The sequence below is a fragment of the Hemitrygon akajei genome, chromosome 25 (genome assembly GCF_048418815.1).
Source record: "Hemitrygon akajei chromosome 25, sHemAka1.3, whole genome shotgun sequence".
Lineage (NCBI taxonomy): Eukaryota > Metazoa > Chordata > Chondrichthyes > Myliobatiformes > Dasyatidae > Hemitrygon > Hemitrygon akajei.
In genome coordinates, this window is record NC_133148.1 from 26,276,085 (window position 1) to 26,347,670 (window position 71,586).

The 71,586-nt window shown below is 50.1% G+C and overlaps 2 protein-coding genes across 2 annotated transcripts; both read right to left on the reverse strand.

Moving 5' to 3' along the window:
- Positions 1 to 28,011: 28,011 nt before the first annotated feature.
- On the reverse strand, positions 28,012 to 33,960 carry LOC140716462 (uncharacterized). The gene is made up of 2 exons (XM_073029209.1): positions 33,741 to 33,960; positions 28,012 to 33,188 (listed from the first exon to the last, which is right to left on the reverse strand). The coding sequence occupies exon 2, from the start codon at positions 33,028 to 33,030 to the stop codon at positions 31,516 to 31,518; it is 1,515 nt and encodes a 504-aa protein (XP_072885310.1). The 5' UTR covers positions 33,031 to 33,188; positions 33,741 to 33,960; the 3' UTR covers positions 28,012 to 31,515.
- Positions 33,961 to 47,014: 13,054 nt separating this feature from the next.
- Positions 47,015 to 57,688, reverse strand: LOC140716466 (uncharacterized). Its single transcript, XM_073029220.1, has 3 exons — positions 57,512 to 57,688; positions 55,976 to 57,000; positions 47,015 to 49,291 (listed from the first exon to the last, which is right to left on the reverse strand). Exons 2-3 carry the CDS (start codon positions 56,855 to 56,857, stop codon positions 48,497 to 48,499), a joined length of 1,677 nt encoding a protein of 558 aa, XP_072885321.1. The 5' UTR covers positions 56,858 to 57,000; positions 57,512 to 57,688; the 3' UTR covers positions 47,015 to 48,496.
- Positions 57,689 to 71,586: the final 13,898 nt, after the last annotated feature.

Genomic DNA, 71,586 nt, shown 5'->3' on the forward strand with positions numbered 1-71,586 from the left:
TGCACCGGCGCACCCACACCGGCGAGCGGCCCTTCTCCTGCCTCGAGTGCGGCAAGGCCTTCACCCACTCCTCCCACCTGCTGGCCCACCGGCGGATCCACACTGGGGAGAGGCCCTTCGCCTGCCCCGTCTGCGGGAAGAGCTTCACCCAGTCCTCGCACCTCCAGGCCCACCGGCGCTCCCACACGGGGGAGAGGCGTTACGTTTGCTCCGACTGCGGCAAGGCCTTCGCCCGCTCCTACAACCTGCGGACGCACCGGCGTGTCCACGCCGAGGAGACCAGCTTTGCTTGAGGGTGGCGCGGCAAAGCCTTTGCCCGCTCCTCGTGCCCGGAGGCGTGGCGGAGCGCCCAGACGGGTGAGCAGCCTTTCCGCTGCCTCGACGCGGCACGACCCTCGTCAGCTCCTGGGCTACAAGGGAGGAGCCCTTTTCCTTCTGTGACTGCAGTAAGGGCTTTGTCACGGCTTCAGAATCGCGCAGGACGGAACTGCTCCACCTGTCCCGACTGGAGGAGGGTCTTCATCTCGGGGCACTCCCGGCTGTGTAGGGCGGACCTAGTCATCAGTGAGGGAGGGGGCCACATGTCGTTCCATCCCCCCCTCGGGCGCTGTGTGTGTGTAGAACTCCCGTGCTCTGCCCCGTGACTCCGCGGACTTCCCCCTCGGCTGCTCCGCTCTCCTCCCGAGTCGCCCCCGAACACCTTGGCCGGTGATGGGACCCGGTGGTGCTCGAGGGCAGGGGTGGAGTCGAAGAGGGGCCTGACGCATCTGCAAGTTGCTCGTGCCAGTCGCCCACACGGGACCCGGAGGAGCTTTGACACTTTCACGTCCAAACCCTTCTGTACTGTGTGTCTTGGAAAAGTATTCATCCCCCCCACAGCTATTGTCACATTTTATTGATTCATTTTCTAAATTTAAAATGTATCGAGCTGATCTACATAACATTGTTCATCATGTCAAATCAAAAGAGAAATTCCAAAACCTGCCGATTTAAAAACCGGAATTCTGAGCCGGAGGAAGTGTTTGTGGCATTGGTGCTTGATTTCACAAGCTTTCTCAGGTACAATACCGTGTATCACCCTACCCGCTCACCCAGTTGGTTGATGTGGAAAATTGGAGGATCAGCTCTTTCCAATGAATTCACGGGAATAAGTACCCCCTTTCTCTTAAAGGCGCAACAGCATGGTAGTTTTTCAACAGACCAAACCAAAATGAAGACAAAAGAGCATTCAAGGCAGGTCAGGGAAACGATGACAGGGAAGCACAGATCCGGGGAAGGGTACAGGACCGTCTCGCAGGCACCGAACAAACCTCGCAGCTCAGTGTGGTGCATCGTGAAAATGTCGACAGAAAGATGTGCCAAGCTCTCAACTGAGTGGCCCCAGATGCAGCAGTCACGCAGAAGCCCGTGGCTGCAACTGGAGATGAATTCTGCGCCCCAGCGCCGCTCCACAAATAACCCTGGAAGAGCTTGAGCAGTTCTGCAGGGAGGGATGGGTGAGTCTCACTGTGTGCAGAACTGACAGAGATTTGTCCAAAAGGACTGCTGGCTCTAACAGCCGTGAGAGGCGGCTCGACCAAATTCTGAGCAAAGGGGGATGAATACTTTTGAACTGCTGACCTTTCAGCTTTTGAATTTTAGTTTTTCATGCTTTACAATTTTCCTCATTTTTTGGGGGCTTCTCTGTGGGGGAGGGGGAAGAAAGAAGCAGGTGATTCACAAATAAAAATTATCAGTTAAACTGATCAAAGTCCCTGGTTGTAATACACATTTCTGTGAATAAAGGGTCGGGGGCAGAATACCTTTCAAAGCACTGTACATCCAAATGTCCGTTTAAGGACCTCTTCAACTCCTCTGTCATATCTGAATCCACCACATCACATTCCAGGTGCCCGCCGCTCTGTGCATAACGTATAATACCCCACACACCTCCTCTGAGCTTGCTCCCTCTCACCTTAACTCCAGACATTTCACCCTGAGCCATCAAAGCCTGTCATAAAACTTTTATCAGTTCTCCCCCTGGCGCTGGCCAACCCGCCCTTATTCCGCATGGCCTCAGCATCACAGTGAACCTCTTCTGCACCCTCTCCAAAGCTTCCGCTCCCCCCCAACTCACCATGCGGGGAGGACTGCAGACAGACCTTTGGGACGCTGGCAATCCTACTTGGCTGAGGTGTTCCGGGTTGGGATACTCGGACGGGGAGGCTGGGAGAGGAGTTGTGGTTGTGGAGGTTACCGTTGGATTAGACCAGGGCTCCAGCTGCTCTGTCCGTTCGTTATTGTAGATCTGGGAAGTGGTGAAGTTTTGAGCTGTATTTGAATGCCATTGTAAAGATTAAAATTGGTGTTCTTTCAAATATGCAGTCTGTTTATTCAAAACATCAGTGCGTAGAACAGTACAGGCCTTCAGCCCACTCCTAAGATCAAACTAACCCTTCCCTCCCACGTAGCCCTCCATTTTTCTATCATCCACGTGCCCTTCAATCTCCCCAATGTACCTACAATCCACATGCCCACCGCCTCTGATATTCCCCCGAACTCCAGCCACCTCGAATGACGCCCTTTCCTGTTGGCCAGTTCCAGCCCAGGGCAGGTGTGCCGGCAGCCCATATGGGTCTGGCCATTTCAAGCGCGTCTGTCAACGTGTGTAAGATGGTAAGAGGCACAGATAGAGGGGACAGCCAGCACCGTTTTCCTCTCTTAAGAGAAAAGCCCTGGCTCTCTCAGCCCAAGCTCATAGGACGTGCTCTCGAATCCGAGTAAATCTCCTCAGCACCCTCGACTGCCTCCGCAGCCACAGACGATACATGTTTAAAAAGTATGCAGTATAACACTCCTGGATGTGGCCTGGGAGAAGCAGCGGTTTCCCATCCTAACAGTCCCTGTACTAATTCTTTGGTACCTCCTGCCTGATGGCAGGGAGTCGAAGAGGTTGTTGGATGGATGGGACAATGTTAAAGTCCCTGCATACGCAGCACTCTCGATCGATGTCTCTAATGGGTGGAAGAGATCCCGATACCCTCACAGTCCTTTGCAGGGACTTGGGGCCACGCCGGGGAATTGCGATGTCACGGGGCTGGGCAGGCACCGTGATTGCGGGGGCTCACTTCGGCCAACGGGTAACGGCGGCGCCCGCTTCCCATTTGGGTTGGAGGTGAGTGGGACGGAGCTGGTTCCAAAGCTACATACACGGCCGAGATCCGGCGGAGTTTGTTGGAGAATTGGGGTTGGAAGAAAGGCCTGAGGCTGCTGTTGGAGTTACTCTAAATGGAATGGTGGAGGTGGTGAACAGGGAGTAGTAAGGGGTGGTAGAAGTTGTATGGAGGAAGGTGACTGGCGGGTTTCTGGGAAACGGAAATAGAAGCAGTAAATCGAGGGTTGTAGCGGCTTATCATCCAGTGATGAAAGTGGTAAACGGCCAAAATGAAAGGAGGAAGGAAGAGTTTAAGATGCTGCAGAGTTTTGAATGAGGACCTGTTTATGATATCAATCCAATTAGACAAAGGGTTTGAGAAAAAGAATTGGGAAATATTGAGAGTGCAAAAACTTTGAAGAGATACCATACTCTGAGCTCAGCATTTAATACCATTATTCCCACAATCCTGATTAAGAAGTTGCAGAACCTGGGCCTCTGTACCTCCCTCTGCTATTGGATCCTCGACTTCCCATGTGGAAGATCAGAGTCTGTTTGGATTGATGATAATATCTCCTTGCTGACGATCAACACTGGTGCACGTCAGGGGTGTGTGTTTAGCCCACTGCTCCACTCTCCCTACACACATGACTGTGGGTAGACATTGTTCAAATATCATCTACAAATTTGCTGATGATACAACCATTGTTGGTAGAATCTCAGATGGAAACGAGAGGGCGTACAGGAGCGAGATGTACCAGCTAGTGGAATGGTGTCGCAGCAAGAACCTGGCACTCAATGTCAGTAAGACGAAAGAGCTGATTGTGGACTTCAGGAAGGGTAAGATGAAGGAACACATACCGATCCTCACAGAGGGATCAGAAGTGGAGAGAGTGAGCAGTTTCAAGTTCCTGGCTGTTCAGATCTCTGAGGATCTAACCTGGTCCCAACATATCGATGCAAGATTATAGAAGGCAAGACAGCAACAACATTAGGAGTTTGAAGAGATTTGGTATGTCAACAAACACACACAAAAACTTCTATAGATGTACCATGGAGAGCATTCTGACAGGCTGCATCACTGTCTGATATGGGGGGAGGGGCTACTGCACAGGACCGAAAGAAGCTGCAGAGGGTTGTAAGTCAGCTCCATCTTGGGTACTAGCCTACAAAGTACCCAGGACATCTTCAAGGAGCGGTGTCTCAGAAAGACAGCGTCCATTATTAAGGACCTCCAGCACCCAGGGCATGCCCTTTTCTCACTGTTACCATCAGGTAGGAGATATAGAAGCCAGAAGAGACACACTCAGCGATTCCCCTCTGCCATCTGATTCCTAAATGGACATTGAACTCGTGAACACTACCTCACTTTTTCAGTATCTATTATTTCTGTTTTGTGCACGATTTTTAATCTATTCAATGTACATATACTGTAATTGACTTGCTTATTATTGGTATTATTTTATTTTGGTTTTTTCTTCTGTGTTATGTACTGCATTGAACTGCTGCTGCTAAGTTAACAAATTTCATGTCACATGCCAGTGATAATGAACCTGATTTTGAGTATTTTGCAAAGATAGTCAACAAAGTTAGAAACGTTTGGAGTTAGAACCCTTGGGAGGAAGGAAACTAACACTAAGAAATTATATTGAACAATAGTGGCTTTGGGGAGTATTCTCTGGAGGGCCTTTAGATCAGTGGTCCCCAACCACCATGTGCTAACCACCACGCAAAGCATGTGCTACTGGGCTGTGAGGAAACAATATGATTTGGTGATATGAAACGATATGAGTCAGCTGCACCTTTCCTCATTTCCTGTCATGCCCACTGTTGAACTTGAATGCACGCGAGGTCATTACCCTCATGCCGGGGATCACTGGTTGGTCTCAGGAAACCGGCCGCTGAGAAGAGCCGTTGCTACTGGCCTGGAGCACAGACAGATGGGCGCCGCCTCTAAACCTGTTTAGCACACCGAATGTTCGTGGGGAACCCAGTGCTAAAGTATTCACAGGCGACCTAATTTGGGCTCGGATTCGTAAGTAGCAGAGCAGCTAACTCACTGCGATCTACTGAAAGTCATCCCTCGAGCCAAACCTTTGTCAGCCGATAGATCCTACCTACCTACGGGGGGGGGGGGGGGGGGCGGGTGCACGTCCTGTCGCACCCCTCGCTCGGTCAGTCACTCTCTCCAGACTGCGGCCCTGGCACAGGGGCCTCTGGCCCCTACCTTGTCCTCTCACTGGTGTGTTGTAATGATTTTATATGTTCATATGAGGAAAATACACGCTGTATGTTTAATATCTAAATATTACTTAAAATGTTATGATGCTAGTGACTTATAAGTGAGTTATAATTGGCTTATCACTATATTCATACAAGGAAGATATGTGCTATGTATTTAATATTAAATTCATTAGATAAACCCTTTTAGAAACGAAATTGAGTGTATTAGCCACTTATAAATGCCTTATAGTTGACTTATCACCTATGTTCCGGTCGTGATTACCCCTGTCAGGCGGTCAACAAGAATATTGTCAATATTAAACCGGCCCAAAAGGAATAATAATAAGTAAAAAATAAGCAATACATATAGAGATCATGAGATGAAGAGTCCTTGAAAGTGAGTCCATAGGTTGTGGGAACATTGCGATGATGGGGTGAGTGAAATTGAGGGAAGTTATCCCCTTTGGTTCAAGATAACTGTTCCTGAACCTGCTGGTGTGGGACTTGAGGCTCCTGTACCTTCTTCCTGATGGCAGCAGTGAGAAGAGAGCATGTCCTGGGTGGTGGGGTCCCTGATGATGGATGCAGCTTTCTTGCAACAACACTCTGTGTAGATACTGCAGAAGGCTTCACCCGAGACAGACTGGGCTATACCTTTTGCATGATTTTCTGGTCAAGGGCATCGGTGTTTCCACACCAGGCTGTGATGCAGCCGGTCAATATTCTCTCCACTGCACATCTATAGAGGTTTGTCGAACCTCTGCAAACTCCTAAGAAAGGAGAGGCACTGCAGCGCTTTCTTCATAATTGCACTTGCGTGCTCAGACCGGGACAGGTCCTCTGAAATAATAACACCGGAGAATGATTGAAGAGGTTGTGGACCTTCTCCACCTCTGACCCTCTGACGAGGAGTGGCTCCTGAACTCCGGTTTCCTTCTCCCGAAGTCAATAATCAGCTCCTTGGTGTTGCTGACATCGAGTGGGAGATTGTCGTTATGGCACCACTCAGCCAGATTTCCGATCTCCCTCCGATCGCCACCTTTGACCCGGCCTAGCAGCAGTGGCATCAGAAAACCTGGATACGGCCTTGGAGCTGTGCTTGGCCTCACAGTCCTCAGTGTAAAACCAGTAGAGCAGGGAGCTGAGCACATGGCCCTGCGGGGCTCCTGAGCTGATGGAGATCGTGGAGATGTCCTATCTGACTGGGGTCTGCAATCGAGGGTCCAATTGCGCGAGGAGGTACTGAGGCCAAGGTTTTGAAGCTTATCAATTAGTTTTGAGGGGGATGATGGTATTGAATACCGAGCTGTAGTTGATAAAGAGCCTCCTGATATGTGCATCGTTGCTGTCCAGATGCTCCAGGATTGAATCAAGAGCCACTGAGATGTTTCTGCTGCGGATTTGTTGCTTCAATAGACAAATACGGGGTTACGTTGGTGGAAAACGCGGTTGGAAAATGGGGTGACTGAGGTGGAGTGGCTACCTTTGTCAAAAACCAGACAGCACATAGAGTTATGGAAATTGGAGTTGTTTATGAGTCGCTTGTAGTGGGAATTTTGGAGACAATAGTAAAGTACAGATAATGCTTTTTTATAACCCGTGGGAAAGGTTAACCCCTGATATATTGTAAAGTGTGGGTGGAAGTGGGAAAAGGGTCATATGGTTTGGGGATTCTTAATAATAATTCTTAATATTCAGACATTCTTAATAATAATAATAATATTTTATGATCCCGAGAGGGAAATTCTTGTGTTACAGCTGCAGCATTTAACAGCACAGTTAGCAGTGTGCAGACTTCACTAATAATAAAGTACAGAGTAATAATATACACAATAATAATGTACAAAATAATAAAGCAGAGACTATTGTACTATGATGTGTGTAAATTCTTGAGAATGGGCAACATCTGTTGGGGCTGCAGGCGCTAGCTAGGCTTGTACCGGGGTGATTGACAAGTTCGTGGCCTGAGGTAGAAGGAGATGCGTTATACAGCTCTCGGTACATGCACATGCAGTTCAACTCTTTGAGTGATGATGCAGAAGGTTTGAAGTTAGTAACTTATCAGTTAATAACACATCAGGGGTGATTGATAAGTTCGTGTCCTAAGGTAGAAGGAGATGAGTTATTAGCTTCAAACTTTCTGCATCAGCACTGAAAGAGTTTAAATGTGTGTGCATGTAACGAGAGCTGCATAACTCATCGCCTGCTACCTTAGGCCACGAACGTCAATCAGCCGTGCTGTGGACACTTTCTGGAGGTCCAAGATCCGTATGCTCCACGACCGCTGGACGAAATGTAGGCAGGGGGAGACGATGTTGAAAAATAAATGATAGATAGATAGATAGATAGATAGATAGATACTTTATTCATCCCCATGGGGAAATTCAACTTTTTTCCAATGTCCCATACACTTGTTGTAGCAAAACTAATTACATACAATACTTAACTCAGTAAAAAAATATGATATGCATCTAAATCACTATCTCAAAAAGCATTAATAATAGCTTTTAAAAAGTTCTTAAGTCCTGGCGGTAGAATTGTAAAGCCTAATGGCATTGGGGAGTATTGACCTCTTCATCCTGTCTGAGGAGCATTGTATCGATAGTAACCTGTCGCTGAAACTGCTTCTCTGTCTCTGGATGGTGCTATGTAGAGAATGTTCAGAGTTATCCATAATTGACCGTAGCCTACTCAGCGCCCTTCGCTCAGCTACCGATGTTAAACTCTCCAGTACTTTGCCCACGACAGAGCCCGCCTTCCTTACCAGCTTATTAAGACGTGAGGCGTCCCTCTTCTTAATGCTTCCTCCCCAACACGCCACCACGTGCTAGGTTTTTAAAAATTGACTCCTTCTACCGTAGGCCAGGAACTTATCAATCACCCCTGGTATATCTGATTGTGTAGGTCTCGGTTGTCCAGCCGCGGAGCTGCCGTTGGACTCAGCGCCCCACCAGCGTACCGGAGATGTGCGGTACGGAGTCCGAGCTGGAGCCGATGCTGCGCCCCCCAGTGTTCACTCAGCAGAAGACAAGCTGTGTTATGTTCGACTGCTCGGGGTCCGATTCCTTATTTTTGTGTGGCTGTAGTTGGCTGATATCTTCTATGCGCTTTGTGCTGTGTGTGACTGTTGGCTCTGTGCTTTGCACCTTGGCCCCGGAGTAACGCTGTTTCGTTTGGCTGTATTCATCTACGGCTGAACTTCAACTTATGGGTCCCCGTCCTTGTTGGGGTTGAAGGGAACGAGACGGCCACCCCCTAGTCAAGCAACCACTTAAAATTAATCATACAAATGTATTGGTGCCTTTGTGTGAATGGGAGGTGAAAGCCAGAATTAAGAGTCTATTCAAGTCAAGTCAAGTCAAGTCACGTTTTATTGTCATTTCGACCATAACTGCTGGTACAGTAAACAGTAAAAATGAGACAACGTTTTTCAGGACCATAGTGCTATGTGAACAATACAAAAACTACACTAGACTACAGACCCACCCAGGACTGCATAAAGTGCACAAAACAGTGCAGGTATTACAATAAATAATAAACAAGACAATAGGCACAGTAGAGGGCAGTAAGTTGGTGTCAGTCCAGACTCTGGTTATTGAGGAGTCTGATAGCTTGGGGGAAGAAACTGTTATATAGTCTGGTCGTGAGAGCCCAAATGCTTCGGAGCCTTTTCCCAGATGGCAGCAGGGAGAAGAGATTGTATGAGGGGTGCGTGGGGTCCTTCATAATGCTGTTTCCTTTGCGGATGCAGTGTGTAGTGTAAATGTCCGTGATGGCGGGTAGAGACCCCGATGATCTTCTCAGCTGACCTCACTATCCGCTGCAGGGTCTTGCGATCCGAGATGGTGCAATTTCCGAACCAGGCAGTGATGCAGCTGTTCAGGATGCTCTCAATACAACCCCTGTAGAATGTGATGAGGATGGGGGGTGGGAGATGGACTTTCCTCAGCCTTCGCAGAAAGTAGAGACGCTGCTGGACTTTCTTTGCTATGGAGCTGGTGTTGAGGGACCAGGTGAGACTCTCCGTCAGGTGAACACCAAGAAATTTGGTGCTCTTTACGATCTCTACCGAGGAGCCGTCGATGTTCAGCGGGGAGTGGTCGCTCCGTGCCCTCCTGAAGTCAACAACCATCTCTTTTGTTTTGTTCACATTCAGACACTGCAGCAACGAAGTTGGGATAGGGGTAAGGGAGGACGGCATTTAGATGAAATTACAGGAAGGTGGGAACTCAGCTGGGAGATGGGTGGAATGGGAGGGAAGAAATTATACTTACACATTGACATATTGAACACACTAGGTCAAATTGTTCAGGATTAATACTAGCAGTTGTAGGGAGTGCACTCGTCAGCATATCTTGTTTGAATGCAATTCCTATGAGGTACAAAGGAAACATCTAATTGCTGAATTGAGATCTTTGGCACAGACACAGTTTAACATGGAATGTCTATGAAGATATACCTGCTATTGTAATGTGTATGAGTGTGATTTGACTTTCTGAAAAGCATTAAGAAGTTTTGATATTGTTTGAGGTTTTTTTGGGGGGAAGTATAAATTTAGTTTAGAGTTTAATGTTTTTTTTCTCTTGAATCGGGTTCTTGCTTTGCGGCTGCCTGTGAGCAAGCAAATCTCAAGTTTGTCTAATTTGTGCATTCTTTAGTAATAAATGGTACCTCAATACAGAATTGTTGTGTATTGTGTCGATTATTTTAACAACTGGTGTTAACCAATGTAATACACACACGCTACACTCCATAACTCTGCAGTGTAAGCAAGGATAAACTTGTGGTACAATGGTATCTTAATAGTGATAAATGATAAACATAACATTTCCTTCAAAATATATCTACTCAATTTTTACCAACATTACCAAAATAACTTAAGACGATCAGATATTACTATTTTAAGGGCATATAAAGAATGGACGGATATGAACGTCTTCCCACCGTGCCCTTCAAATCAAGTCAAAACTAACCTGTATAGGAAGTTATATTAAAATAAAAGCTTATGTACAGGAAGTGATGTCTGTACTAAAAGAATCGGGTCTCCCTGTCTGGCACCCGCAGGATGTCACACTTAACTACTGAAACGAAATGATCATTTTATTAAGGGTTTGGTTAAAAAAAAGACAGTCTCAGAGACTGATCTTGAAAGCATTCTTTCTAAATAGTCTTTAACTGCTCCCTCTTCAAAAGTACCGGCTTTGATGAGATTCCTGGTGGGGAATCAGCACGAAACGCCAGGGTAGTTAGCCATGAGGAGAGGGTGAGCTGATTAGCCTGGAGCCCGCTTGTGGCATGATCGTCCGGGTTGGTGTCAGTGGGAGCAGAGTTCCATTGGCTCTTCTGGGCTGATTGCCTGGTATGTTGGATCTTATTGTGTGCCTAAGCATAGAATACCCTACTTCCATTGAATATATAACCGAGCACAACGTTGCTGTCTAGTTCTGTGTCCGGAGCTGTGACTGTATTTTGCCAATAAATGGTGATCTCATTTAAAAACCCCGAAGAAAGCTTCCGTCTTGAGAAGGTGTCTAACTCGCCGCATAGGCAATGCATGCATTACAGGCTTTGTACTGTACCTCGACACACATGGGAATAATGAACGAATTCCGGTACTAATTGGATAACTGGGCCCATTGATAGGCACCTAGCACCGGCTCTGCCTGCTGCGTTGACCAGTCCAGGTTACGTTCCTCGGCCGACCAGCTGGCTGGATGACAACGGGAGGGCTGAGTCCTCCAGGCGCCCGGATTGGCGAAAACGCCTGTAAATCAAGGAACGTCATCGTGACGTCACACAGTGGGGCGGGCGCTGCAATCACAATAGACAATAGACAATAGGTGCAGAAGTAGACCATTCGGCCCTTCGAGCCTGCACCGCCATTTTGAGATCATGGCTGATCAATTACTATCAATACCCGGTTCCTGCCTTGTCCCCATATCCCTTGATTCCCCTATCCATAAGATACCTATCTAGCTCCTTCTTGAAAGCATCCAGAGAATTGGCCTCCACTACCTTCCGAGGCAGTGCATTCCAGACCCCCACAACTCTCTGGGAGAAGAAGTTTTTCCTTAACTCTGTCCTAAATGACCTACCCCTTATTCTCAAACCATGCCCTCTGGTACTGGACTCTCCCAGCATCTGGAACATATTTCCTGCCTCTATCTTGTGCAATCCCTTAATAATCTTATATGCTTCAATCAGATCCCCTCTCAATCTCCTTAATTCCAGCGTATACAAGCCCAGTCTTTCTAACCTCTCTGCATAAGACAGTCCAGACATCCCAGGAATTAACCTCGTGAATCTACGCTGCACTTCCTCTACAGCCAGGATGTCCTTCCTTAACCCTGGAGACCAAAACTGTACACAATACTCCAGGTGTGGTCTCACCAGGGCTCTGTACAAATGCAAGAGGATTTCCTTGCTCTTGTACTCAATTCCCTTTGTAATAAAGGCTAACATTTCATTAGCCTTCTTCACTGCCTGCTGCACTTGCTCATTCACCTTCAGTGACTGATGAACAAGGACTCCGAGATCTCTTTGTATTTCTCCCTTACCCAACTCTACACCGTTCAGATAATAATCTGCCTTCCTGTTCTTACTCCCAAAGTGGATAACCTCACACTTATTCACATTAAACGCCATCTGCCAAGTATCTGCCCACTCACCCAGCCTATCCAAGTCACGTGGGGTCTTGGGTCGGCAATCTGGCAGCGGCGGACCGAGTGCGCGGCCCAAATCGTCGGTGTTTTCCCGTGGACTCGACCGGTCCCCGTTGGCGACCCCCGCACCGCTCAGGCCAGTGCGCGTAATCTAGGGCGGAGCGGGACCCGGGCTTCCGAGCAGGCGCAGTGCGGTGGGTTCGGGGTGCGGGGACGCGGGGTGATCGGTACAGCGGTTTCTGACGCGCGGGGCATTTTGGGTGAACTATCCGACATCCGCCTTCGGCAGCGTTGGAAACTTAGTTCTTCGCAACACACTCAACATTCTGGAGGAACTCGGCAGGCCAGGCAGCATCTATGGAAAAGAGTAAACTGTCCACGTTTCGAGCCGGGACCCTTCTTCAGGGCAGTTCCTCCAGCATTTTGTGTGTGTCAGTTCGGACTTCTCCGCAGTCGCTGCCTGGCCTGCTGAGTTCCTCCAGCAGTTTGTCTGTGTTGCTTTGGATTTCCAGCATCTGCAGATTTTCTTGTGTTTGTGAAACCAAGTTTTTAATCACGTTCTCCGCTGGATATTCTTCATGCAACTTTTCCAGAACACCTTGATTTTAGATCATCACATTTTCAACCCACTTCTACCCCCCTCCTTTTGAATATTCCTACCTGATTTGCTTTTGAGCAGAAGGATTTATCTTCATTCTGGGCTGCTGTAAGGAAGTTGGGGATTGAAGCCCTGGGTTTGGGACTCAGAACCATCTTCGAAAAGTGGAATTTAATGCGAACTTTGGCAGGTGTCGATTTATTACTGTCACTTGCACTGAAATACATGAAAAGGATTTTGTATGTGATCTATCCAGACAGGCGTAAAGTGGTAAAGCAGAACACTTGCTACAGTTACAGAGAAAGGTTTTTAAATTTTTTGCCGGTAACCTATATTGAGAAGGCTTCTGTTTATGCTTTAAGGTATCAGGGACTCTGCTGAGAAAGAGTCACTTTTCTGTGTCCCTCTCTACATCAGCGTTTTGGACACCAGGACGGAGAAAGTTAAGGTGAAACAATTTGCACCAAGATCTTGCACAGTGACTCCGGAATGCCAGGGTACAACAGACAGCATCCACGGCCTGATGGGAGGGAATCCCAGGGACACCCTTGTGGACAGACGTGCCGCCGTGGGAGGTGAACGTGCGCAGAGGAGTAGAGCTGCCCTGAGGGGCCTGTTGTCCTGCGGGAAGGTGTTTGCCAAACCGTCCAAGCTTCGCTGCCACTGTCTGGTGCACACTGAGACACGGCCCTTCACGTGCAGCGTCTGTGGTAAGGCCTTCAAGAGCGACCGGAGCCTCTCGTGGCACCAGTGGATCCACATTGGGAAAAGGGCCGTCACCTGCCCCAAGTGTGGCAAGGCCTTCCTCCACTCCTCCACCCTGCAGGGGCAACTGCACACCCACACCGGTGAGCGGCCGTCACCTGCCCCAAGTGTGGCAAGGCCTTCCTCCACTCCTCCACCCTGCAGGGGCAACTGCACACCCACACCGGTGAGCGGCTGTTCTCTTGCCCTGACTGTGGCAAGGCCTTTACTCAGTCCTGGCACCTGCGGGCGCACCGGAGGATCCACACTGGGGAGAGACGCTTCTCCTGTTCCGACTGCGGGAAGAGCTTCACCCACTCCTCACATCTGCAGTCCCACCAGAGGATCCACACCGGGGAGAGACGCTTCGCCTGTTCCGACTGCGGGAAGAGCTTCACCCACTCCACACATCTGCAGTCCCACCGGAGGATCCACATCGGGGAGAGACGCTTCCCCTGTTCCGACTGCGGCAATGCCTTTACTCGGTACTCGCACCCGCGGGCGCACCGGAGGATCCACACGGGGGAGAGACGCTACACCTGTTCCGACTGTGGCAAAGCCTTCGCCCGCAATTACAACTTGCGGACGCACCGGCAAGTTCACGCCGAGGAGATGAGCTTCACTCAATGATGGTGCGACGACGCTTTAACCAAACCTCTCATTCCTGCCGGCAAACTGGTGTACCCACAGAGGCAAGCAACATCTTTCCCACTATGGCTTTCATCAGTTAGACCACTTCGCATCCATTGGCCACAGTGCCATTAGTTTCAGGGTAATTATGGACAACGATAGGCCGAGATTCTGAATTGGAGAAAGGCCAGTTTTGATGGTGTGGAAGAAATGGGCATTGAGGGGCTAATGATTTGTTTTAAAATGTGAATTCAAAGCCTACAATCATTTATCTGTAACTAATGTACTCTGTGTGACTGAAATGTGTCTCGCAACCGAGATATAAAAATAACTGTATCTGTATTTGCAACACACACAAAATGCTGGTGGAACGCGGCAGGCCAGGCAGCATCTATAGGGAGAAGCGCTGTCGACGTTTCGGGCCGAGACCCTTCGTCAGGACTAACCGAAAGGAAAGGTAATAAGAAATTTGTAAGTGGGGGGGGGGGGTAGGGGAAAATGCGAAATGATAGGAGAAGACCGGAGGGGGGTGGGGTGAAGCTGAGAGCCGGAAAGGTGATTGGCAAAAGGAATACAGAGCTAGAGAAGGGAAAGGATCATGGGACAGGAGGCCTCGGGAGAAAGAAAGGGGGAGGAACACCAGAGGGAGATGGAGAACAGGCCGAGTGATGAGCAGAGAGAGAGAACAAAAAGGGCAGGGGGAAAAATAAATAAATCAGAAATGGGGTAAGAAGGGGAGGAGGGGCATTAACAGAAGTTAGAGAAATCAATGTTCATGCCATCAGGTTGGAGGCTACCCAGATGGTATATAAGGTGTTGTTCCTCCAACCTGAGTGTGGATTCATCTTGACAGTAGAGGAGGCCATGGATAGACATATCAGAATAGGAATGGGACGCGGAATTAAAATCTGTATCTGTATTTGTATCTGTACTACTTTGTTCTGAGAATTTTCACATGTTTGCGGTTGAGCTTGCCTGATATATTTTTTGAGAACTAACATTTAAGTTAGTAAATGTGTAGCTGCTCAAGGACATGTTTTTGCTACTTTGCTATTGAATAGAATTGCTGGAGTTCCTGTGTCAGGTTTAAGTGCTTTTTGTCACGTCTGCTTGGGATATTACTCTGAGTGTAATCTTCTGTTGGGCAGAGCTGTGGAGCACCGCTTTTAGGAGCCTGTGCTCTCCATGATATCATGTGACAATAAAGATTTCTGAAACAGCTGCTCTCTGCGTCCAACTGATCTGTGTACTTTTCTGCGACAGATGGTATCAGAAAGGATCGGCAGGTGTGGGTTGGGAGAGGCTGTTTTCTGGCCAAGGTGTACTTAGTAAGTGGGAGGCCTTAAGAAGTGAAATTTTGAGAGGACAAAGCTGGTAGGTGCCTGTAAGAATAAAAGGTAAAGATAACACATTTACTGAACTAGGTTTTTGAGAGATATTGAGGTCCTGAGAGAAAAGCAGAGGTGCATAACAGGTAGGAACAAGTGAGGTACTTGGGGAATATAAGAAATGCAAAAAAACAGAAATCCAGAAGGCTAAAAGAAGGCACGAGGCTGCCCTAACAGACAAGGTGAAGGATCATCCCAAGGGCTTTTAAAGAGATGTTAAGAGCAAAAGGGTTACAAGGGACAAATCTGGCCCTTTGGAAGATCAGAGTGGCGATACATTTGTGGAGCCAAAACTGATGGAGAAAATCTAAATGATGGAGCTTGAAGATTCGTATGGCCAGATTTGGGAACAGCTTCTTCCCAACTGAGATCAGACTGCTGAACGGATCACCCTGGGGGTGATAAGGGGTAGTCCTGGATTTCTCAACCCCAAGCATAGTCAGTAATTCATGGATAAGGCGGCTCTCAAAGTCCCGCCCCTGATCACTATGGATCCACCTGGGAAGGCCGTAATGAATAAAATACTTCTCCCATAACACCTTCGCCACTGTCGTCGCCTTCTGATCCTTAGTGGGAAATGCCTGAGCATAGCGAGTGTAATGATCGGTGATAACTAAGACATTCGCGGTGTTGCTGGTGTCAGGCTCAATCGACAGAAAATCCATACCCACCAGGTCCAGAGGTCCCGCACTCTGCAAGTGCGACAGTGGAGCACCGACGCGGGCAGGGTCTTCCTCCGGATGTGACGACTGCATCCCCTACAGTATTCTTCGACTTCCCCCCTCATCCGGGGCCAGTAGAACCGGTCTTTGAGTAATCCATACGTCTTTTCCACCCTCAAGTGTCCAGAATCATCATGTAAGGCCTGGAGTACAGCCTGTCGATACTCCTCCGGCAGGACCAGTTGCCAACAGTGGGGTTGGTCCTGAGGTGCCGTGACCCGGTACAAGACTTTGTTCTTTAACTTTAACCGAGACCACTCCTTCAATAACAGAGGCACGGACGGGTGTTTTGCCTTCTCAGCCAATGCCACATCCCCCTTCTCTACCGCTCTCCACACAGTCTAGCTACCAATTCTACCTGCCCCATACCTTTCACCAAACTTAACCCCCGCACTAACGCATCTCCCGAAACTCGAAAATCCACCCCGCTCACTACTCAGGCATACTGCACCGGTACATCTTCCAACTCGCACCAGTTAACAATCTTATCTCTGTCCATCTCTGCACTGCTGCCTGCGCGATTCCACAGCCCCTGACAATCTAATCCGGGACGAGCCCCCACAAATGTAACACTTACCCAACAGGCTGGTATATGTCTAGGGGAAAAGGAGATCCCGCCACTCACCAACCCACCTCCCGTACACACAGGTGCTGTGAGAATCAAGGTTATGCCGCGCGCACACACACAGTATCAAATTCACACCAGATACCGTTATGGAATACACTTTAAAGAGTTTACTAAAACTAAAAGAGTACTATGCAATACAATATATATGAAGGAAAAGAAAATAAAGTAAAAGGCGCCAACTTATCAAAGTTCAGTCAGTTTAGTGCACATCATTGGAGCTCAACCATCGAACCATTCGACCCCTCGTCACTTTCCTCCGACCTCCACGTCCTCGCACCTGGGACCACCCGGGTGGTCGACCGAGCAGTGCCGCGCACGTCCACCTTCTTCGGCGTCTTCTTCTCGACTCCCCGAAAACACCGCGAAAGCCCCCGCTCCCAGACCCACAAGACAAAATAACATTCCCCATTGGTCAACAAATGAATACAATCCCAAAATCAGCAAGTTCAAAGCTAAACAACTGCGAGAGAAAACACATCAGACAAAGAAGCATTCCTACTCGTAACAGAACAAAGAAGCCATTTTGATTAACATACACAGTACATTGTACAGTGGGATGAAGGCAAGGTAGTGGATGTTGTCTAAATGGACTTCGGCATGGCATTTGACAAGGTCCCACATGAGAGGGTGGTCAGGAAGGGTCAGTAGCTCGGCATTCAAGATGAGGAAGTAAATTGGATTAGTCATTGGCTTTGTGAGGGAAGTCAGAAATTGGTAGTCAATGGTTGCCTCTCTGACTGGAGACCTGTGCCTCAGGGATTGATGCTGAGTCCACTGCTGTTTGTCATCTTTATCAATGATTTGGATGACATTGTGGTTAACTGGATCAGCAAATTTACAGTTGACCACAAGACAGAGGGTGTAGCAGACAGCAAGGAAGACTATCAGAGCTTGCAGTGGGATCTGGACCGGCTGGTAAAATGGGCTGAAAAATGGCAGAGGGAATTTAATGCAGACAAGTGTGAGGTGTTGCACTTCGATAGGACTAGCCAGGGTAGGGCTTACACAGTGAACGATAGGACACTGAGGTGTGCAGTAAACAAAGGGATCTGGGAATACAGGTCCATAATTCATTGAAAGTGGAGGCACAGGTAGATAGGATCTCAAAGAAATGTTTTGGCACACTGGCCTTCATAAATCAAGGTATTGAGTACAGGGGATGGGATGTTGAAGTTGTATAAGACATTGGTGAGGCCTCATTTGGAGTATTTTGTGCAATTTTGGTCACCTGCCCACAGGAAGGATGTAAATAAGGTTGAAAGAGTGCAGAGAGAATCTGCAAGGATGTTGCCAGATCTGGAGGAGCTGAGGGACGATTGAATAGGTTAGATACCGGTTGTCTATTCCTCTCTCAGTATTCTCGTAAGCTTCTACGAGGTCACCCCTCAGCCTCTGCCGCTCCTGAGAAAGTAATCGAAGTTTGTCCAACCTCTTCTTGTATCTCATGCCCTCTAATCCAGGCAGTATCCTGGTGGGTCTGTAATACACCCTCTCCAAAGTCGTCACATCCCTCCTGGGGTGAGAAGACTGAGTTCTGGGATTTGAACTCGGTAACGGTACACAACTGGCTGATAAGTTCCAGGTCTCAGAGGTTGGTTGTGGGTGGTGCCATTGGATTAGACCAGGAGAGTATCTAGAGTGGAGTTTTGTAAAGGTTAATTCTGACAAGTGGGTAAAACGCTGGGTCGTATTCTAATGTTGTGGTTAAAACAAATAAAGTGACGTTGTTTTAAATACGCAATGTTTTTATTCTAATCACTCTACCCGTGCCTCTTATACACCTCTGTCAAGTCACCTCTTTTAAGGAGAAAAGCCCGAGCTCACTCAGCCGTGCTCTGGAATCCAGGCAGCGTTTCCGCACACCCTCTTCGGCTTCTACATGCTTCCTGTAACGCAGAAACGCAGACAGTGCTCCTGATAACAAGTGCGTTACAAGGTTCAGAGCCGAGTTTTATGGAACTGCAGCATCATCACACGTCTCTCGAAGTCGATGAAGGCCAACGTGCCAATAAGCATACCCTGTCACCTTGCAGCAAAAACTCTTTTTTTTTAGTTTTTTTATGCTTTTTCTACATCGCTACAGATAGAAAAAAAATCCCCAAATCAAAATGAAGAAAATTAATACAGTGCAAAAGTAAACATACAATAATAATATAATACAAAAAAGATAATTGAGAAAGCACCCAGATTGAAGACATGTAAAATTAGTATCCTCCCCAAGCCCCGCAACAACAAAAAACTCCAGACCAACCACAACACAATATAGAGAATATAAATCAGGACATTCAAACCCCCAAAACTGTAAATACACTTAAAAACAGAAGATATTAATGCCTACTACCAAAAAAAAAAAGAGCTGAAAGCAAGGGACCGAAAAAAAAACCTTAGTCAAGAGGAAGGTTATGAAAATACTCAATAAAAGGTCCCCAGACCTTATGGAACTTTATATCCAAATTAAGAACTGAATAATGAATTTTTTCAAGGTCTAAGCAGGACATAATATCATTAAGCCATTGAGCATGCGTGGGCGGGGCAACATCTCTCCATCTAAGGAGGATTGGACGTCTAGCCAGGAGAGAAGCAAAAGACAATATTCGACATTTAGTCGAACTCAAACGTAAATCTGTCTCACCCAAAAAAACGAACAAAGCAATTAAAGGGTTAGGTTCTAAGTGGTAATTCAGAATATAAGATAAAGATATGAAGACATCTTTCTAAAATTTCTCCAAGCTAGGACAGAACCAGTACATATGAATAAGAGAGGCCTCGCCCCTTTTACATTTATCACAAAGAGGACTAATATTAGGGTAAAATCAAGATAATTTAGATTTAGACATATGGGCTCTATGAACAATCTTAAACTGTAAAAGGCAATGGCGAGCACAAAGAGAGGTTGAATTAACCAATTTGAGAATCGAGTCCCAAGTCTCATCAGATAAAGAGATATTTAAATCATGCTCCCAAGCCATTCTAATTTTATCCACAGGGGCACGCCGTAAGGATGCTAATTTATCACGAATAAATGATATTAAACCTTTACCTAGTGGATTAATAGAAAGAAATAAATCCATAACATTTTTCTCAGGCATTTCAGGGAAGTTAGGAATTAACGGATTAATAAAGTGTCTAATTTGGAGATATCTAAAAAAATGAGCATTAGGCAGATTGAACTTAGCAGAGAGCTGTTGAAAAGATGCGAAGCGATTATCAATAAAAAGATTTTCAAAATGTCTAATGCCCTTCCTATACCAATCATGGAATGCTGAATCATACGTAGTAGGTAAAAAAAGGTGATTATGCAAGATAGGACAAGAAGAGGAAAAACCATAGAAACCATAAAATTTCCTAAACAGAGCCCATATTCGCAAAGTGTGTCTAACAAGAGGATTAACAATTAATCTGGACAAACTACTAGGGAGTACAGAGCCAAGAAGTGCAGAAATAGATAAATCTTTAGTGGAGCTCAACTCCATTGCCACCCAATTAGGGCACTCGGGTTGGCCATGGAAAAAAGACCAAAAGGTAGCACAACGTATATTGGCTGCCCAATAATATAAACGAAAGTTAGGTAAGGCCAAGCCACCCTCTTTTTTTAGATTTTTGGAGATAAACTTTATTAATTTTAGAACGCTTATTCTTCCACAGATATGACAAAATGATAGAGTCTAAGGAATCAAAAAAATATTTAGGAATAAAAATTGGGATTGATTGAAATAAATATAAAAATTTAGGGAGAACATACATTTTAACAACATTAATACGACCTACCAAAGACATAGATAGAGGTGACCGTTGTGACAGACTCTGTTTTGTAGTATATAAAAGATTGGCAAAATTTTCACGAAAAAGATCTTTAAACTTCCTTGTGACTGTAATCCCAAGATAAGTAAATTGATTATGAACTACTTTAAAAGGGAGGTCATGAAATGTTAATTCTTGTGCTTCTTTATAAAAACTCGGAATGAATAATGAATGTGGACCCCAGATCTCTCTGCTCCACCACACTGCTGAGAATTCCGCCGTTAATCCTTGTCCTCTGCCTCCAAGTTTGAACTTCTGAAGTGTGTCACTTCACACTTCTCTGAACTGAACTCCATCTGCCACTGCTCAGCCCGGCTCTGCACCCTATCGGTCTCCCTCTGTAACCTAGGACAACATTCCACACCGTCCCTAACACCCCCAACCGTGTCATCCCCAAATTTACAAAACAGCCCAACTCCCTTGTCCAAGTCGTTTATAAACATCACGAGGAGCCAGAAAACCAGCACGGAGTTAATTAGCGGCAACAGACACAGAGTAAATCTAACTCCACACTTTCACACAACACGCACTCCTGTGGTCAGACATAGTGAAGACCCCCCCCCCCCCCCACACTCTCAGAATAAAGCTTCCTCCACGTCCTCTCATCAGATGTAGAGATGACGCACCACTTCATCACATACCCCACGGGTCAGACATAGACAAAGGCTCCCTGTATCTCTGTGTTGGTGGAACCAAACTGGCTAAAACATCAAATCCTTACAGATCCCTAAAACTCCATTTTGCACTTCCCACTCATCTGAAATATGCCCCTCCCCCATCTATCCAGAATCTCCTTAGACACAGAGGATTCTGTAGATGAACAACGCACAGAAAATGTTGGATAAGGCAGCTCCACTCTGCTAATTAAATTTGCAGATGACACTACATTGATTGGCCTAATCTCAAATAATAATGAGGTGGCCTCCAGGGAAGATGTCATCACCCTGACACAGGGGTGTCAAGGAAACAGCCTCTCCCTCAATGTCACAAAAACAAAGGAGCTGGTTGTGGATTACAGGAGGAATGGAGACAGGCTCACCCCTATTGACATCAATGGATCTGGGGTTGAGGGTGAACAACTTTAAGTCCCTCAGCATAAACATCACCGAGGATCTCGCGTGGTCTGTACAGACCACTGTGTGGTGAAAAAGGCAAACAGCGCCTCTTTTACCACAGACGGTTGAGGAAGCTTGGTATGGGTCCCCAAATTCTAAGGACTTTCTACAGGAGCACAATCGAGAGCATCCTGACTGGCTGCATCACTGCCTGGTATGGGAACTGTACCTCCCTCAATCACAGGACCCTGCAGAGAGTGGTGCGGACAGCCCAGCGCATCTGTAGATGGGAACTTCCTACTATTCAGGATATTTACAAAGACAGGTGTGTAAAAAAGGCCCGAAGGATCATTGGGGACCTGAGCGACCCCAACCACAATCTATTCCAGCTGCTACCATCCGGGAAATGGTACCACAACATAAAAACCAGGACCAGCAGGCTCCGGGACAGCTTCTACCACCAGGCCATCAGACTGATTAATTCATGCGGACACAACTGTATTTCCATATTATATTGTTGTACATACTATTTATTATAAATTACTCTAAATTGCACATTTAGACGGAGATGTAAAGATTTTTACTCCTCGTGTATGTGAAGGATGTGAGTAATAAAGTGAATTCAGTGTTATAATATTTCCCATTAGAAGTCTACATTAGAACGGAAAAGGAGGGGGGCAGAATCGAGAATGAAAGATAGGGGGAGGTGAGAGCAAGTGAGGGGGGAGTGTGGGTGGAGTGGGAGGTGACACACAGGAGAGGTACAGGGCAAGAGGAGAAAGAATCCGATAGGATTGGAGGGTGGAAATGGAGGAAGGTGATGGGCGTGTCTTGAGGACGGGTCAGAGGGCCACCAGCACGGGGAAATAGACTGTAACTAATAACCTGCCCCAACATCTCCTCTCCCACCACCGTGGATGGACTGTCTGGCGGGGAAGCTGCAGCACTTGCCCTGCCTGCAGGGGTATGTGCCAGGAGGGAGGGGCGAGTGAGCGAGGTAGACGCGTAGGGAGCGAGACCTTGCAGAAAGCAGAGGTTGGGGAGTGTGTTCTGGTGGTCACCTATGACCTTTCAGCTCCTGCCTCGTATTCCGGCCTCTGCCCCCTTCGCTTCCAGTCCCGGTGAAAGGTCTCGGCGCAACATGATGACTGTCTACCCCCTGCAAGGACGCAGAGGCTGCTGAGTTCCTCCAAGATTTCCAGAATCTGCACCCACCCCCCTACCGGGTCACCGCCCCGTGTCACTTTCACTCCCGGGAAAACAGCCCCTGTTTCTCCTAAGGCAAGCCCTGAAGTACCGGCGACATCCCCATGAATGTTTGCCGCACTGTCTCCAGCCTAATCCCGCTGGAGGCAGGAAACATGTTCCCGCTGTTCGGGGAGTCCAGAACCAGAGGCCACAGTTTAAGAATAAGGGGTAGGCCATTTAGAACGGAGTTGAGGAAGAACTTTCACCCAGAGAGTTGTGGATCTGCCTCAGAAGGCAGTGGAGGCCAATTCTCTGGATGCTTTCAAGAAAGAGTTAGATAGAGCTCTTAAAGATTGTGGAATCTAGGGATATGGGGAGAGGGCAGGAACGGGGTACTGATTGTGTATGATCAGCCATGATCACATTGAATGGCGGTGCTGGCTCGAAGGGCCGAATGGCCTACTCCTGCCCCTACTGTCTATTGTCTACCTTTTCCTTTGCTGTGAGGTGGAGCCTGTTGCAGAGCTCCAGAGAACGGGAGGGGGTGGTACTTACAACATTTCCCTCTCCCCGGTGACCACCTTCGTGTGCGGCAAGAACGCATGCGTGCGCGGGTGCGGCGAGAAGCTGCTTCTCGGCAGCGTTGGCGAGGAACGCGGGCACCTGACGTAAATGCAAGACTTTCTGCAGGTGCTGGAGGTCCAGGGGAACACACACACAAAATGATGCACAGTCTTAGCGAGGACAAAGCCAGCCTGTGCAGCGAAACACCATCCATTACGGTGCAACCCTCACAATAGACAATAGGTGCAGGAGTAGCCCATTCGGCCCTTCGATCCCGAACCACCATTCAATCTGATCAAAATTCGATCTTTCTCACGAAAGCTCTCGGCCCGGAACGAAGGCTCGTTATCCCTCTCCACAGATGCTGCCTGACCTGCTGGGTCGCTCCAGCTTTTCCCTGTCAAGTAAAGCTGTTGCATTACTGAGGCCGTTTAATAGCTGAATAATTCCAGGGAAGCAGCTGTTCCTGGCCCTCAGGTTTCTGCACCTCCTGCCCGAGATGGAAGCTGGGAAAATACGGCGATGCCCGGCTGGTGGGGGAACCTGGGGGATGGACTTTGCGCCCTTGAGACGAGACGGAGGTAGAGTTCAGTGTTGGAGAAATAAGTCGAGCCAGCAGAAAGGCTCGTCAAAGAGGCGACCGGTCAACCGGCTGAAAGCCCTCCGGATGCCCGAGGAAGTGATTACGCAATGGGCTTTCCCAGCATCTTTGTCAAGGATTTCAGCCCAAAACACCGACTCATTCCCGCAGATCCTCCTGCCAGAGTTCCTCCTGCGCTCTGTGTGTGTGTGTGTGGGGGGGGGGGGGCTTTGGATTTCCAGCATCTGCAGACTTTCTGGTGTCTACGTCACGAAATCTGATGTTTTGTGATATAAACATGTAAATAAATTATAGAGAGAGGAGCAGCGGGGCTGTGATTCAGAAATCTGACCGGATGGACGTACCGAGAAGGGGGCATGACTCAGATGGGGGAGATCCTCTTGGACTTCAGCCAGTCTGTGTTGGCAGCGATATCTCTAGCTCCGGGGCCCCTCTCCACCCCAGGGCCGTCAGCTCAGCGCGACTGCGCTCCCAGATTCCATTGAAACCGAATCGTCGGGTTCACTAGCGGCTGGCCTGATCCGCGGCGCGCATGAGACGGCGTGCGGGGAGGCGGCAGAGCGGCCGGTGGAACGGTGCAGGAGTGTCAGCGAGGACGCAGCCAAAGCGAGTGACTGCGGACTTTAGGAAGGTTCAGGCCGACCACTCCTCACCGCACGTCGATGGCTCCTCCACGGAGAGAGCTAGCGGCCCTGGGAGTGCGCTTAATGGATGACCTCACTGGCCTCTTGGGCCGGGAAAAAGCCCAACGGTGTCTCCACTTCCCGAGGAGATCGAGGCTCCCCCTCCCCCCGCCAATCTAACCAATTTCTACAGGGGCACCGTTGGGAGTGTCCCGACCAGCTGATACGGGAGCTGCCCAACCCTGAGCGCAGGCCCCTGCGAAGGATCACCGGCGTCTCTCTTCCACCCATCAGAGGTATTTGTCAGGAGCGCTGCGTACGAGAGGCCTTTAGCATCGTCAATGACCCCTCCCATCCACCCAACCATCAGGCAGGAGGGACAAGGACTGTTAGGATGGGAGACAGCCTCTTCCCCCGGGCCGTGAGGCTGCTGAACTCCCTGACACCACCCAGGTCTCATCGCGCATGAAGAGCCAGTAAACATCAGTCGGTCTGCTGTTAAACTTGTGTCGTAAAGCATCTTATTGTTGTGTTAATTTGTTTACGGTTATGTGAAGTGCCTGAGTTATACGCACTGTGTTGCGCACCTCGGTCCGCGGGAACGCGAGTTCACTCGGCGGTATACCTGTTGAACAAGTTGAGCTCGAGGATGGCCCCGACTGCGCGGGGAGATTTGTGCCCACGGCTAAGTCTGCCTTCAGCTCTCTGCGGCCTCTTTTGACACTGGGCATGGGAGGGAGCCTCCACAACAGGCTGTGGTGCAACCAGTCTGCCGAGCATCAGTGTGAAGGGACGTGGGGGGGGGGGGGGGCGGTTGCTAATGCGGGTGCCAAGGAGCATCAAGCCGCTGACTATCACCACGGCCGCTCCAGTGGTGAGGACGGGCTTGGTTTCACCCCCTTCCTTGCTTCAACTCTTTCATCTTGTCGGGATGATGACCCAGGGCGTTGTTCTGATTCCCTGACAGCAGCAAGCTTAACGAAATTCCCACCAGCTTCTGTGGATGTACTGTTGACTAGTTGCATCTCCGTCTGGTGTGGACGAAGGGTCGTGGGCACGGTTGGTAACGTCATGGACACACCCAAAATAATGAAATACCCCACCCACCGGGCACTCTCCTCTCTCCCATCAGGCAGAAGGTACACACCAGCAGGCTCCACTCTACTGTTAATGTGATTGTCTACCTGCAAAATACATTTTCTATAAATTCTGCATCCTGATTTTGCAAAATACTCTCTCTATAAATCCTGTATTGCTTTGACCTTGTGCCTCAGTGCACCGTGTAATGATTTGATCTGTATGACCAGTGTGCAAGGCACGCTTTCGTTATGTCTCGGTACATATGACACCGACAACTTGGACCTTTGCTCGAGACCTGACCCCTCAATAAACGAGTCCTGGTTACGCCTCCACGGTCGTCCCATTGGGTGGATGACAAGCTATCAATCAGGAGACGTCACATGTGGGCCAATCGGTTGCGTGACCCATCTGCACAGGGCGGGGGGGGGGCGGTGGAGGCGCCGGCGCTGCCCATTGGCTCAGTCAAAACCCCACGTGACCTCAGGTTCCTCCCCCACCCGTGTTATGAAGACACGCTACAGCCGGCGTACAAAACGTGATTGACACACAGCTTCCCCAATCGGAGCACCTGGAGGACCGAGTCCTCCGGTTGTCATCCAGTCACTGGGGCGGGCCGAGGAGCTGAATCGGGACTCGCTGATCGATGGGATTGCAGACCGCGGTCCCGCTGCCGGTTGTCCAGCAAAGGACCCAGTTATCGAATTGGTTTATTATTGTCACATGTACCGAGCTGTGGTGATACGTTTGCCTCCGAGATGCTAAAGAACAGTGCTAGTACCCAAGATGGAGCTGACTAATTTTACAACTTTCTGTAGCTTCTTTCGATCCTGTGCCCCACCTCCCACCCCAGACAGGGATGTAGCCAGTCAGAATGCTCTCCGCGGTCCATCTGTGGAGTTCTCGAGTGTTTTAGTGACATATAAAATCTCCTCAAACTCCTAATGAAATATAGTCAACAACACACACAAAATGCTGGTATAACACAGCAGGCCAGGTGTGTTGTTTGAATCTCCAGCATCTGCAGATTTCCTCGTGTTTGCTAATGAAATATAGTGGCGGTCTTGCCTTCTTTGTAGCTGCATCGATATGTTGCATGCAATTTTTTAAAAGAATGAGCATATTTAGAGCCAGCAGCTTGCTTGAGTCAGGGCAACCTGACCTGTAATCTCAGCAAGAGGAAGGAGAGGGAGGGTTGGGCTATGGAACGCAAACCGATTCTCATCAACGGAGCTGCTGCGGAGATGGTCGGCAGCTTGACGTTCCTCGGCCTCCCCTGGTCCCTCCATACCGAGATTCTACAGATATGCGGCGGAGAACATTTTGACCGGTTGCTCGGGAGGCTCCAGTGCGGAGGATCACCAGAGGCTGTACACCCAGACAGCACCATCCCGGGCACAATCCCCCCGCCCCACCACCAGGGTCAGGGGCATCTCCGAGACTTTCCCCATCTGGGACGCGACCGCCTCAGATCAGATTCCCGAACAGTCCATTAACTCATGGACACCCCGTCACTATTCCTCTTTTCCGCTATTCCGTTGTTCTATTACAACTTCCAGTAATGTTTATGGTTTGCAGTGTCCTGCTGACCAACACCTTAAAATCCATGGCCTACGTCAGTGAAAATGAACCCCGTTCAGTTTGGGATGAAGAAACCCGTAGCGTGTTCACTTTCTCAGGCACCAGTTGCCTCCATCACACCCCGCTCCGCTGGCGTTGCCTCCCCCTGGGGCATTTAACTCTACCACCCCCTTGTCTCTAGATCTCAGTCCCCACCAGCTGGGCCGTGCCGCCTTTTCACGGCTGCCGGAGGGTAGGAGGGGCAGAAGCCCGTGATGCCCCACCACTGAGGTTCAGGAACCGCAGCTTCTCTTCAGTCACTGAGTCCCTGAACCGACCGACAAAGCCCTCGGCGCCTCCTCAGTACAGCGACAGCGTGATGGCAGTACACCGAGCTTTCCGTTAACGGGCATCGGTCACGTTTGGTTCACGCTCTCCGTGCGGGCGATGCTTATCGGAGACCGCGTGGCTGCGATGGTGCCGAGAGCAAGTGAATCTCTGCGGCGGGGGACACTTAGTGGTGTTAATGTCATCTGGATTAAAAACAAACACATGATGTGGCCCCACCCAAAGGTGCTGATCCGGAAATGGCAATGTCACGTGAACACCCCCCTCCACAAAACTCTCAACTCAACAGAAGATTTTAAGCCTATCTGATATAGATTACCCCCACCCCCTTACCCTAGGGAGATTATACTGTATCAACAAGGAACAGCTCCCGGTTCTCTATCTGCCCCGAGGTCCAGCTGCCTGTACCAACCCCCCCCCCCACCCCCCAGGATGAGATATTCCAGCTAACAAAGTAGCTTAAACAGACTTTATTCTATTTTCAATGATTCACGGTTAAATTTATACAAATTGGTCTAAACACACATTTAACAATTACAGAGGATTTCTGACTTATAAAAGATCTCTGAATTACAAAAGATTTACAAACCATAGCCAATTTCCAAACACAAGTACAATCCTTACAAATTAAAGGAACAGGCCAAGGAGCTGCAGACGAACGAGCCGCAGAGACCGAAGGCTGAGGAAAGAAGTTTAGTTCTTTCTGTCACATCAGCTGATCTGTCAGTCTCCGTGTCGCTCCGAACAATCGCCAATGCTTTCTGATATCTGAACCGTTTTCTGCTTGGAGACGTCGTCTGCGTGTGATATTTTCCAGAAACCTTTGCCGGGACAAAGTAATGCACACAGACGGTCTGAAAGCTTCTGGTGACAGAGATTTCCCAAACACCCACAATTAATGCCGGGAGGCGGACTCTGCGAGCACACAAATACCCCAGCCTGTAAGCATGTCTGATGTGCTGTGACACAACCCCATGGTCTCGCACTTGGCTGTGCAGACAAGAAGGCTCCTTCACAAACCAAACCTCTCAGCACCTGGCAACCCCTGTATCCCCCACCCCCAAACCCCCTTCCCCACCCTGGGGGAGCAAACTGTGCTCTGTAACTCTGTTGTTTGCAAAGTTGTGCTTTCAACTTCAAACTGATTACTGTTTGCAATTTATATTAGGAACTGAAGACTGGTTCTCGTTTACAACATAAAGCTGAGCAAGGAATATCTGTTAGAAGTTTAACTTTGTCACAAACGACTCTGACCCTTTGAAAAAGTCATACCCCTGAGTCAGAAAGCTGAGGGTCTCGGGCCCAGGAAACTGGATATCCATCATGCCCCCCACACCCCCCTTCTCTGCAGCTGTACAACTGTACAGGACCTTAAGGTGACATCTTCACAACAAGTTTTGAGCTGAGAACTGTCATCAGGATCGGTGATGAAGAAGGTAGAAGCCAGAATCAGATGTCGGGAGAGATGGAGGAACACAAGTTGCAAGGTGATATGGGAGACCAGTTGAGTTGGGGCACTGGGGATGTTGTAAGAAGTTTGGATCTGATAGGTGGAAGAGGTAAATGACAAGAGAATAAGGACGTTAATAGGATAGACATTGGACCGAGGAATAAGGGGAAGGAAGAGGGGATGCAGAGGGAGGAGATGGTCAGGTCACGAGAGCAGAGAGGAAGGGACGAGGGGGGAGCCAGAATGGGGATTGGAAGGGATGGGAGGAGAGGAGGCGAGAGGGGATGAGGAGACAGGAGGAGAGAGGGAATGAGGAGACACGAGAGGGGACGAGGAGACACGAGAGGGGATGAGGAGACAGGAGGAGAGAGGGGATGAGGAGACACGAGAGGGGACGAGGAGACACGAGAGGGGATGAGGAGACAGGAGGAGAGAGGGGACGAGGAGACAGGATGAGGGAGGGGATGAGGAGACAGGAGGAGAGAGGGGATGAGGAGATAGGAGGAGAGAGGGGACGAGGAGACAGGATGAGGGAGGGGACGAGGAGACAGGAAGCAAGAGGGGATGAGGAGACAGGAAGCAAGAGGGGACGAGGAGACAGGAGGCGAGAGGGGATGAGGAGACAGGAGAGGGGACGAGGAGACAGGAGGAGAGAGGGGAAGAAGCGACCAGAAGCTGGAGAAAGTGCTGGTCACTCCAGTAAGGACCCCCACCACCCAGGCTACCTCCCTTCTCAACACTGCCACTGGGAATGAAGTACAGGAGCCACAGGACCCACATCACCGGGTTCAGGAACAGTTATTACCCTTCAACCATCAGGCTCCTGAACCAGCGTGGATAACTTCACTGGCATCAATTCTGAAGGAATTCCACGACCTAGGGACTCACTTTCAAAGACTCCAGAACTTATAAACACAAGAAATTCTGCAGTTGGAATGCTGGACATTCCAAAACAACACACACAAAATGCTGGAGGAACTCAGCAGGTCAGGCAGCATCTGTGGAAATGAAAAAGCCATCGACTGTTTACTCATGTCCGTAGATGCTGCCTGTCCTGCTGTGTTTCTCCAGAATTTTCACTGTTGCTCAAGCGCTCAGTGTTATTTATTTAACTGTTTAGTTAATGCTTTACTGGCAGAGTTTGTCTTCTTTCGCACATTGTCTCTTTATCAGTCTTTGTGTGTAGATCTTGTTTACTGACTCTGCCGGATTTCTCAATGAATCTCAAGATTTTACGTGGTGAGATATCCGTACGTTGATATTAAATTTACCTTCAACTTTGAGGGTTGGTTCAGGCAGATACGCTGGGGACATTTACGATTCTCTTTGATAGCAATTAGAATGAATGAACAGTTGGGGAAATTTCAGATTGGTCTTAGAGTCGGTTCAAATGTCAGCAGAGTTTGAAGGACCGGTTCTGTACTCTGTGTGTTCTACGTTTACGTCCTAACGGGCATCTGAAAGAACGGTGATTTACAACACGAAAACACGGCCCAGAATTTCACCCACGCCCACAACTAACATTTACAAAACACACCTCAGATACCGTCCTGGGCCAATCCAACGGCACCTCCCACAACCAACACCTCTCCCACCCTCTGAATCCCGGAGTATCCCAGCCTGGAGTCCAAATCCCGAGACTCGGATTGCGGTCCTCTCAACCCAGGAGGGAGGTGGAGACTTTGGAGGGGGGCAGAGGAGGTTCACCGGGATGCTGCCTGGATTTGAGGGTGGGAGCTGTGAGGGGATAATTATGTTGCTGCCTCTGGAGTGGCAGAGACCAAGAGGAGGCCTGTCAGAAGCTTAAAAGATTATGAAAGTCACAGAGAGCCAATATTTTTTCCCAGGGTGTAAATGTCTAAAAGGAGAGGGGACAGAACTAAAGTGCAAAGGGACAAGTTTAAAGGAGATGTGCAGGGTCAGTTTTTGATATCTTTATATCCAGGCAGATGCCTGGATTGTGGTAGATACTACAGAGGAGTTAAATTTGCCCTTAGACAAGCAGGGAACAGAGGGATGTGGACGGAAGGGATTGTGGGCCGAATGGCCTGTACTGTGACCACCAATCACATCTGGCCCACAATCTCTTCTGGCTATGCCTTGTCCACATCCCTCTGTTCCCTGCCTGTCTAAGGATAAATTTAACTCCCCTGTTGTATCTACCCCCCCCCCCATGAAGTTCACTGCCAGACTCACATGTCCGTGTACGCAAGGCTGCCTCGAGAAACTAATTGGGAGTTGGTGTCCCAGCCCCAGATTCTGTCCCTAGCCGAGACCCTCGCGGGACTGATTTACCTTTGCGGAACGCAGGGGGAAACTGGATCAGCTGGAGGAAGCCCAGGGGCTTGCAGGAAGAGCAGACAAGCCCCACACAGAGACGTGCCCCCCAGTGGGATGGAAACACTCGCTCCCCGAATGAATACCGCCTCCTCCCGACCCACCTGGGTGAGTCTGCTTCTGTGCCAAGAGGTGGGAGGACCGAGCGAAGACCCTCCCCCAGTCGGGACGAGCGTAGCCGCTCTACTCCGTGTGAGTCCGCTGGTGGTCCTGCAGCTGCCACGACCACGTGAAGCACTTCCCGCAGACGGGGCAGACGGAGGGCTTCTCCCCGGTATCAGCAGTCTGGGGCGCCTGCGGCTGCGGGGAGTGGGTGAAGGCCTTGCCTCCCTCGGGGCAGGGGAAGGGCCGCTCGCCGGCGTGGGCCTGCCAGTGCGCCAGCAGGTGCGAGGCGTAGACGAAGGTCTTGGCGCACTCGGGGCAGGCGAAGGGCCGCTTGCCGGCGTGGGCGCGGCGGTGCGCCAGCAGGTTCGCGGTGTGGGAGAAGACCTTGTCGCAGTCGGGGCAGGCGAACTTCTTCTCCCTCGCGTGCAGCCGCAGGTGGGCCTGCAGGTTGGAGTATCGGATGAAAGCCTTCCCGCAGACGGTGCAGGAGAAGGGCCTCTCCCCGGCGTGGATCACGTGGTGCTGCTTCAGATGCACGGGGCTCTTGAAGGCCTTGCCGCAGTCGGGGCAGGGGAAGGGCCGCTCCTCGGTGTGGACGTGCCGGTGCTGCATGAGGTTCGAAGCCGTGCTGAAGTTCTTCCCGCAGTCGGGGCAGATGTAGGGCTTCTCCCCCGTGTGGATCCGCCTGTGAGCGTGAAGCTCTGACGACCGGGCAAAGCTCTTCCCGCAGAGAGGGCAGACGAAGGGCTTCTCCCCAGTGTGAACCCGCTGGTGCTCCAGGAGGTGGGCAGACTGGACGAAGGCCTTTCCGCAGTCGGGGCAGGAGAAGGGCCGCTCGCAGGTGTGGGTGCGCCGGTGTGCCTTCAGGTGCGAGGAGCGGCCAAACGTCTTGCCGCAGTCGGGGCAGGAGAGGGGCTGCTGGCAGCTGTGGGTGCGTAGGTGCTTCTGCAGGTGTGTGGTGTAGCTGAAGATCTTGCCGCACTCGGAGCAGGGGAAGGTCTGCTTGACAGCGTGGGTGCGTAGGTGTGCCTGCAGGTGCGAGGAGTAGCCGAAGGCCTTCCCGCACTCGGGGCAGGGGAAGGTCTGCTCGACGGCATGGAGGCGTAGGTGTGCCTGCAGGTGCGAAAAGTGACTGAAGACTTTGTCGCACTTGGAGCAGGAGAAGGGCCGCCCACAGTTGTGGATGCGCTGGTGCCTCTGCAGGTGGGAGGAGTGGCCGAAGGCCTTGCCGCACTCGGGGCAGGAGAAGGGCCGCTCACCGGTGTGGGTGCGCAGGTGTGCCTGCAGGTGCGAGAAGTGGGTGAAGGCCTTGCCACACTCGGGGCAGGTGACGATCCTCTCCCCGGTGTGGATCCGCCGGTGCCGCGAGCGGTCCTGGCTGCTCTTGTAGGCTTTGCCACAGACGTCGCAGATGAAGGGCCGGATCTCTGTGTGGGCCAGCCAGTGGCGCCGCAGTGTGGACTGGTAGGCGAACACCTTCCCGCAGAGCGTGCAGGGTAATGGGCCCTCCCGGGCAGGCCTGGTTACTTGCACACTTCCATCCTCCTCAGGTGCAGGCATGTCCACAAGGATGTCGTTGGGCAACTCTTCCATCGTGCGGTGACCACTGTCAGTCGAATCCCGTCACTCTGAAGGATCTTGGGGTGAATGTTTGCTCTTAACTTTCCCTGCTCTGATGCCCCACTTAAGCTCTCCAACCTGGTGTGGAGAGCGTCATACAAAACAATCTTTCTTAGCAGAGTCACTGATACCTGAAAGGAGAAACAGAAGACTTCTCAATTATAGGTTCTCAGCAGTAAATTTTATAGTTTTTCTCTGAAATTGCAATACACAATTCTGTTTTAACACCTCGTGTACAGCATGATCTGTCTGGATGACACACACACACACACACACAACCTTTTTCACATATTTCAGTAGAAGTGACAGTAATAAATCAAAACCTGTACCACTGTGCCGAAGATCGCGTACCCTATCACATTATATATGGTTCCACATCTCAAAGTCATATAGTTTTCTTCCCCTCCCCCCACCGTTTCCTTTGAGCAGAGGAAAAAATTTACATCTGTCCTCTGCTCAAAGGCATAATAGGCTGGAATATTAAAGGAGGTGGGAGTAAATACAGGCGCTGAACAGGCTTGAAATCAAAGTACTCAGGACAAGCAGGTATAGTTTAATCAGCCGAACATGGATTTTCTCTCTCCGCTTAAGGAGGATGGCGGACACTTTTCCCACAATGCCGTGCGAGCCATAAACAGCTCTATGCGACCAGGCAGCAACCTCCGCACCGCAAGTAGACTTACCGAGGGCAGTGCGCATGCTCGGACGTACGGGCCCCCCCCACCTCGCTCCAGTGTAAATCCCCCGCCCCGGAACCTGTGCGGTGGACAGGCCCCGGCTGCAGGCTCGCACACAACGGCGGGGCAGGAATTGCCAACGGGGACCGGCGTGGGGCGGGGGGATCCGTGGGAAAATCCGGACCAGATGGGCCGCGCAACCGGGAAGCAGGCGCCGCCGCAGCCCGTTGGCCGAATCAGCACCCCACGTGATCACCGCGCCCGCCCCGCACTGTGACGCTTCGGAACGCCCTGCTCGTGGCTCCTGATTGACAGCTCGCTTCACCAATCCCGAGCATACGCTGGGCTCGGTCTTCTGTTTATCGTCCAATTAATTGTACGGCCGAGGGGCGTACCCAGGGCCCGTTGATTCATGGGTCGGCTGGGCAAGCGGCCGGTGCTGGACGTACATCGAAGTAGCCAGTATCGATTGTTATGTGTACCGCGGTGCAGTTAAAAAGCCTAACTCGCATGCAGTTTAAATCATTTCACAGCCCACTGAGGTAAACTACAAGGGAACAAGAGGAGAAGCAGTACGGTGCAAGGTCATAACGAGGTAGATAGCGAGGTCGATAGTCCAACTTGTGAGCTACGTAACCATTCTGTAGTTCAGACCAAAGTGCAAAGTACATGCATTATCAAACTACGTACAGATACAAACCCTTATCTTGCGGCCGTACTCGGGAAACCCGAGAAACAGAATAGGATCTGCGAAAGACACCACCCACCGCAAAAGGACGGACGACCGTCCGGTGTGCGAAAGACAATAAACCGTGTAAATACGAATAAATAAAGGATAAATATTGAACACGTGAGATAAACAGCCCTTAAAACTGAGTCCATAGGTTGTGGGAACAGTCGAGTGAAATTATCCCCTCTGATTCAAGAGCCTGACGGTTGCGGGGTGGTAACTGTCCCCGAACCTGGTGGTGTGAGTCCTGGGGCTCCTGTACCGCTTCCCTGGTGGCAGCTGGGAGAAGAGAGCGTGACCTGGGTGCTGGGAGTCCCTGATGATGGGTGCTGCTTTCCCGCAACAACATTCTGTGTAGGTGTGTTCAATGTTGGGAAGGGCTCTACCCATAATGGACTGGACGGTACTCACTATTTCTTGTAGGATTTTCCATTCAAGGGCATTGGAGTTTCTATACCAGACTGTGATGCAAATGGCCAATATATACTCTCCACCGCTCATCCAAAGAAGTTTGGCAAAGTTTTAGATGTCAAGCTGATTTTTTTTTTTTTTTTGCAAGCTTCGAAGGAACTAGAGGCGCTGCAGTGATTTCTTCGTAATTGCATTTACACGCTGGACCCAGGGCAGGTCCTCCGAAATGAGAACACCCAGGAATTTAAAGTTGCTGACCCTCTCCACCTCTGATCCTCCGAGGAGGAGGACTGGCTCCAATGAGGGTGTTGTTGTGACGCCACTCAGCCAGATATTCGCCCTCCTGATTGGTCATAAGTATAAGGAGAGTAGAGCGGGGGGAGGGGGGGCTAAGCTCACAGCCCTGTTGTGTACCTGTGCTGATGGAAATCGTGGAGGAGATGATGTCTCCAATCCCAACTGACTGGGGTCTGCAGGTGAGGAAATAGAGGATCCAATTACACAGGGAGGCATTGAAGCCAAGGTCTTGAAGCTTATTGATAACTTTGATGTCAGTGAGCTTATTGACAAACCAGAGCGTTGTTTGTTTTGCCTCCCTTCTCGCTGTGAAACGGGGTCACCTCTTTCTCCCTCATTAGGTATGTCGAATACCAGGTGAAACGCGAGGTCTTTGGGGTAACTGCAAGTCCGTGACTTTGCTGTTGCTTTGCTCACGCTGAGTGCCCGGTGGTGGGAGCCGATGCTTTTATTTTGCTGGTGGGGGAGGGGGGAATCGTTGCTTGTTGCCACTTACGTGTGGGGGGGTGGGCTTTGGGGGTTCTAACCTTTAACTGTCATTCATTCCTTGGGGCACTCTCCTCTTTTCGTGGACGGTTGCGAAGAAAAAGCATTTCAGGATGTATATTGTATACATTTCTCTGACATGAAATGTGCCCCTGAAACTTTGAGGGGATGCTTGTATTGAATACGGACATCACCGACCTCTCAGAACACTTCATTTCGGTGGACGTACGTACCGCTGGACGATAGTCATTGAGGAAGGTCATCAGGTTCTTCTTGGGCAGCGGTATGACCGGTGCCTCAGACTGCCGAAGTGAGGGGTTAAAGTCCTCAGTCAACACTCCAGCCAGCTGATCAACACAGATCTTTAGTACTTGGGAGGCACATGGTCCCCCAACTTGCCCATTCTGGAGTCAGCTATTAGCTGATTTCTGACACTGTGGAAGAAAAGTTAAAACATTATTACTGATTACGGACCACAGGGTGGAACCATTTCTGCCATGACAGCCAACTAACTAACCGTACCTGGCTATAAGTAACTGACTCGCATGCTTGCTTGCAGACTGTAAGACATCGGAGCAGAATTAGGCCATTTGGCCCATCGAGTCTGTTTCACCATTCAACCGTGCCCGATCCTTTTGTCCCTTCCTCAGCCCCATTTCTCCCCATAACCTTTAACGCTGTGTCCAATCAAAAACCTATCAAACTCTGCCTTAAATAGACCCAATGACCCGACCCCCACATCTGCCTGTGGTAATAAATTCCACAAATTCACCACCTTCTGGCTAAAGAAATTTCTCTGCATCTCTGTTTTAAATGGACGCCCCTCTATCCTGAGGCTGTGCCCTCTTGTCCTAGACTCCCCCACCATGGGAAACATCCTTTCCACACCTACTCTGTCTAGGCCTTTCAACATCCGAAAGCTTTCAATGAGATCCTGTCACCCTTCCAAATTCCAGCGAGTACAAGCCCACAGCCATCAAACGTTCCTCGTATGATAATCCTTTCATTCCCAGAATCATCCTTGCCAACTCCTCTGGACCCTCTCCAATCCAGCACGTCTTTTCTTCATTGAGGAGCCCCAAACTGTTCACAATACTCAAGGTGAGGCCTCACCAGTCACTTATAAAGCCTCAGCATCACATCCCTGCTCCTTTATTCTAGACCCCTTGAAATGAAGGCTAACATGGCATTTGCCTTCCTCACCACCGACTCTACCCGCAAGTGTACTTTAAGAAGGATGGGGGTATCTTGTTTCTCTTTGGAATCATTGTTCCATAATCTGCCCTAACGCTGCAGGCAGAGTTACTTTTAAACTGATTGGTGCTTCGGGTTGTCACTTAGAACATGCTGTGAAATTTCTCTATTTTATTTGTGTGATGAAGTGCTTCTTATCACGTAGATTTTGACTGTAAAATATGAGTGTAATCTTGTGTTGGACAGAGTCTCAGAACTCCGTTCTTTAGGTGTCTGAGCTCTCCGTGATATCAGGCTTTCTGAAGCAACCCCCCTCCGGGGTCCGAGTAGTATTTTTCTGCCACAGACACTGAGTGAGTGGTTGGAGTTGAGGCATCGCTCTGCCTAACGTCCCAACTTGCCCCTGAAGGCTGACTCATCCTCTTCTGTGATTGAGCCACCGTGTTGACGGTGTGGTGGTGGGGGGTTAACCAGCTTCTCCGACACAGCTCTGAGTGCTGACTTCATTTCTGAAAGTCATCGGGGGCCCCACCGTCCAGACCACTCTCTCTCCGAGCCGCTGCTGTCAGGCAGGAAGTAGAGATCGGGAGCAGAGATCGTCAGGCTATTGAACCAGAATGGATGATTCCGCTCACCCCAGCTGAAAACTTGTTCCACAAACTACAGGCTCACTTTTATTGATTCCGCTAAATCCCTAACACTATTTATTTATTTATTTATTGACTTTTCTTTTTATTTGTCTTCTTTCGCACATTGGCTGTGTCACCAGGTTCGGGGTGAGTGACACTGATAGTTCACAGACTTTAATGCGAACAGTGTTAAAGGGAAAATTACACAATAAACGCTGGCCCAAACCGGGCCGTTACTAAAACCCTCAAATGGAAAACGAAGCCGACACTGCGGCTGAAGAGAACAGCTAAACATTAAGCGAATGCCGCTGGTGTTCAGTCAGTTGACTCGAAAGTCCAATTTCTCAGGCAAGGCAAAATACAAAATAGGCAGCGAGGCGTTGCTGTGTCCTGGGTTCGTGTCCAAGTCTCGACAAATACTACGGCGGAAGAATGGATTTAAATGCTATCACAATGAGATTATAATTCGCAGACTTGTGCATATTCACGAGCGCAGTGGCCAAATCCGTGGTCGTGACGGGATGCTTGTGTGCGTGGCTTCTCACTGACTCCGTCGTGATTTCCTTTGCATTTTCGGAGAATTCCCATCGGAAAACGAACCTCGCGGTAGATATGGTGCCTGTACTTCGAACCAAGTTGGGTTTGCTGTCATAATCACAAGTCTGTGCGTACACAGGGGCAGATCTTACCTGCAGCAGCGTCACAGACACAGAGCATCATAAAACCAGCGTTCAGAAGAGATGGAAGCTAAACATAAATTGCTCGCTGTTTCAGAGCACAATTAGAACCAGCGGCCCCGAACCTCAGCGAGATGTACGAGTTGAGTTCTGATGTGAGGGGGAGGGTGAATGCAGCCGCGTCCTCGCCAGCGGGGGTGGTTGACGGCGGTGCCCGCGTCCCCAGCCGCCTCCCCTGCTCCCCTCACAGACGTGCGGCGGAAAGCATTCTGACCGGTCGCAGCACAGCCTGCTCCGGGGGGGGCTCCAGAGGGCTCAGAGGCAGGCACAATCCTCCCCAGCACTGGGAGCATCTCCAAGAGGAGGTGCGTCCATCGCTGATGAGACTCACCATCCGGGACGTGCCCCTTTCTCGTTACTACTGTTACGTACCAGCAGCAAACTGAATCAGGTTTTAATAGTAAAACCACTACCTTTATTAGTATCTACTCAAAATATAGAAAATTAAACGAAATAAACAGAAGTTAACAGTGGTGTGTGTGTCTCCCAAAGAGTTCTTAAAGTCTTCAAATGACAAACTAGAAAAGGTCCAGTAATCCACGGAATAAATGAAGGGAGGGATTTGTAAATCCACGTTAAAATATAGGGAGGAGGCGATCACAGGTTCCCCGCTGGGAAAACGAAGTAACAGTCTCCAAAGATCTTATCCGTCGAGTCGTCCCGAAATCCACGTAGAAATATCACCAGGTAACAGTCACGGAGTATGCCCCAGCACAAGTGGTCACCGCATAACACACCCGAATCCAGGTAAGGGTTAACGAAAGTGGTGGCTCCAACAAAATCCACATGTGGATCATGCGAAGTGACCGTCACACATCCAATGTGCAGGGCGTGCCGTCAATCAACCCGATCCTTTCGGCATGGGGAAGTATCAGACTTTACCCATTGTCACAGCAAAGTACTGCCAGCAGCGTGCGGTCCCAACTTCCTCCCTCTCTCTCTTTCTCCCCCCTCGCTCTCCCTCTCTCCCTCCCTTTCTCTCTCTCTCTCTCTCCTTCTCTCCCCCCTCTCTCTCCCTCCCTCTCCCCCTCTCTCTCTCCCTCTCTCTACCCTCTCTCTCTCTCCCTCTCTTTCTCCCCCTCTCTCCCTCCCTCTCCCCCTCTCTCTCCCTCTCTCTACCCTCTCTCTCTCTCCCTCTCTTTCTCTCCCTCTCCCCCTCTCTCTCCCTCTCTCTACCCTCTCTCTCTCCCTCTCTCCCCCTCTCTCTCCCCTCTCTGCTCCCTCTCTCTCTCCCTCCCTCTCTCCCCCCTCTCTCTCGCCCTCTCTCTCCCTCTCTCTCTACCCTCACTCTCTCTTTCTCCCCCTCACTCTACCCTCTCTCTCTTTCTCCCCCCTCGCTCTCCCTCCCTCTCTCTCGCCCTCTCTCTCTACCCTCTCACTTTCTCCCCCTCGCTCTCCCTCTCTCCCCCCCTCTCTCTCGCCCTCCTCCCTCTCTCTCTACCCTCTCTCTCTCTCTCTCTCTCTCTCTCTCCCTCTCTCTCTACCTCTCTCTTTCTCCCCCCTCACTCTCCCTCTCTCCCCCTCTCTCTCGCCCTCTCTCTCCCTCTCTCTCTACCCTCTCTCTCCCTCCCTCTCCCCCCTCCCTCCCTCTCTCTCTCTCCCTCCCTCTCTCCCCCTCTCTCTCGCCCTCTCTCTCCCTCTCTCTCTACCCTCTCTCCCTCTCTTTCTCCCCCCTCGCTCCCCCTCTCTCCCTCCCTCTCTCTCTCTCTCTCTCTCTCTCTCCCTCCCTCTGTCTCTCTCCCCCTCTTTCCCTCTCTCTCTCTCCACTCTCTCTCTCTCTCCCTCCACCCTCTCTCTCTCTCCCTCTCTTTCTCCCCCCTCGCTCCCCCTCTCTCCCTCCCTTTCTCTCTCTCTCTCCCCCCCTCTCTCTCCCCCTCTCTCTCTTTGTGGTGAACTACATATACCTGTCTGGACACGCCCCCTGCTGACTGCTCCTGTGGCTCCTCCCACAGACCCCGGTATAAAGGCGATTGAGGCCTGAGCCCGGCCTCTCTGTCTCCAGGATGTAGTATGGTGGTCAACCACTGCTTGTTCCTTCTTCCAGTCAATAAAAGCCGATATCTCGCCTTTACGTCTCAGAGAGAGTTATTGATGATGCATCACTCTTTCCCCCCCTCTCTCTCTCTCCACCCCCACTCTCCTTCTCTCTCTTTCCTTCTACTGAAAGTCCCAGCGGTCTGTCGCAGCGTGTTATACTGATGTCATAGTCCCGCCTCATTCAGACGTTTTTAAAGTGATACCCACAGTAACCGTGGTCACGTAACGACCATTGGATCCCATTTCTGAGCTGTCCATCCATGTGGCAGTCCTGCTCTGCTATTCCCTTTGAGACTGTTCATTTAATTTTATTGTAACCTGGGGTGATGTTGATGTTTTGTACTGTACGGCTGACAGAAACCATGTCAGTGACAGTAAACCAGACTCTGATGCCATGATCAAAAATGTCCGTCACCTCCTGGGGCATCGGGAAGATTATCAGACTCCTGGACCAATCCCCTCTTTCACATCCCTTTCCTGGTGGTGCTGCCTCACTCTCGTGTGATGCTATTGGATTCCCTTTCACATAGTCCTAAACTCAAAGCCTATCTGACACAGACACCTATGGGTGCCCTCGCTACAGGGAGACGATACCGTATCTACAAGGACAAGCTTACTTCCCTGTCTAGTCTAGCTGCCAATACCCACTGCTCGAGTGGTAGGTTCCCCCTCCCTACCAACGAGGAAGATACTTCCAGCTAATGAATGAGTTTAACCAGAGTTTATTTTACTTTTAATTATACACTTTTAAATTTAGACAACAACGATGAGAGACATTGATCGTGTGGATAGTCAGGGGCTTTTTCCCGGGGCTGAAATGGTTGCCACAAGAGGACACAGGTTTAAGATGCTGGGGGGTAGGTACAGAGGAGATGTCAGGGGTAAGTTTTTTACTCAGAGAGTGGTGAGTGCGTGGAATGGGCTGCCGGCAATGGTGGTGGAGGCGGATACAATAGGGACTTTTAACAGACTTTTGGATAGGTACATGGAGCTTAGTAAAATAGAGGGCTATAGGTAAACCTAGTAATTTCTAAGGTAGGGACATGTTTGGCACGACTTTGAGGGCTGAAGGGCCTGTATTGTGCTGTAGGTTTTCTATGTTTCTAAAAAGTTCCTAGTAAGCATTTAATAGTCACAGAGGATGTCTGATTTACAAGACAGTTCTGAATTAGAAATGATTTGCAAACTACAAAGGACTTCCAAACGCAAGTACAATTCTTATAAACTAAAGTAACGTACCAACGAGTTGTAGATGAACAAGTTGTAATAAATTTGAAAGAAAGATGTTTACTTTTGTTACAGCATTAAAATACGTCCCAGAATTTTGCCTCTTCCCATATCTAACATTTACAAAACACCACTGTCCCAGGCTAGTTCCCCACTGTCAGGGGTGCTGAAGAGGTTCACCAGGATACAGGCCGGATTTGAAGGCATGTGCGACCAGACAAACGTGTGATCTTCTCTGGAGCAGCTGAGGCCGAGGGGAGACGTGGGTTCAATTCCCGCCGCCGAAGTTTGTACGTTCTCCCCGTGACTGTGTGGGTTTCCTCCGGGTGCTCTGGTTTCCTCCCATAGTCCAGTGAAATACTGATCAGTAGACTCATTGTAAATTGTCCCGTGATGAGGCTAGGGTTAAATCAGGGGATCGCTGGGCAGCACAGCTCGAAGGGCTGGAAGCATCTATTCCACGTTGTTTCTCAATAAACAAAACAAACAATAAACAAATATTTATCCCTCAAGCAAGAGAAATGCTTTCCCCTCCATTCAGGGCAACACTTCAGCTGTGAATCAGTTGGGGTTGTCTATTACATCCAGTGCCCCCCATGCCGTCACCTCTACATTGGTGAGACACTTTGTAAATTGTGGGACCACTTTGTCAAACACCTCTGCTCCATCCACCAAAAGAGGAATATCCCTAGAGGCTGAACATTCCCATTCCAACATGTCGGTCTTGTGCCAGGATGAGCCACTCTCCGGGTGGAGAAGCACCTTATATTCCGTCTGGGTAGCCTGATGGTGTAAACGTCGATTTAAGATGGCCCTGATGAAGCCCAGTGACTACTTGCTGGCAGTAAACAAAACAAAGAAAACTACTCATTTATTAATCACACTTTTCTTTTGGAAACAATCACTGGAATGAAGAGCCAGTTACTTCCCTTTCAGAGGTGAGCTTCTGAACCGCCTACACAACCCGGCTCTGTTGCGGTGTGAACCGAATTCTCAATGTGGTGCGTACAGGCCGAATCGAGGCAGCGGGGCCTGGGCCTGAGAGCGAGGAACGAGCCAGTGTTTGGCCATTGCTGAAGGCCAGTCAAAGCGGCAGAACCGAGGTGAGGCAGCGGGGCCCAGGCCCGAGAGCGAGGAACGACCTGAGGTCAGTATGGTTTAACCCCGAGAGCGAGGAACGACCTGAGGTCAGTATGGTTTAACCCCGAGAGCGAGGAACGACCTGAGGTCAGTATGGTTTAACCCCAGGAGGCGAGGGACGGGTGGGCTCAGCTCGCTGCTCCATGAGGTTTACTGGCTTCTGCGCTGAGCCGAGACTGCACTTGACACTAACGGGCCCCTGAGACAGCTGCCGTGTCGACCGGCTTCGCAAACTTCTGCACTTTGGGTCGTCTTTGATAGGCTTTAAAAACGGGTAATAGTGCATTTCTTTGTTTTGTGGCTGCCTGTAAGGAATCACATCTCTAGGTCATGTATAGTATAGGTAAATGAACTTTCATTTCTCCTTCTGGTCACTTCTATATTTCTCTCTTTTTCCCCTCCCCCATCAATCTTCTGTTCCCCACTCTGACCTCCGACCTCTTCAACTGCCTATCATCTCCTCCAAATGCCCCTCCCTTCCTCCCATGGCGAGCAGCCAGAGGCCGTGGTACATATTGGTACCGACAACACAGGAGGAAAAAGGGAGGAGGTCCTGCAAGCAGTTAGAGAGGAAGCTGAGAAGCAGGATCTCAAGGGCAGTAATCCCGGGATTGCTGCCTGCGCCACGTGACAGTGAGGATGGGAATAGAGTGAGGTGGCAGATAAATGCATGGCTGAAGAATTGGAGCAGGGGGCAGGATTCAGATTTCTGGATAGTTGGGTCCTCTTCAGGGGCAGGTGTAACCTTTACACAAGGGATGGGTTGCACTTGGACCCAAGGGGGCCCAATATTCTTGAGGACAGATTTACCAGAGCTGTTGGGAGTAGTTTAAACTGATCTGGCAGGGGGATCGGGACCAGTATGACAGAGCTGAGGGTGAGCTGGCAGGTTGACAAGTAGATGATGGGTGTAACATGAATTAAGAAAGGACAAGCCAATGATTGCTTACAAATGCAGACAGAGCAGAGAATGCAGGACTGACGGTGCTGTATTTAAATGTGCGTAACATTCGGAATAAGGTGGACGATCTCGTGGCACAATTACAGATTGGTCAGTGTGACGTTGTGGGTGACACTGAGTTGTGGCTGAAGGAAGGCCATAGTTGGGGGCGTAACGTCAGAGGATATACTTTGTATTGAAAGGACAGGCGGTGGTGTGGTTCTGTGGTGACACAGGGCCAAATAAGGTCGACTCTTTGTGGGTGGAGGAAATTGCAAGGGTAATGAAAACATTATGGGAATCATATACAGGGCTCCAAATAGCAGCCAAGGTGTGGGGTTGAGATTGCAAAGGGAGCTGGAAAAGGCGTTTAATAAGGGTAATGACACAATTGTAATTGGGGAGTTCGGGGCATTGAAAAAATTAGGTTGGTGTCAGATCGCAAGAGAGGAAATTGTTGAGTGCCCATAAGGTGGCTTTTTAGAGCAGTTTATGCTCAAGTCTACTCGGGGAAAGGCTACCTTAGACTGGGTGTTGTGTAATAACCCAGGGAGCTTAATGTAAAGGAACCCTTAGGAGGCAGTGATCAGGATATGATTGAATTCATACTGCATTTTGAGAGGGAGAAGCATCCACTGACATGTATCAGTATTGCAAGGGAATGAAGGGAGTAACAGAGGCATGAGAGAGGAACTTGCCCAGGTGGATTGGAGGGGGATACTGGCAGGGATGACAATAGAGCAGAGGTGGTGAAGTTTCTGGGAATAGTTCGCAAGGTGCAGGATAGATACGTTCCACAGAGGAAGAAGTTCTCAAATGGCAGAGCTAGGCAACTGGGACTGAAAGAGGAAGCTAAGGACTGCATAAAAGCCGAGGAAAGGGCATATAAGGTAGCAAAAGTGAGTGAGATGTTGGATGATTGGGAAGCTTTTAAAATCCAACAAAAGGCAACTAAAAAAAACTATAAGGGAAAAGATGGAATACGAGGGCGAACTAGCCAATAATATAAAGCGGGATATGAAGAGCTTTTTCAGTTATATAAAGAGTAAAAGGGAGGCAAGAGCTGATTTTGGACCACAGAAAAATAATGTTGGTGAGGTAGTAATGGGGGACAAAGAAATGGAGGATCATAATGGGTACTTTGCATCAGTCTTCACTGTGGAAGACACTAGCAGTGTGCCAGAGGTCCGTTAGTGTCAGGGAGCAGGAGTGAGTGCCATTGCTATTACAGGGGGGAAAGTGCAAGGCAATCTCAAAGGTCTTAAGTTGGATACGTCACCTGAGCCAGATGTAATTCATCCCAGAGTCCTGAGAGAGGTCGCTGAAGAGATAGTAAATGCATTGGTCATGATCTTTCAAGAATCACTTGATTCTGGCATGGTCCCGGAGGGCTGGAAGATTGCAAATGTCACTCCACTCTTTAAGAAGGGAGGAAGGCAAAAGAAAGGAAATTATAGGCCAGTTAGCTTAACCTCAGTGGCTGGGAAAGTGTTGGGAGTCTATTATTAAGGATGAGGTTTCGAGGTACTTGGAGACTAATGACAAAATGAGTCAAAGTCAGCATGGTTTATGTAAAGGAAATTCTTGCCTGACAAATCTGTTACTTCGAGGGAGTAACAAGCAGGGTGGACAAGGGAGAGGCAGTGGATGTCACTTACTTGGATTTTCAGAAGGCCTTTGATAAGGTGCCCCACGAGGCTGCTTAACAAGATAAAATCCTACTGCATTACAGGACAGATATTGGCATGGATAGCGGATTGGCTGACAGGCAGGAGGCTGCCAGTGGGAATAAAGAAGGACTTTTCTGGTTGGCTGCCGGTGACTAGTGATATTCCTCAGGGGTCAATATTGGGACCACTGCTTTTCTCATTATTTGTCAATGATTTAGTTAATGGATTTATGGCTTTGTGGCAAAGTTTGCAGATGATACGAAGATAGGTGGAGGGGTAGGTAGTGCTGAGGAAGCAATGCGATTGCAGCAGGACTTAGACAAATTGGAAGTGGGCAAGAAAGTAGCAGATGGAATAGTGTTGGGAAATGTATGATACTGTATTTTGGTAAAAGGAACAATAGTGCAGACTATTATCTAAATGGGGAGAAGGTTCAAACATCAGAGATGCAGAGGGACTTAGGCATCCTCGTGCAAGACTCCCAGAGGGTTAATTTATAGGTTGCATGTGTGGCAAAGAAGGCAAATACAATGTTGGCATTTATTTCGAGGGGATTAGAATACGAAAGCAAGGAGATGATGGTGGTGAGGTTTTATAAGACACTGTTCAGGCTGCACTGAAGAGTATTGTCAACAGTGTTGGGCCCCATATCTCAGAAAGGATGTGTTGCCATCGGAGAGAGTCCAGAGGAGGTTCACGAGGATGATTCCAGGAATGAAGGGGTTAACAGATGAGGAGTGTTTGGCCCTTTGGCCTGTACTCACTGGAATTCAGAAGAATGCACGGGGATCTCGTTGAAACCTACTGAAGTTGAAAGGACTAGATGGGGGGATGTGCAGAGGATGTTTCCTATGGTGGGGGTATCCAGAACAAGAGGGCACAACCTCGAAATTCAGGGGCAGCCCTTCAGAATAGAGCTAACGAGGAATCCTTTTAGATAGAGGGTAGTGAATCTGTGGAATGCTCTGCCACAGACTGCAGTGGAGGCTGAGTCCGTGGGTCTATTTAAGGCAGAAGTTAATCGCTTCCTGATTGGTCATCAAGGGAGATGACTAGAAGGCAGGGGTGTGGGGATCTGGGATCAGCCATGATGGAATGGCGGAACAACTCAATGGGCGGAATGGCCTCATTCTGCTCCTATATCTTGTGGTCCACTCTCCTCTCCTATCAGATTCCTTCTCCAGCCCCGTGACCTTTCCACCCACCTGGCCTCACCTATCACCTTCCTGAATCTAGTTTGGCCTCCATCCCCTCCCCCACCTTTTTACTCTAGAATCCTCCCCTCCCTTTCCAGTCCCGATGGAGGGTCTCAGCCTGGAACGTCAACTGTTTATTGATCTCCACAAAAGCTGCCTGGCCTGCCGAGTTCCTCCAGCATTTTGTGTGTCGTCTGGACTTCCAGCATCTGCAGGATCTCTTGTGTTTAAGACCTGATACAAGTCTTTAAGATTATGAGAGACTTAGACAGCCAGTATTTTTCTTTGTCACAGGATGAAAATGTTGAAACCAGAGGCCACGGGGTTAAGGGGGAAAGGGATAGGTTTGAAGGAGATGTGCGGGGAAAGGCAGGCATCTCGATAGTGGTGTTGATGGTGGATACAACAGAGAGGTTGGAGACACCCTTTGGTGTCGCAGGGAATGGAGGGATACGGACAATGCCCTGGCATCACACCCTCTTCAACTCCCCAACCACAGACTCCGGCCCTAAAATGACATCTTTTGAAACCCCAAAACATAAATCTAATTGCAAGAAAAAGACAGAATCGGGAAGGCGAGTCTAACGTCAGAGTTTACTTTCGGTGAGGCGGGCGGCCGCCACTTGGCAGCAACGTGATGTATGTAATCCACTCATTTTTAATGAATTATTTAAACAAAGAATGCTTAATCAAACAATATATTTACAATATCACTCAAATATTAAATACACAACACTCCTCCCTGCTTAGCTATAAACTCAGCACAGAATGGATCTCAACGACTATATAATACAGATATCCACAGCAGAGTCCATTTTTAAATAGTTCCTTTCATACTTTTAAGATTTAATCACTGTGTATAGGATTTCTTCCTCTTGTGGGATAATGTCTTTCTTGACAGGAGGGGTGGGGGTCACCTGGACAGGTGAGACTTGTGGCTGTGAGACTATTTCTGGTTCTGGGGCTTCCTCCGTGGTGGTTGTAGCAGCTGACTGAGTCTGGGAAACCTTTGAACCCCTTTCTTCTCCTTTTCTCACTGGATCTACTTCTATCCTTGCTTCTCTCCCGGTCAGAACTTCTTTTTTCTCTCTTTATCCTGCCCGTTACCTTCGTTCCTTCTCTCTTTCATGTCCTTCCCTTTCTCGCTCACTATCTCTTCTCTCCTTTTTGACTTTAGTCTTTCTGTTTCTCACCTTCCTAATTCTTCCTCTAGTTTGGGAAAGCCCCTGAATTTGCTGATTCCCCAAGAAATTCAGTCTCGTTTCTCCTCTTCCATTCGCACAATTTCATCCTCCTCTTTCTTTTCCTTCTTTCTAGTTTGCACAACTTCATCTCAGGAAGGTGAATTAAGTAACTGGAGTACTCCTTCATTAATCTTTCTATTGCTCCCTTTACACTCTGATCTCTCCTCTTGGGTTCCTCGCCCACAACATCATCTGATGGATCCTCCGTTTTCATTTCTCCTTTCTTTCGGGCCTTCCATTCACCCAGCTGGGCTTTGGGCTTTGCATCTACTTTTACAAGCAGCTTTCTGTCTCCCTCTTGAAGTTCACGCAATAACCTTAATGCATTCAGTGTAGGTTCTGACTCTTTCTACTCACAAAACTCGTAACTTCCCTGAAGCACTTTGAACCCCCAAGGTGCACACGGATCACGTGGGAAGGTCGTGACGTATTTTTAAAAACTACCTGTAATGAAATATTTAAACCAACAAGGAATGGCCAATCAAATGATATATTTGCAGTAATGCTCAAATACTACTGAGATATAAAATATGTGAAATAACTGACACACTTGGGAGCAATTTACCTCCGTGGAACATGGGAGGAAACCGGAGCAGCTGTGGGAATTCCACAGGGTCGCAAGGAGTGCACGCAATCTCCACGAAGATTCACACAAAGAACACACTCACAGTTAACAGGCGGTGCCCGAGGGAGACGCACCCTGAATGCAGACCGTGCCCACCCTACTTGGCAGGGCATGTCTGCTGCTGTGAAGGAGATGGCAGGAACGAGTGAAGCTCCCACACCACCCTCACCCCACCCCGGTCGGGACACGTGTAGCTTCTCTACTCTGTGTGCGTCCGCCGGTGGTTCTGCAGTTGCCACGACCAAGTGAAGCTCTTCCCGCAGACGGTGCAGGAGAAGGGCCTCTCCCCGGCGTGGATCACGTGGTGCTGCTTCAGATGCACGGGGCTCTTGAAGGCCTTGCCGCAGTCGGGGCAGGGGAAGGGCCGCTCCTCGGTGTGGACCTGCCGGTGCTTCAGCAGGATGGAAGTCGTGCTAAAGCTCTTCCCACAATCGGGACAGGCATAGGGCCTCTCCCCCGTATGGGTCCGCCTGTGGACGTGTAGCTCTGATGACCGGGCAAAGCTCTTCCTACACACGGGGCAGGCGTAGGGCTTCTCTCCAGTGTGAACCCTCTGGTGCTCCGCCAGTTGGGCAGACTGGACGAAAGCCTTGCCGCAGTCGGGGCAGGAGAAGGGCCGCAGGCAACTGTGGTTGCGCCGGTGCCTCTGCAGGTTCGAGGACTGGTGGAAGGCCTTGCCACAGTCGGGGCAGGAGAACGGTCGCTCGCAGGTGTGGGTGCGTTGGTGCCTCTGCAGGTTTGAGGACTGCTGGAAGGCCTTGCCACAGTCGGGGCAGGAGAAGGGCCGCTCGCCAGTGTGGATGCGCAGGTGCGCCTCCAAGTGCGAGAAGCGGACGAAGACCTTGCCGCACTCGGGGCAGGTGACGCTCTTCTCCCTGTTGTGCATCCGCTGGTGCTGCAAGAGGTCCTGGCCACTCTTGTAGGCCTTGCCACACTCTTCACACCTAAAGGGCCGGTTGTCACTGTGGCCTTGCAAGTGCCGGCGCAGGACGGACTGGTAGGCAAACACCTTCCCGCACCGCGTACAGGACAACAGACCCTCCCGACTGCTCTTCTGCACACCCTCGCAGGCAGGTGTGTCCACAGGGGTGTCATAGGGCTTTCCTTCCATTGCGCGATATACACTGTCAGACAGACCCTGATGCTCCAAGTCACTCTGCAAGATCCTGGTGTGAATATTTTGAATTAACTTTCAATAATCCATTGCATTACTTAAGTTATGCGACACTGGTGTGGAGAAGGTCATACAAGGCGAGTCAGTGATACCTGAAAATACAAACAGAAGACTTATCAAAAATAGGTTCAAGGCAGTATACTTTACAACCTTTCTCCACAACTGTAATTCAAAATGCTGTTTTACCACATTAAGTATGGCATGATCTGTATGGATGGATTGCATACAAAATCTTTTACACATATTTCGTAAGAATCTGAATCACTGTGCCAAGGGTGCATCTACTACCACTTGGTTCCAACTACCAAAACTATGCAACCAAAAACTAGTTGTTTTTTCGCTCACCGATTTTATACTCCTTTGCTCTCTTCAAAGGTTACAATATTTAAAATGGGTGAGGAAATACATACAGGCGCTAAAATTACTTTAAGATCCCAAATCAAAATACACAGGAGAAGCTGCTAAAGTTTAACCGGCAGAGATCTTGACGACATGCGTTTCAAAGTCCAGCAGAACAAGGATGGCGGAGACATCTCCCATAATGCCCCACGCGCCATAAATAGCTCTATCTGATCAGCCAAAGTCCTGAACACCACGTGATTTAGGGGCTGCCGAACGCACTGCGCATGCTCTACTGTACTGCTCCCTCTCTCCCCCACCCCCGCTCCATTATAAACAGCCCCCACCCCCCGGCACCTATGCAGTGAACTAAGCCCGGCTGCAGACGGCGGGCGGGAGTCGGCAACGGGAATGGTGGAGGGGATCTGAGCGAAAACACCGACCGGAGAGATGACGGGCCACGTAACCGCGAGGCAGGCGCCGCCGCTGCCCGTTGGCCAACCCGGTCGTTCACGTGACCACAAAGCCCGCCCCCCACATTGTGACGTCCGAAACTCCCGGCGTGTGGTTTATGATTGACAGGGATTTCCACCAATCGGGGCACCGGAGGTCTCAGCCCTCTGTTGGTCATTCCGCCATCTTCAAAGCGATTCGGGCACCGGGCGTATCTTTACCTCGTCCCGACTCTCCGCGTTTCGCTGCTGATCGCTCCCCACTGCTTCCCTTCCCTCTAATCTCCCTCTGGGGCAAGTGCCTGAGATGCTGCACCTGCCCCTTCACCTGCAAATCTGTCATGCTCATAGATTGGAGTCATAGAAAAGTACAGCACAAAAACAGGCCCTTCGGCCCACCCAGTCGGTGCTGATGGTCACTTCACATTGCAAACCACACCTCTTAGCAGCCAGTCGTCCCCTCCCCCTCTCCACCCACTATACGCTGTGCTCCGTAACACTGTCGTTTGCAAAGCTGTGCTTTTAACTTCAAAATAATCACTGTTTACAATTCACATCAAGAATTGAAGACTGGATCTTGTTAACAACAACAAGCTGAGCATTCATTAGAAGTTTAACTTTGCTACAAACAACTCTGACCCTTTGGAAAGGTCATGCTGTGTTAGAAAGCTGAGGTTGGCAATAATCCTCTCGGGCACTGGAAAGAGAAAATTCATCACACTTGCATACGTAACTCTACCTCTTTCTTGTGTCAATAAGATGAAGAATGTCGTCTAATATCTCTTACCAGTGTTACCTTACAGCTCCCTTCGGGCAGGAGGTACAAATCCCTGACATTCCACACCACCAGGTTGAACAAATTCTTACCTTCAATCATTGAATTTCTGAACCAACCAGCACAATGCTAATCATTCCCCCAATACAGTAACACTGTGCCCACTTTACATTACAATGGACTTTCATTTTTTACACTAATTCTTGTAAAAAAACTCTTCATTGTTCATGTTTTGTCTATGTTTTCCTTGTGAACGCTGTATGTCTGCTGTTAGTTGCCGGTGATGCTGCTGTGGGTAAGTTTTTCCAATTCAGATTCTGTTTATTGTCATTTAGAAACCACAAATGCAATGCAGTTTAAAAAATGAGACTATGTTCCTCCAGAATGATATCACAAAAGCACACGACAAAACAGACTACACCAGAAAATCCACATAACGTTTGTCAATCCCCAATCCAGAGTCCGGAGAGGCTGCTGCGTATTAATATCGTGCTACCATCTTTCTGCGTTCCCCGGAAAGGAGCTCCAAAACCACCAGACAAAACAAGACCAAAAACTAAAGCTACAAGACCTGCACAAAACCACATAGTTACAACATACAGTTACAACAGTGCAAACAATAGCATAATTGATTTAAAAAAAAAACAGACTATGGGCACAGTAAAAATAGTCCAAAGCTGTTAAAGGACTATAAGTTCGAAAGAAACCACCACACAGTTTCCACAAATCCTCTGGATCCCGATAGACTCGTCATCTCACACAGGCGGCAGAAGGGAATACCCCCGCTATGGACTTCCACGGCACCGCTGGACTCAGCCTCACAGACACAGCACACAGTGAAAGCGACCAGACCGCAGCGAACTCTGAGTCTGTTGAACCTCCGAGCCTCCGACCATCCCCTCCGGCACAGCTTCTCCAAGCTCCATCCTGAGGAGACACGTGTGTTCAGTTCTGCTCCCCTCATATGGGAAGCTAATATCCGTAAATATTAGAGAGAGCAGAGATTCACCAGCATTCTGCTTCGATTAGACAGCATGTCTTATGAGAAAAGGCTGAGTGATTTAAGGTTTTTCTCTGAGGGAGGGTTGAGTTATTTAGGGTTTTTCTCTGAGGGAGGGTTGAGTGATTTAGGGTTGTTCTCTGAGTGAAGGTTGAGTGATTTAGGGTTTTTCTCTGAGGGAGGGTTGAGTAATTTAGGGTTTTGCTCTGAGGGAAGGTTGAGTGATTTAGGGTTTTTCTCTGAGGGAGGGTTGAGTGATTTAGGGTTTTTCTCTAAGGGAAGGTTGAGTGATTTAGGGTTTTTCTCTGAGGGAGGGTTGAGTGATTTAGGGTTTTTCTCTGAGGGAAGGTTGAGTGATTTAGGGTTTTTCTCTGAGGGAAGGTTGAGTGATTTAGGGTTTTTCTCTGAGGGTAGGTTGAGTGATTTAGGGTTTTTCTCTGAGGGTAGGTTGAGTGATTTAGGGTTTTTCTCTGAGGAAAGGTTGAGTGATTTAGGGTTTTTCTCAGAGGGAAGGTTGAGAGATTTAGGATTTTTCTCTCAGGGAGGGTTGAGTGATTTAGGGTTTTTCTCTGAGGGAGGGTTGAGTGATTTAGGGCTTTTCTCTGAGGGAGGGTTGAGTGATTTAGGGTTTTTCTCTGAGGGAGGGTTGAGTGATTTAGGGTTTTTCTCTGAGGGAGGGTTGAGTGATTTAGGGTTTTTCTCTGAGGAAGGGTTGAGTGATTTAGGGTTTTTCTCTGAGCGAGCGTTGAGTGATTTAGGGTTTTTCTCTGAGGGAGGGTTGAGTGATTTAGGGTTTTTCTCTGAGGGAGGGTTGAGTGATTTAGGGCTTTTCTCTGAGGGAAGGTTGAGTGATTTAGGGTTTTTCTCTGAGGGAAGGTTGAGTGATTTAGGGCTTTTCTCTGAGGGAGGGTTGAGTGATTTAGGGTTTTTCTCTGAGGGAGGGTTGAGTGATTTAGGGTTTTTCTCTGAAGGAGGGTTGAGTGATTTAGGGCTTTTCTCTGAGGGAGGTTTCAGTGATTTAGGGTTTTTCTCTGAGGGAGGGTTGAGTGATTTAGGGTTTTTCTCTGAGGGAGGTTTCAGTGATTTAGGGTTTTTCTCTGTTGAGCAAAGTGGTTGACAGGTTTCTGAATGAACATTGTACTCGTTAACATTACCTGACTACATTTTTGCATGACTTATTTAACTTTTTAATATTATATATACACACAGACACACACAACTCACTGAAATTCACGATTGTTATTGCATATTCCAAGGTACTGCTGAGTTAACTTCAGATAGAGGGGTATGAGATGAGATGGGCCATTGATAGGGTGGACAGCCAGCACCTTTCCCTCATGGCAGGAATAGTTAAAACGAGGGTGCGCGTTTTAAAGGTGATTATAGGGGAGATAGCAAAGGAAGGATTTCTTACACAGGCCGTGTGGGTGTGTGGAGCGTGCTGCCAGGTGTGGTGGGAGAGACAGACACATCAGGGACATTCATGGCATTCTCAGATAGCAACATGAATGAATGAAAAATGGGGGGCTCTGTGGGAGCAAAGGGTTAGATTGATCTTAGAATAGGTTAGAAGGTCAGCAAGGCATCGTGGGCCAAATGGCCTATCTTTAAATGTTTGGAATAAACAGACTGTGTATTTGAAAAAAACTGTTTATTTTTGCCACGGATTTAAATATGGGCCAGAATTTCGCCCCTTGCCATTACCAACATTTAGAAAACACGCCAGGGATTAAATTTTTTTACTGTCTGCAGGGAGGGTGTCGGGGTTTTGTAGAAGTTTACCAGGATAGTGCCTGAGGATGGACGAATGTGTTACTTTCTCTGGAGCCGCAGAGACCGAGGGGAGGCCCCTGGCTCATATCCCGACAACCGGGAGAAATGATCCTCCCTCTCCTCCATTCAGGGACTCCAAACAGTCCTTCCAGGTGAGGCAACACTTCCCCTGCGAATCCGCTGGGGTTGTCTATTGTGTCCATTGCTCCTGATGTGGTCTCCTCTGCACCGGCGAGCCCCGAAGAGGCCACTCTGGCCTCTTATCCCTTCTCCTCACCTCCCTCGGTGCCTCTCTTTCTTCCCCTTCTCCCACAGTCCACTCTCCTCCCCTATCAGAATCCCCCTTCTCCAACCCTTTACCCTTCCTGAACGATCACCTTCCCCTCCCCGCAGTATCGTATTCTGGTGCCTTCCGTTTCAGTCCTGAAGAAGGTTCTCGGCCTGAAACGTTGACTAATTATTCATTTGCATAGATGCTGCCTGACCTGCTGAGTTCCTGCAGCATTTTGTGTGTGTAGCTCTGGGTTTCAAAATCTGCAGAATCTCTTGTGTTTAAGACCTGATAGAAGTTTACGAGAGACATAGATAGCCAGTACTTTAGTTTTCACAGGATGAAAATGTCTGAAGTTTGGGGCCACAGAGTTTCGGTGAGAGGGGATAAGTTCGAAGGAGATGTGCAGGGAGAAGTTTTGATGCTTTTTACACTGAGTGTCAGGAGTCTGGACGGTGGAACAGAGAAGTTAAAGGTGTCCTCAGATAGGCACCATGAATGCGCAGCGAGCAGAGAGCTACGGACAGAGCGTAGGCAGAAGGGATCGCACATCGGCACCAAACGCATCGATACGGTTCCCATCTCACTCTCCTCACTGCCAGGCACACACGGCTGCCTCCAGAAGCTAATCTGCAGCTACGTCACATCGCGTTCACCTCCCGCAAACCCAGATCCTAGCCCCGAACTGGCATCTTTCGAAACTCCGAAACGTAAATCTAAGTGGAAGGCCGAGACGGAGCCGGGAAGGCGAGTCTAACGTCGGATTTTACTTTCAGTGAGGCGGACAGGCGTCACTTGGAACTGACGTGACGTATGCAATTCACTTATTTTTCCCGTACAAACCGTAATGAATTATTTAAACAAAGAATGCTTAATCAAACAAATATCCCACAAATACTCCCGACGGTGCCTCAAACAGTCCAGATCCCGGCCTTCACATGTGGCTCTGCTACCAAGCCCAGCTGAGCCATTTCTACAGACAGGAGAAGGGGCAAAGGTGGGTTACTGGCTCCTTAAAACCAGTCGCTTCGGGCAGATGGGGCTCGTCAGCCGCGGCTGGCAGCTCATCTAGGAGAAGGAAAACTCTGATCTCGAACCTCCGCTGCCTTGTGGCCAGACCCACTCACGGGGAAGGAGTCAGGAGTGAACCTCGAGGGAAAAATCCAAAGCTGGAGTCCCTCAGGGAGTCCTACGTTGAGTTCAACGCTGACCGGAGGCCTCAATCAAATGCTACTGAAATGTTAAATACACAACATATCCGACACACTTGGAATGATTTACCTCTGTGGAACGCTGGAGAAACTGGAGCAAGCAGGAGGAATCCCACAGGTTCGCGGGGAGAGGAGACACACAGACACACACTCACTCACACAGAGACACACTCACACACAGAGACACACTCACACACAGAGACACACACTCACTCACACACACACACAGACACACTCACACACACAGACACACACACACTCACTCACACACACACACACAGACACACTCACTCACAGACACACACACACTCACTCACACACACACACACACACACTCACACACACAGACACACACACTCACACAGAGACACTCACAGACACACTCACACACAGACACACACACACAGACAGCCACACACACACACACACTCACACACAGACACACACACGGTGCCCGAGGACAGGATGGAAGTACACACCATGCCCACCCTGCTTGGCAGGAGTTGGCAGGACCAATTCAAGCCCCCACCCTCTCCCCTGTCGGGACACGTGTAGCTTCTCTACTCCGTGTGAGTCCTCCGGTGGTTCCGCAGTTGCCACGACCAAGTGAAGCTCTTCCCGCAGACGGTGCAGGAGAAGGGCCTCTCCCCGGCGTGGATCACGTGGTGCTGCTTCAGATGCACGGGGCTCTTGAAGGCCTTGCCGCAGTCGGGGCAGGGGAAGGGGCGCTCCTCGGTGTGGACCTGCCGGTGCTTCAGCAGGATGGAAGTCGTGCTAAAGCTCTTCCCACAATCGGGACAGGCATAGGGCCTCTCCCCCGTATGGGTCCGCCTGTGAACGTGGAGCTGTGACGACCGGGCAAAGCTCTTCCCACAGACCGGGCAGAGGAAGGGCTTCTCCCCAGTGTGAACTCGCCGGTGCTCCACGAGGTGGGCAGACTGGACGAAGGCCTTGCCGCAGTCGGGGCAGGAGAAGGGCCGCTCGCAGCTGTGGGCACACCGGTGCCCTTGTAGGTGAGAATAGCTGCCGAAGGTCTTTCTGCAGGCGGGGCAGGAGAAGGGCTGCTGACAGCTGTGTCTGCGCCGGTGCCTCTGCAGGTTCGAGGACTGGTGGAAGGCCTTGCCACAGTCGGGGCAGGAGAACGGTCGCTCGCAGGTGTGGGTGCGTTGGTGCCTCTGCAGGTTGGAGGACTGCTGGAAGGCCTTGCCACAGTCGGGGCAGGAGAAGGGCCGCTCGCCAGTGTGGGTGCGCAGGTGCGCCTCCAAGTGCGAGAAGCGGACAAAGGCCTTGCCGCACTCGGGGCACCGGGCGCTCCTCTCCCTGGTGTGGATCCGCCGGTGCTGTGAGAGGTCCTGGTCGCTCTTGTAGGTCTTGCCACAGACTTCGCAGCGGAAGGGCCGGTTCTCGGTGTGGGCTTGCCAGTGGCGGCGCAGCAAAGACTGGTAGGCAAACACCTTCCCACACAGCGCGCAGGACAACAGGCCCTCCTGGTCGGCTCTGCTGCTCCGCACAGCCTCGGAAGCAGGTGTGTCCACAGGGATGTCACTAGGCTTTCCTTCCATCATGCAATGGGCACTGTCAGTTAAATCCTGACACTCTCACCTCACTCTGCAACACCCCAGTGTAAATGTTTCTCATTAACTTTCTCTGTCTTGTCGAACTACTTAAGCTCTGCAATGCTGCTGTGGAGAGGGACAAAACCAGTTGCCTGAAAAAAAACCAAAAACATTTCTAAACGATAGGTTCATAGCAATAAATTTTATAGCCTTTCTCTGAAACTGTAATTGAAAAATCTGCTTTACCACATTAAATATGATATGATCTATCTGGATGTCACGCATACACACTCTTCTACACAAACCTCAGTGGCATCTGAATCACTGTGTAGAGGTCACAGCTCACATCACTCCCAAAACCATGGACCTATTTTTCTGCCCAGCTTCCTTGAAGTCCAAGGAATGCTATATATGTCCTCTGCTCAATGGCTGCGACAGTTACAATGGATGAGAGAGTTAACAGAGAGGCTAAAGTAACTTAATGACCTCAAATCAAACGACTCGACAAGTCAGCAAAATTTAATCCGCGCAAATCCTGACAACTGTGCGTTTAGCTCTTCTGCTGACCGACGATGGCGGACTCTTTTCCCACAAGCCCCCACGCGCCACAAACAGCTCTATCTAATCAGCAGCGCCCTCCGCGCCACGCGATTTAGGACCTACCGAATGCTCTGCGCATGCTCTACTGTACGGGGGCCAGAGCTCGCCCCGGCAACTACGCGGTGGCAACCGCCGGCTTCAAAACACCCACAACAACCACCGGCGGGAATCGGCAATGGGTGCCGGTGGAGGGCGGGGGGGATCACCGACCGCGCAACCGGGAACTGGCGCCGCAGCCGACGGTTGGACGAACCGGTCACCCACGTGACTACAGCGCCCGCCCCCCCCCACCTTCTGACGTCGCTGCGGCTCATGATTGACAGTGGAATTCACCACTGAGAGTCCCTGGAGGACTCGGCCCTTTGTTTGTCCTCCAACTAATGGGACGGCCGAGGGGCGTAAGCAAGACCCGATGATTGACGGGTCGGCCATCTTCAAAAGGATCCTCCCGACAAACACATCTTCACTCGGTCCCCACTCTCTGCTTTGCGCAGCGAGCTCTCTCCCTCGGTGAATCCCACGTCCAGCCGACCCTCCTCACTAACCCCCCGCTGGGTCCATGCCCTTTTCTCACTCTTACCGTCAGGAAGGAGGTTCAGGAGCCTCAAGGCAGACACTCGCGATTCAGGAACAGCTTCTTCCCCTCTGCCATCCGATTTCTGAATGGACAGTGAACCCGTGGACACTACCTCACTGTTGTTTCATTCCTGTTTTTGCAATACTTGATTAACTTATCTGAGATATATATATATTATACAAACTTGAGGCTTGCTTACAAAGCAAGAAGCCTGAAAGAAGCCAATTTAAAAAAGAATCAAAAATATAAATATTGTGTAGTGTATTGTACTGCTGCTGCAAAGTTAACAAATTTCACGACACCCACCGGTGATATTAAGCGTGATTCCGATTCTTTGCTGAGCACCTCTGCTCCAAAGTTGAAGGAGCATTTATTAACAAAGTATGTATACTTTATACCACCTTGAGATTTGTCTGCTTACTGACAGCCCCAAAACAGAGAAACCCAATAGAAAGCATTAAGACGAAAGAAGCTTGTCGGACACCCAACGTGCAGAGAGAAAAGAAATCGTGCAGCCAATCAAAGTAAGCAACTCGCCTACAGAGCGGAGTCGGTGAGCTGCAGGCCACAGTGTCGCTCAGTGCAGACAGGTGAAGCTCACAGAACCGGTCCATCCCCGACACCCCGATCTTTTCAGTCTGGCCTGGCACTTTTGGCCGTTCCTCATTCTCCTACCTGGGCCCTGCCGCTTCAATACTCTCCTGGCCCGAGATCTGCCGCCTCGATTCGGCCTGTACCCGACATTTCCAATTCGGCTCGGTGCGTAAATCGATCAAACCTCAGGCCTTTCCTCCTCTCGGGCTCGGGTTTGACTCTGCCGCATCGAATGGCCTCCAAATCCGCTCCGGCAATGGACAAACATCGGCCCATTCCCCGTTCTCCGGCGCGGACCCCGCCGCCTCGCCGCTGCCACCCTCCACCTTCACGACTTCAGTTCACACGCAAAAATGCCAGATTGCCCAATCAATTCAAAAGCTCAGCTCTGTCGGGCAAGCTGCAGTCTATTGTTTGCGGTCATCGTTTAGCAGGAAGACTGCAGTTAATGAAATAACAAAGTATTTAGTTGCCATCTTAGTTTTGTTTGTCAGCAGCAAGCGGTCACCGAGCTTCACCAGCGCCATCTTAAACCGAAAGTCATTGCCAAAAGCAGAATTTCCCGATGACCAACCATCTTAATTCCCATCCCGACATGACGATCCACGGCCTCCTCCTCACTGTCAGGGTGGAGCAACACCTCATATTCCGTCTTGCCCCCCCCTTTCATTTCCCACTCTGGCCTCAGACCTCTTCTCCTTAATTGCCTATCACTTCCCCCTGGTGCCCCTCCTTCTTCACTTCCTTCCATAGTCCTCTCTCCTCTTCTATCAGAGTCCTTCTTCTCCAGTCCCGTACCCCTCCCACCCTCCTGGCTTCACCTCTCACCTTTCACCTGGCCTCCTTCCCCCCTCCCCACTTCCTTTCCAGTCCTGAGGAAGGGTCTCGGCCCGAAACGTCACTTCCCGCTGCATTTCTGAGTATTGTACACCGAAGAGCCCCGTTATTGAATCGGTTTATCATCGTCACCAGGACCGAGACGAGCTTCCCGCGAGATGAGTTCAAACGGATTAGCTCATTACGCAGTGCTGTGAGGTGGTTCAGCTGAACAGCTGTAACCGAATGCAGGATTCATAAAGAAAGTCCTTCGCCGGCAAATAATAAGCTGAAGTGTCATAATGTGGTGGATAGTGAGGTCAAGAGTCCATCGTGTTAAGCGACGGAACCATTCAATAGTCTTTATAATAGCGAAGGAGAAGCTGAGTGGAACATTTATTCCAATGGGAAGTGTTGGGGGGGGGGGGGGAACGAGAGAACGTCCTGGTGGGAGGGGCCTTTCATTACGCGGGATGGGCAGACTATGCCCACTGACTTCTGTTCCTGTGTTGTGGTTGCCAGACCAGACTGAGAGGAAGCTTGTCAAGAGCATGTCTGTAGAAGTTCATTGGAGAAGTGCTTAAAATGTATTCATTTACGGGATGTGGGTGTTGGCAGCTAAACCGGCATTTATTGCCCGTCCCCAGTTGCCCTTGAGAAGGTGGTGAAGAGCTGCCTTCTTGAACCGCTGCAGTCACTGAGGTGTAGGTACACCCACAGCGCTGTTAGGGAGGGGTTTCCGTGACTTTGACCCAAGCAATGGCGATATGTTTCCAAGTCAGGATGGTGAGTGACTCGGAGGGGGATTTCCAAGGGGTGGTGTTCCCGGGTATCTACTGTTCTCACCATTCTAGATGGTGCTGATTGTGGGTCTGGAAGCTGCTGCCTTAGGATCTCTGGTGTGTTGCTGCAGTGCATCTTGTAGACAGTACACACTGCTGCAATGGTTCATCGATAGTGGGGGGATTGGATGCTTTGTGGAAGGGGTACCAGTCAAGAGGGCTGCCTTGTACTGGGTGATGCCAAGCTTGTGATGTGTCTAACCTCCTTGAGCTTCCAAGAAAGTAGAGGCATTGGCGTGTCTTCTTCATGGACCCACAACAGGTCGGCCAGAAGTCTGAAGCTATTAACTCTTTCCACCTTCTACCTACCAATGAGATCTCCCCAGTTCCTCGTTCTGGTCAACTGTTGGCTTATTGCTGCCGATCGAGAGGTTGGAGTTGTGACATCACTCAGTCTGGCATCCGATCTTCCTCCTGAAGGACGACTCACCAGCACCCGTGGCCAAATCGCGGCCCTGTCAGCCGCGGGCGTGTCGATGGTGTTGACCATCCTGGATAAAAATGGCATTAGGAGGTAAGTGGACATGAGGCTAGGTTTAGATCAGCCATGTGATCTCCTGGACCAGTTTTCGATAGCCTGGATGGGTCGGAGAGGAATTTTCCAGATTTTTTCTCCTCAATTGGCAACTCGGTTTTTTTCCCCGGGTGATCACATGGGTTTGGGCGGGATGAATAATAAAATAAAATGGGCGGCATGGTGCCCTGTTGGTTGGCACTGTTGCCTTGTGGGATTCGATGAAAACTAGAGTTAAGATTGGATCAGCCATGATCTTGTTGAATGGCGGAGCAGGCTTGAGGGGCCGATTGGCCTACTCCTGCACCTATCTCTTATGTTCTTATGACCAACTCCATCGTTTCTGCTCCAACTGTTGAGTTCATGTCTCGAAGTCATCAAGACCCCCTGCCACCCCTGTCAGGCTCTCTTCACACTTCAGGAAGGAGGTACAGGAGCCTCAGGTCCTACACCAACAGGTTGAAGAGCAGTTATCACCCTTCAACCATCAGGCTCTTGAACCAGAGTGCATAGCTTCACTCGCCCCAACACGAAACGTAGGACAACAAAAAGCTGGAAACGGACGCAGAGGACCGATGACAGGAGGGCTTTGAGTCGATGGACTGGGCCGTGTTCAAGGACTTATCTGTCAATCTGAATGAATACAGCAGGGTTGTCACGGACTTTATAAAAACAGCTGTAGATGAATGCGTCCCCACAAAGTCATTCCAAGTCTTCCCCAGCCAGAAGCCCTGGATGAACTATAAGATGGGGAATTTTCTGAGGGCCAGATCAGAGGCACTCAAGTGTGGTGACCATGGAAGTTACAGGAGGTCCAAGGACAATCTTCAGAAAGCCACCACATGGGCGAAGTGGCAGTTCTGGACTAAACTTGAATCAATGAAGGATGCTCAACGGTTGTGGCAGAACTTCAATATCATCTCTTACAAAGTAAAGATCAGCGACACAGGTGACAACAGGGTTTTGCTTCCGGGTAAGCTCAATGACTTCTATGTTTGCTTTGACCATGAGAACATGGAGAAACCGTCACGAACTCCCAGAGCCCCCGATGATCCTGCGATTCCGGTCTCTGAAGCCGATGTGAGAGCGGCCTCCAGGAGGGTGCACCTACGGAAAGCATCCGGCCCAGATGGGGAACCTGGGCAAGTTCTAAAAACCCGTGCTGATCAGCTGCTGGAGTGTCCACCGAGATCTTTAACCTCCCGCTTCGGCAGACCGAGGTACCCAGAAGAACGAGGGAACCTGCCTTAATGCCTATTGTCCAGTAGCACCTATACCTACTGTGATGAATTGTTTTGAGAGGTTGGAGACAAAGCATATCAACTCTGCCTGAGAAGCAACTTAAATCTGCTCCAATATGCAACAGGTCCACAGCAGATCTCATCTCATTCACTCAACCCGGGAACATCTGGACAGAAAAGATGCACACATCAGGATGCTCTTTATCGACTACAGCTCAGCATTCAACACTATCGTCATAGCAAAACTAATCAATAATCTTCCAGACCTTGGCCTCAATACCTCCCTGTGCAATCGTATCCTCTCTTGTAGAACACATTCAGTTGAGATTGGCAACAACATCTCCACCATGACCTCCAGCAGCTCAGGTGCACCAGAGACCTCTGTGCTTAGCCCCCTTCTTGACTCGCCTTATAACTATGACTGTGAGGCTGAGCACAGCCCCAATGCCATATTTAGGTTTGCTGTTGACGCCACGGTCACTGGCCAAATCAAAGGTGGTGATGAATCAGCACATAGGAGGAAGATTTCAACAAGGCCACGGAGATGACTATTAATTTCAGGAGAGGTCCATGAGCCAGTCCTCATTGGAGGATGAGGGGGAGAGGAGGCAACTTTAAAATCCTTGGTGTTATTATTTCAGGGGACCTGTCCTGTGGAATTATGAAGAAAGCACAACAGCACCTCTACTTCCTTAGGAGTTTGCGAAGATTCAGCATGACATTAAAACTTGACAATCTTCCATAGATGTGCAGCGAGGAGTAGATGGACTGGCTGCATCACAGCCTCAAAAGACAAATCCTACAAAATGTAATGGATGCAGCCCAGCCCATCAAGGGTAAGGTCCTCCCTATGATTGAGCATACCTACACCAGGGTGCTGTTGCAGGAAGGTAGCATCCATCATCAGAGAACTCCCGCCAACCACCGCCCAGGCCACACTCTCTTCTCGCTGCTACCATCAGGAAGAAGGTACCGGAGCCTCGGGACCTACACCACCAGGTTCAGGAACAGTAACTATCCCTCAAACATCAGGCCCTTGAAACAGGGGAATAATTTCACTCACCCCCTTCACTGGACTCCACGACCTATGGACTCACTTTCAAAGACTCTTCATCTCATGTTCTCAATGCTTATTTATGTATTATTGTTGTTTCTTTCTTTCTTCTTGCACAGCTTGTGGTCCTTTGGTCAGTGGTTGAATGACCAAGTTGGTGAGCTCGTTCATTGATTCCATTATGGTTATTATTCCATTATAGATTATTGACTTCGCCCACAAGGAAATGATTCTCAGGGTTGTATGTGGTGACATAAATGTACTTTATAATGAATTTACTTTGAACGTTGAAGAGGCCACACTGTTGCTATATTGAGGGGGTGACTAGGGATCGCTGGTTGGTTTAATAACCCGATGACTGTAGGGAAATAGCCGTTCTTCAACAGGGCAAAAGGGACCTCAGGCTTCTGTAACTCCTGCCTGAAGGTAGCCGTGAAGACATGGCAGGGCCCCATTAGTGGGGGAACTTAGATGATGGAATGAGAAGAGGGAGGCAGCACTGGTGGAGAGGGATGTAAGAGAGCTGATCGGTTCAGGAGGCTGATAGTCCTCCGGATGCCTAAGAAAGTGAAGATGCTATGAGTCACGTGGATCCCAGTAACAAAATCACATTTATCGTTCGTATGCCATGAAAGTTGTTGTTTAGGGCAGCAATACAGTGCAAGACATAACTATTAATCTAAGTTATAATCTTGGCATGGTAGCGTAGTGGTTAGCACAATGGTTTACAGTGCAGGCGACCCGGGTTCAAATCCTGTCACTGCCTGTAAGGAGTTTGCACGTTCTCCCCGTGACCGCGTGGGTTTCCCCCGGGTGACCCGGTTTCCTCCTGCAGTCTAAAGACTGGTGGGCTACTTGATCATTGTAAATTGTCCCATGATTAGGCTAGGATGAAATCGGGGGGTTGCTGGGCCGGGGCGGATTAAAGGGCCGGAAGGGCCTATTCCACGCTGCATCTCAGTAAATAGCATCACAAAAGAGTCACGAAGAAGTGTTTACGGGTTGCCAGACCGCTCGGAAATCTAATCTGACAGTGGGAATGAGAAGATGGTGAAGATTCTCGGAGCCACCATCCTGAGGCTCTGCCTCTTGACGATATCTCCAGTGGTGGGGTGGACTGTGGCCACGTTGGACCCGGCCGAGTCTGCCGACAGCTCCCTGCAGCTTCTCCCGATCGCAGTATGTCTAGAATCGTGAAGAGTCCAGGAGACGTAGGTGACGAGGAACGTCACGCTGTCGACCATCTCCAACCCTCTCCCGTGGCGAGACCCTCGTCCCTCCTCAGTTCAACACTACGCTCTTTCGCCTTGTTGAGATGATGATCCAGGGTGTTGTTCTGATCCCTGGTAACAACAACGTTCGGCACCTCACCGAATTCTATGACAAATGGCAACATCTCCACGTCCTCAGGAGTTGTACACAGTCCCAGCTGACAGGAGCAGAAAGGTTGTGGACACGGCCTGGTCCGTCATGGAGCGTAAAGAAATACCCCACCCACTGGAAATTCTCTCTTCCGTCAGGCAGAAGCTACAAAAGCCTGCAAACTCAAAGGGTAGGATGAGGGAACACAAACCGATCCTCAGTCGAGGGACCAGAAGTGGAGAGAGTGAGCAGTTTCAAGTTCCATGGGTGTCAACGTCTCTAAGGGTCTAACCTGGACCCAGCATATCGATGCAGCTATAAAGAAGGCAAGACAGCAGTACTTCATTAGGAATTTGAGGAGATCTGGTTTGTCAACCAAAACACTCCTAAACTTCTACAGCTGTACCGTGGAGAGCTGCTGGTGTGGGGGGTGGGGGGAGTTACCGCACAGGATCGAAGTAATGGGATCAACATGCATGAAACGGCACACCCTGATGCCTTCTCCATCGATTTGGGAGATTTTAACCAGGCCAGCTTGAAGAAGTCTCTTAATAATTACCACCAACAAATCATTTGTATCACCAGAGGAAACAACACACTCGACCACTGTCAAGAATGTTTACCACATCCTCACTTCAGGAAGTCAGATCACCTGGCTGTACTTCTCCTTCCTGAGTATAGGCAGAGACTGAAGACTGCAGCACCAGTAGTGAGGACCGAGAAGGTATGAACAAGGGAAGCTCAGGAGTGCTTACAGGACTGATTTGAATCGGTGGTCTGGACCGTATTCAGGGATTCATCTCCGAATCTGGATGAGTATTCTGCAATTATTACCAACATCATTAAAACCTGTGTGGATGAGTGTGTGCCTACAGAGATTTGCTGCCCATTTCCAAACCAAAAGACGTGGATGAACTGGAGGTGCATCATCTGCTAAAACCTAGATCTGCGGTATTTAAGTCTCCTGACCCAGTTCTGTACAAGAAAACCAGGTATGACTTGCAGAGGACTACATCAAAGGTGAAGAGGCAATTCCGAGCGAGGTTGGAGGTGGCATTGAATGCATGTCTATTCTGGCAGGGTTGGCATGTCATTACTGCCTACAAAATGAAACCCAATAGTGATACTTCACTACCAGAAGAACTCAACTTCTTCTATGCCCGCTTTGAAAGGGAGAATATAACTACAGCTACGAAGATCCCTGCTGCACCCGGTGACCCTGTGATCTCTGTCTCGGACGTCGATGTTAGCCTGTCTTTAAAGGGAATGAACACTCGCAATGCGGAAGGCCCTGTCGGAGTACCTGGCAAAGCTCCAAAAACTTGGACCAACCAACTGGTGGGAGTATTCCAGGACATTTTCAACCTCTCAGTGCTATGGGTGGAAGTTCCCACTTGCTTCAAAAAGTCAACAATTACACCCCGTGCCTAATAAGAATAATGTGAGCTGCCTTAATGACTATCACTCAGTAGTGATCACTTCTACAGTGATGAAATGCTTTGAGAGGTTGGTCATAACTAGATTGAACTCCTGCCTCAACAATTGACTCAATGCAATTTGCCTATCACTACAATAGGTTAGTGGCAGACGCAATCTCAATGGCTCTTCATGTGGATTTAGACCACCTGGACAATACAAACACCTTTGTCAGGATGCTGTTCATCGATTATAGCTCAGAATTTAACACCATCATTCCCACAATCCTGATAGAGAAGTTTCAGAACCTGGGCCTCTGCACCTCCCTCTGCAATTGATCCTTGACTTCCAATCTGTGTGGATTGGCAATAATGTTGCCTCCTCGCTGACGATTAACACTGGTGCACCGCGGGTGTGTGCTTAGCTCACTGCTCTACCCTCTCTATACCCATGACTGTGTGGCTAGGCCTAGCTAAAAATACCATCTATAAATTTGCTGATGATACAACCATTGTTGGTAGAATCTCAGATAGAGATGAGAGGGCATCCTGGAGTGAGATATGCCAACTAGTGGAATGGTGTCACAGCAACAACCTTGCAGTCAACATCAGTAAGATGAAAAAGCTGATTGTGGACTTCAGGAAGGGTAAGACGAAGGAACACATACCAATCCTCATAGAGGGATCAGAAGTCAGAGTAGCTAAGTTCCTGGGTGTCAAGATCTCTGAGGATCTAACCTGGTCCCAACATATCAATGCAGTTACAAAAGCAGCTATATTTCATTAGGAGTTTGAAGAGATTTGGTTTATCACCTAAAACACTCAAAAATTTATACCGCTGTGCTGTTGAGAACATTCTGACTGGCTGCATCACTGTCTGGTATGGGAGGGGGAGGGGGCTACTACACAAGACCAAAAGAAGCTACAGAAAGTTGTAAAATTAGTCAGCTCCACGAGTACTGTTGGACCCACAGTAAGACGAAAGAGCTGATTGTGGACTTCAGGAAGGGTAAGACTTACTCGTGGGTACCAGCCTCTGTAATATCCAAGACATTTTCAAGGAGTGGTGCCTTAGGAAGGAGGTATCCATCACTAAGGACCCCCATACCCAGGCCATGCCCTTTTCTCACTGTTACCGTCAGGAGGGAGGTACAGAAGCCTGAAGGCACACACTCAGCGATTCAGGAACAACTTTGTCCCCTCTGCCATCCGCCGATTCCTAGATGGACGTGGAGCCCATGAATACTACCTTACTTTTTAAAAAACACATATTATCTCCGTTTTAAATTTAATTTATTTAATATACATTTATATTCTTGCTGTAATCGATCTATTCTTTCTATATTATCGTGTATTCCATTGGGCTGCTGCTGGAAAGTTAACAGTTTTCACAATATATGCCAGCAATATTAAACCTGATTCTGAAGAATATGCCGCCAGGTTCAGGAAGGGTTCTAATCGACCCTTATACCCCCAATGTAATGATTTTATCTGTTTGAACAGTATGCAAAGCACACTTTCATTGTATCTCGGTAATCAACCAATTCGATAATTTGGCTCCAACGACGAGTCAATCAACGGGTCCTGGTTACGCCCCTCGGCCATCCCCATTGGGTAGACGACAAGCTGCCAATCAGGAGCCACGCGCGGGGAGCTACGGAGACGTCACAGGGTGGGACGGGCGCTGGGGTCACGTGGGCGGCCGCTTGGGCCAACGGGCAGCGGCGGTGCCTATTTCCCAGCGGCGCGGCCCAGCCGCTCGGCGCTTCGCACCGGATTCTCCCGCGATCCCGCCCCGCCGCCGGGGGCGGCTGCCTGCACCCGAGCGCCGTCCGCCGAGCGCGCGCCAGGGCGGGTGACTTGGGCGGACGTGCGCCCACACCGCCGAGCATGCGCAGTGTCATCGGAGCGACCTACGTTACGTGGCTCGGAGAGGGCTGGCTGATCAGATAGAGCAGTTTCTGAAGCCCCGATGACTTGTGGGATGAGTATCCGCCATCCGCCTGCTGCAGAAGCGCAGAAACCCAAGCTTTTTGTCACAGCCTACGCCGTTTGCCCTTTTGGCTATCTGGGATTTTGACTCACTTTGTATGGCCGTCTCCACACCAGCGTTGGGCCAGAGAGAGTTGAAGCCAAACACTCACACTGAGACCGCCCGATGGGAGAAAAGCCCAACGACGTCCCTGTAGTCAGACCTGCCTTCGAGGGCGGCGAGGCTGTGCAGTGGATCGCGCCTGCCCGGGAGGGCCAGTTGCCCTGTACGCTATGTGGGAAGGTGTTCGCTAACCAGTCCAAGTTGCGCCGCCACTGGCTGGTCCACACCGACGCTCGGCCCTTCATATGCGCAGACTGCGGTAAGGCTTTCAAGAGCGGCTCACAGCGATCGCGGCACCAGCGGATCCACACCGGCGAGAGGAGCTTCATCTGCGCCGACTGCGGCAAGGTCTTCGCAAACTTCTCGCTCCTGCAGGCGCACCGGCGCACCCACACCGGCGAGCCACCCTTCTCCTGCATTGACTGCGGTAAAGCCTTCAGCCACTCCTCGCAGCTGCAAAGGCACCGGCGCACCCACACCGGCGAGCGGCCCTTCTCCTGCCCCGAATGCGACAAGACCTTCGGCCACTCTTCGCACCTGCACAGACACCGGCGCACCCACACCGCCGAGCGGCCCTTCTCCTGCCCCGACTGCGGAAAGGCCTTCTTCAGGTCCTCTGACCTGCTGGAGCACCAGAGGGTCCACACTGGGGAGAAGCCCTTCGTCTGCCCCGTATGCGAGAAGGACTTCGCCCGGTTGTCGCAACTCAGGGCCCACCGGCGAATCCACACGGGGGAGAGGCCCTACGCCTGTCCTGACTGCGGGAAGAGGTTCAGCAGGGCCTCCATCTTGTTGCAGCACCGGCAGGTCCACACCGAGGAGCGGCCCTTCCCCTGCCCCGACTGCGGCAAGGCCTTCAAGAGCCCCCTGAATCTGAAGCAGCACCATGTGATCCACGCCGGGGAAAGGCCCTTCTCCTGTGCCGTCTGTGGGAAGGCCTTTGCCCGGTACTCCAACCTGCAGGCGCACCGCCGGGTGCACTCCAGGGTGAAGAGGTTCGCCTGCCCCGAGTGTGGCAAGGCTTTTGCGCACACCTCGAATCTGCTGGCGCACCAGCGCATCCACACCGGCAAGCGGCCCTTCGCCTGCCCCGACTGCGCCAAGACCTTCATCTACGCCTCGCACCTGGTGGTTCACCGGCGCACCCACACGGGGGAGAGGCCCTTCTCCTGCCCCGACTGCGGCAAGGCCTTCACCCATTCCTCACACCTGCAGGCCCACCGGAGGATCCACACCGGGGAGAAGCCCTTCGCCTGCCCCGTCTGCGGGAAGTGCTTCACCCAGTCGTCGCAGCTTCAGACTCACCGGCGGACCCACACGGGGGAGAGGCGTTACACCTGTTCCGACTGCGGCAAGGCCTTCGCCCGCTCCAACAACCTGCGGACGCACCAGCGGGTTCACGCCGAGGAGACGAACTTTGCCTGACGCTGGTGGGCCAACGCATTCTCCCACTCCTGCTGACGCACCGCACACCCATATCGACCAGCGGCCCCGACTGCAGCAAGGCCTTCAACATCTCCCGGCTCCTGCCCCACCGGGCGACCACGTCAAGGAGAGAACCATCGCCTTCCATGATCGCGGTAAGCGCTTCATCTTGTCGACACAGCTCCAGAACCACCGGCAGACCCGCACGGGATAGAGGCGTTTTGGCTGACCCGACTGCGGGAGGACCTTCACTCGGGCCTCCCAGCTCTCGGCCCGCCGGAAGGTAGGGTCATCATTCGGGGGAGGGTGGGTGGTTTGTGCTTCTGAACTCCCTCGGGCGCCGGGGGTGGGGGTGGGGGTTTGCGCGCTCTCCCTTCTGGTAACTCGCAAACCCCCGAGGCCTATTGGCTAAGAATAAAACCTGAGGGGTGGGGGGGGGAGAGACTGCAAGCTAGTTTGTCTGCGGAATGCAGTAAGCCTGCAGTTGTGCACTCACGGGATATGCAGTGAACTTGGTGGGAAGAAAGAGGTGGGATCCCGGTAAACGTGAGCAGTCACAGACCCTTTAGTCCACGTTGCTACGCCCACAACTAAACCCTTCTGCCTACATAACGTCCAAATCAAATCCCAGTTTAATTATCATGCAACCGTGCATGAATACAGCCAAACGAAACGGTGTTCCTCTGGGGCCAAGGTGCAAACTGTACGCAGCAGATGACTCAAAATAGCAAGCAAAAAAAAAACCACAGTCACGCAAGAAAAACCCCATACAGCTGGCGTCCCAGAGTGACACGTCCTGCAGATTGATGGTGCGGGCAGCCAGCTTGTCATTCCACTGATCGAACACTGGAGGGCAGCACGGGCGGGAGAGGCCGGCCACCCACTCCAGCGTCCTAGCTCCTGGACTGCAATAGCAGGCAAGCCCACGGCTTGAGGCCCAGTCCTTGCTACAAACGAGGCCATGCAGCGACCCAGCAGGCTGTCGCACCACCGAGTTAATAGGCCTGCGGCGCCTTCTATTATCAGTGACCAACGGGGTCTTGCGATCGCGAGAGAAAGGTTCAGGACAATCGCCCACACTTCCACTGCGCACACCAGCTTGCTGACAGGGTAGACTTGCAGTCCCCGAAGTTCTTGGAGCCCTGTATTACCTTGCAATTGTTAAGAAGGCATTTAACAAAGGGGGAGAAAAAAACATCTTTGGTTGGCCTCTGAGAGACGGCCACGTCCACATGCACTGCCATCTTACCGGAAATGTCTGGACTGAACTCCATCCGCCACCTCCCAGCCCCGCTCTGCACCCTATCGATGTCCTGTTGCATCGGCTACAAACTCCTCCACTGTGCACCGCAGCACCAGTTATCCACATTTCCCCTTCCTCATTCCAGGGGGTCGTCACCCCGGGGTTGCAAAAGGCTGGTTAAATGGGTGACTGTCAGGAGAGGGAAGGGAATTGGGTGGCCAGATCAGAGTATCCTTGTGGTCATTCCCCTCAGTAATATGTATCTCACTTTGGATGCTGACCGGGGTGGGGGGGGTGGGAACGACTTGCTGGGGAGGCGATGCAGTGACTGGGTCTCTGGCACGGAACCTGGTGTTATGGTGAAGAGGACAATAGTGGTGATAGGAGGTTCCATAGTCAGAGGAACGGAGGAGAGTTCCTGTGGGTGCGATAGAGACACCTGGATGGTATGTCGCTGCCCAGGTGCCAGCGACAGGGATGGCTTGCATCGGGTCTGTGGCACTCGAAGGGGAGGGTGAGCAGCCGGGAATCCTGGTGCATATTGGCACCGATGACATAGGCAGGAAAGGAGAGCAGGTCCTGGAGAGAGATTTTAGGGAGCTTTGGAAGAAAGTTGAAAAGCAGGACCACTGAGTTAGTAACCTTGGGATTGCTGTCCGCGTCACACGTCAGTGAGGGCGATTTGGCAGGTGGGTGTGTGGGGTTCAGATTTGTGGATCACTGGGACCTCTTCTGCGGAAGGTGTGACCTGTATATTAAAAAGGGGGGGGTTATGCCTGAGTCGCACCAATATCATTGCTGGAGTTGTTGGGAAGGGTTTAAACAAATTTGGCCGGGGGGGGGAGGGGAGAACCAGAGTGATAATGCTGAGGATAAGGTGGTTGGTTTACAAAGAGGCAATTTGTAGTGAGGAGAGCCTGATGACAGGGCAAAATTGGAGTGAGTTGCAATGTGAAAGGT

Coding starts and splice junctions, on each gene's coding strand:
- LOC140716466 (XM_073029220.1), bottom strand. CDS start 56,857: ATGATGGAAGGAAAGCCTAGTGACATCCCTGTGGACACACCTGCTTCC. Junction 49,292..55,975: donor GCAAGGCCTTCAAGAGCCCC/GTGCATCTGAAG, acceptor TTTGCCTACCAG/TCCGTCCTGCGCCGGCACTT.
- LOC140716462 (XM_073029209.1), bottom strand. CDS start 33,030: ATGGAAGAGTTGCCCAACGACATCCTTGTGGACATGCCTGCACCTGAG.